This window comes from Arachis ipaensis, chromosome B5, assembly GCF_059453495.1.
Source record: "Arachis ipaensis isolate K30076 ecotype BB chromosome B5, ASM5945349v1, whole genome shotgun sequence".
In the NCBI taxonomy this organism is placed as follows: Eukaryota; Viridiplantae; Streptophyta; class Magnoliopsida; order Fabales; family Fabaceae; genus Arachis; species Arachis ipaensis.
Window position 1 is genome coordinate 136,720,780 of NC_142440.1, and position 72,089 is coordinate 136,792,868.

Genomic DNA, 72,089 nt, shown 5'->3' on the forward strand with positions numbered 1-72,089 from the left:
CTTGGAAAGCCCAGCAGGGGTCATCTATGAGCAATCGACCAAGTTCGAGTTCCCAGTGTCGAACAACCAAGCAGAATATGAGGCTCTCCTAGGCGGACTAATGCTGGCTCGGGAAGTCGGGGCAACGAGGGTCGAAGTATGCAGCAACTCCCAAGTCGTCACCTCGCAGATAAACGGAATCTACCAAGCCCGGGACCCCCTCCTCCAAAAATACTTGGAAAAGGTTAAGCAAATGACAAGCCAGTTCCAGGAGGTCATCGTCCAGCACGTTCCAAGAGAAAGGAACACACGAGCAGACCTCTTGTCGAAGCTTGCGAGCACAAAGCCAGGATCGGGTAACCGGTCGCTCATCCAAGGCATGGTGAAGGAACCAACGGTCGCCCTCCACTTGACGGAGTCGAGCCCCTCATGGCTGGACCCCATCACCAACTTCCTGGAACTCGGCAAGTCGCCCGAAGATGAGAAAGCAGCCAAAGCTTTAAGAAGGGAGGCGGCCAGATATGCAATCATACAGGGACAACTATTCAAAAAGGGACTTAGCCAGCCCCTATTGAAGTGTTTGCACCCCGACCAAACGGACTACGTGCTTAGGGAAGTCCATGAGGGGTGTTGCGGACACCACATCGGGGGCAAAGCCCTAGCAAGGAAGCTCATCCGAGCAGGATACTACTGGCCAACAATGATGAAGGACTCAAAGGAATTCGTCAGAAAATGCACGAAGTGTCAACAAAACGCCAACTTCCACAAGGCACTGGCCTCCGAGCTAAGCTCGCTAACGACTACACGACCATTTGCACAATGGGGAGTCGACCTCCTGGGACCTTTCCCGGTCGGCCCAGGACAAGTCAAATACCTCATTGTAGCCATTGACTACTATACCAAATGGGTAGAGGCTGAACCGCTAGCCACGATATCGTCCTCCAACTGCCGGAAGTTCATGTGGAGGCAGGTGATAACCCGTTTCGGTATCCCGGAGGTCGTTATCTCGGACAATGGGACCCAGTTCACCGACAAGAAGTTCATGGAATTCCTCTCTGGCCTGGGGATAAAGCAAAAGTTCTCCTCAATAGAACACCCCCAAACAAACGGGCAGGTAGAGGCCGCAAACAAAGTCGTCCTTCTTGGTCTAAAGAAGCGCCTAGACAGTAAGAAAGGAAACTGGGCTGACGAACTCCCCTCCGTCTTATGGTCCTACCGGACAACCGAGCAAAGCGCCACGGGGGAAACTCCCTTTCGCCTAACATACGGGGTCGATGCGGTGATACCAGTCGAAATCGGCGAACCAAGCCCCCGACTACTACTCGCGGGCATGAGCGAAGCGGTCGAGAAAGACCTGATTGAGGAAACAAGGGAGATGGCTCACCTAACAGAAACGGCGCTGAAACAAAGAATAGCCCTGCGTTACAACGCAAAAGTCCTCAAACGAGACTTCGAGGAAAGGGACCTCGTCCTGCGACGCAACAACATCGGCGTCCCGACCCCAGGGGAAGGTAAGCTGGCGGTAAATTGGGAAGGTCCCTACAGGGTAAGGGAGGTACTCGGCAAAGGCGCTTACAAACTCGAAAAACTCGACGGCAAGGAAATACCCAGAACATGGAACGCAGGTAACCTAAAGAGGTTCTACTCCTGACCCACCGGCTCACCGACCAGGGAGCCTAGCCAGATAGTTGATATTTGCCCTATCCACATGTTAATTCATCTTGTTTACTTACTTTGTCAAATACTTGCCCAACTGACGAGTAATTTTCACTTGTTCAAATTTTTTACTTGTTAAAACTTTCTTACTTCACATCTGTTTCACATGACCAAAACCTAAAACGGCACCCCGGGATTGATCACCCCGGGAGCCAGACGGCTCATAGGCCTCAACCAATTCGACGACGACGTGACCAAATCCGTCCGAACTGTTGCCAAATGTGAAAACGGCGAGACGGGCACAAGAAATAAGCCCGCCTAGAATAAACGGTAACACGATAACGGCAACACGACAAAACAACGAAACAAGCAAAAATCACAGCAATCAAACGATGATAACTTATAAAGCGTCAAAATATGGAACGGACAAGTAAATTGTTCAAAACAAACAAAACGACAAAATATCCTAAGTTACAAGACTTCACTTCCTCGGCATATCAACAATTTTTCCGTCCTGGATAGTCTTGAAAATGCCAATTGACGACGTCTCGAAATCAGGAGCAGCAATCCTCAGCTGGGCCTTCAGGGCATCTTCGGTCATCAAGATAGCATTCTTCCCTTGCTCCTTGGCCACCTTAAGCTTCTTCTTAAGCTCAGCGGCCTCTGCTTTAGCGGCCTTCGCCTCCGAGACGGCCTGCTCCCGCTCCTTTTCCAAGGTGACAACCCGACCCTGAGCGGCGTTCAGTTGACCCTCCAATGTCATCTCGCGCTCAAGAAGCCGGGCCACAGTCTCATCGGACGCCTTCAACCTCTCCGTAACAAACGACGACTTATCCTCAGCAGCACTGAGCTTCCCCCCATCTCGGACAGCTGACCTTGGAGGAGTTCAACTTGAGCCTTAAAGTCATTGTTCGCCTTAGCAGAGGACTCAAGCTTCCTCCGAAGCGCCTCCATACCGGATAACTCAAATTCGGCCTTCCGAGCTATCACGGCCCCACGAAGCAAGGTGCGATACATCCACCTCGCCTGCCCGGACAGTTCGGTTTCATGAAAATGCTCTTCTGTCCCGGGTATCAGTTGGGAGTCAATGAATTTGGTAGCATCAAAGTTCCTCTCCATTATGGTAAGGGCCCCTTCCGGGCTGGAAGACATCTTTCGCTTCTTGGGAGTATGGATAAGCTCCACGTCACTATCCGGATGAGGGGTGAGAGTCACGTGCCCATCAGCGGGCCCTTCCTCGCGGGTAGGGGAAGCCTGACCCCCTACGGCCTGTTTTCCCGACGTTTCGGTATCCCGGATAGGAGAAGCCTGACTCTCTTTCTCCTCTGAAGGACCCTCCGACTTACCGACGTCCTTCTCTTCGGCATTCTCGTCATCACTTGCCTCAAAAAAGGTCTTCATCAGATTCTCAAGACCGGTCACGGTGGCAGACATTTCCACTGCAACAAACAACAGGCACGATTAGTCGTTAGATCGGAAAGAGAAAAACAACGACAAAGAAACATAGGCAAACAAAGAAGACAACTCACGAATATAGCTCCTGGCGGCCTCCCGCTCACCCATAAGAAGATGTGGGTTCACGGGGTTCTTTTCAAAGATAGCAAGAAGGACGTCAGCTATCTGCTTATCTACAGCCGACAACCTTTTGTACGACACTTTGACGAAAGGATTCGACCCCGCGCCAAAACTCCAGTAAGTCTGGATAAGGCGCTCCCCCTCTAATGACAACCAGAAGGGGTGACGACCCTTGACGGGACGAACCTTGAAATACTTATCCTTAAAACCATGGTAGGAGTCCTCAAAAAGGCTAAAAATCTTCCTACCCTGGGCAGCACGGAAAGAAAGAAACCCTTTCCTCGCCTTCCCCTGTTTGGAGGGGTTGGTAAGGTTGAAATAAAAGAGAAAAACGTCCACCGACGCCGGCAGCTCCAAGTACTCGCAGACCATTTCGAAGCAGCGGATCGAAGCCCAGCTGTTCGGATGAAGCTGAGACGGGGGGACGGATATCCGGTTCAGCAGCGCCATTTGAAACTCGGAGAACGGTATCCGAACGCCAACTTGCGTGAACATGGACTTATAAAACCAGATCCAATCGGGGACACGAGGGGAGTGAAAATTGAGCTCATAAATACGCTCATGGGGAGCAGGGACAATGGCCTCGTAGTTGGCCTCTTCGTCAGTCCCCCACACAAGTAGCCGGCTTGCCGGAACTCCGTCAATTCCTCCAAACCCATCTGGTTGGGTGAGCTCCTTATATCGTCAGTCACCCAAGCATACGGGTCGTAAGCCGCACCAGATCCGGAAGACCGGGAGACAACGCGAGGCATACCTACAGCGGGGTACCACTCCGTTAGTCTATGAGGTCGGGAGCCCGAAAAAACTCAGAAACTATGCCTTTTCAACTCAATCATGACCAGACACGGCTAAAAACTACGCCTACCACACAAACCACCCAAAAAACCTATCCTGGAATGGTACCCCTTCCCTAACTCACCTACCCCAACATTGAAAGACCTTTCAACAAAAATAAACTAGCCATGCAACAAACGCAAGCAGCAATCGCACAACAACAGGACATAACACAGATACCAGAGGAAAGAAACCAGAAAATTACCTGGAACGATGAAGGAAACTTGGACTGAAAGTTGAAGCAGGAGGGAGTTCGCACTGGAAGCTTTGGATGTTAGGGAGAGAAGGAGTTGGAAATAGTAAGAGTGGGAGGTGGATAGGGAGAAAACTGTTTAAAAACCACCTCCAAAAGCGCGAAAGGAAGCAGGGGCAAGATAGTCTTTGCGCACAGGTTTTTTCAAATCATTATGAGCATTAAATGCCCAGCGCGGAGAACGAAACGGCAAACAGATGCCACAGCAGATCAAGAGACACGCGCACAAGAGACGCGTCCCTCCCACGATCAGCCGACCCAACGACAACGTACGAACGTAGACATCACGCGCCACCAATGGCCCTCACGGCCATCGCTAACGCGTCGGGGGCACTGTTACGGCCTGGCCCAAACTCACGCGGGTTAACCCGACCCGAGTTCCCGCCGGCCCAACAACGCGCCCTCCACCCGACCCGGACACGCGTCCCGTACGGCTTGCACACAGCCGTGGGACAGCGCCCTTGAGGGTATGGGCCTGACCACTGGAGGGGCCCACTACTGACATGTATATAAGGGGGAGACTGGCTCTCCCCCCAAGGTACGTCACATTCTTACACCACCTCCTTTCCGCCTGCACATATTCTGACAAGAGCGTCGGAGTGTCTTTGCAGGTGGTACCCCCCTCTACATACGAAGTGCTCGGGACCTCGCACACCCGGGACCAGGAAACCACGACCAGACGAGCCTCTCCACCATCCCAAGCGTTGACCTCAGGGTCCTAACCCGAACCGTCCGGTACCCGACCTACCAAACATATACCAACATGAGTTCATTAATGGATACCAAATCCAGCAAACTGAAGTTTTTGAGGGATTTAAACTAAATGATAAACACCTAAATTATTAATTTTGAAATTTATAAGGAACAAAATTTAAAAAAAAAAATAGATTATATTATATATATATAGGATTAAAACTAGAAACAAAATAATTATTTAAGAGATAGAAGAGGAGGAAGGTCTGCATGAAGGGAGTAGAGGGTAACACTTGTGAGATCGGAAAGGTGGCATGTGGCAAGACACTAGCCAATATGGAAATGGAAAGAGATATCTGTAGTTTCCTACCAGGGGGTGTTTTGATCTTTGCATTCCACCATCTTACGTTATTTTATTTTATTATTTTTCGGGTACATTCATGATTTCGTTCTCTCAAAAATGATATGACAGTCGTACTATGCTAGTTTACACGTATGTGATACCCCTTACATGATTTGATTGATTTCCGATCATGATATAGCTTTTTACACGCAAAACTTGACTCTCACAGTCACATAATCCGTGTTAGGCGATAAAAGGGGTGATTAATGAGATAAAAATACATAGAAAAACAATGGGATAAATGAAAATAACAATGATTGTTATGTTAATCATGTAAAACGAATTATGTGCAAGTGCTATTGTTCGTACCTTTAGCAGGTGATAGAGCTTATGAGATCAAAAAATCAGAGATGCTAATTTAAAATAGACAAAAAAAAATATACACAAAAAATTTGTCAGAATCTAAATTAATAAATCGACGGTAAATATGTCGATTTTATTACACTACAAAAAACGTCAATAAAATCGACGGTCAAATCGACGGCTAAGCCGTCGATAATATTAAAATTTGACGGCAAAATGGACGGCGGAGGTGGTCGCTATTAAACTTGTTGATTTTTCAAAATTCTAATAAAATTAACGGCTTGCCAAGCCGTCGATAATAATTTAATAAAATCGACAGTGTTTCTGTCTATAATATGAGTTTGAAAATTTTAACTTCTTACTAAAATCGACAACGTTGCCGTCGATATTTAATTCAATAAAATCGACACAGTTTCCGTCGATTTAAAAAGTTTTAGATTAAATTATAGATCGAATTGGATTGATTTAAATTTGAAAAATAAAAAAAATCGTACGATGTTCAAGTTCCATGAGGAGAATACGCACTCCTAAAAATTAAAAAATGGAAAGTGTGAAGTTGATGGATAAATAAAATATAGAAAGAATGAAAAAATAACCGTTTTAATTGTGTATTAGGGAGATAAATAAAACAGAAAGATTTTGTCACGAGCGTTCGAGTTTAAGAGATCAAGCCTAAACAAATTTTTTATTTTTGAAGCTCCAAAGATCTTCAAAAAACTTTTTAATTTTCTTTGTGCAGTCGTAATTTCTCTCGGTTTATGAACGTCAGTTTTACAATTACAACTTCTCTCTCCATCATTTAGCGCATTAATTTTTAATTTAATAACTTTATTTTAATTTTTTTTCATTTTTCTAAAATTTTCTTTCTTTCCAAAGAGTTTCTACTGAAGCTTCCTTCTTCTTCTCCTTCGCTTATGCCCTATTAACAGAAAGCTTGCTTTTTGTGGCCATTTCTAAGCACACATTTCAATAATCTGAATCAAGTAAATTTTACACTTTTGTCACTCGTTTTCTTTAATTCATGCATGTTTTATGTGTGGACCTTTTACTCTCTAAAAAATTTTTTTCCTTTTCTTCATTTTCTCCCTCAGTTTTATTGTTTCTTCTCACACATTTTCTCATATTTTTGGTCTTTGTCTCTGTATTCATAGTTGTGATTAGGTTAACATAGTAGGGGTACTACATACTATTCTATTTTTCCCTAATCTGGTAGCCCGTTCCTAGGATTTCTTGTCTCTCTCTGGATTTTTTAGAAATTGATGCATTTACTTCTAATTTTTTTGGTGAATTTTTGAAAAAATTCTTTTGTAACAAAGTATTGATGTCCCTGTAAGTTTTTCGAGATGTCGAGGAAGAAAGTCATTACGGCTCATGAACGTATTGGGTCATTCAGAAGCCTGAGACCTTGAGCTGACCTTATGCATCCCGTTAATCCACCTGGGGACCTTGAAGTAGATATTTATTCATGGATTTATGAGAAGGTGAAGTCGACTCCGTCTTCCATTACACAAGAAAAACTTGGTAACTTACAAGAGGTCGGGGTCATCTTCAATTCTGACCTAAGTAATTTATACGTTCTGCTTGTGCCAGGACCTGACGATTGCTTATGTAATATAAACAAACATGCAGGAAATATTCCTGATTGGCTATGGATGTATGAAACCCTGATCTCCCAACTTGATGTCTAACTTCTGTTTTTCGATTTTCAAGTAAATCTATTTTTTCATACTAAATGTGCTCCCTTACAACTTCACCCTAATAGCTGGGTCATCATTCGCTGTTTTAAACTCTTGTGTTATTTCTTAGATCTTGAACCTTTTATTAGGATTTTTTTTATTTCTTTACCCTAACCATGCCTTTTAGTTCCCAAGGCCGTGAGTTTATCTCTTTTCAAGGTAACCCAAACAAAAGAATCTTCATTCTTTTTGAGAAATCCTATCTTGGATTTAAAGAGAAATTATTTGAAATTAAAAGAGTAGAGGATACAGTTCCTTTTTTCATGACTTTAGAAGACCAAAAAAGGTTTAACCTTTATCGAAATTTCAATATTTCATCCCCAAAGATAATAAGATTAAAGGGGGTCGACAAGTCCAAACTCGTGAGCATCAACATGCTTACCTTACTGTGGAGCGAACGTCCCCTTAGTTTGAGAGATATCATAGTCGATGAGCATGCTACTCAGATTGCTATTGGTAAATTCTTAAAATTCTATCTCCTGACTTGTTTATTTTTATTTGCATCTTAACTTCTTTCTATTTTTCAACTTGAGAATATTATGGAATCATTTTTCCTTGTTGACATTTAACATGACTCAAAGACTTGCTGCTATTGCTGCCATGAAGAAGAGATTGAAGTCTTAACCTGATCTTTCGATCAATCCAAGTAGTGATAGAGTGTCTTCTTTAGCCACAGTGAATAAGTTACAACCCCCTCCCAGATTTGAAGGTGGCAGAGAAGGTCAAAGTCCTGAGGTTCACAATTTGGAGGAAGACTCTCCCTCCAACTCTCCTTTAAAGAAGAAACCAAAAAATAGAGGTAAGGAACCTTCTAATGTCCTCTCTTCGGATTCTTTTGGTTATGTTTTGGAGAAGGAGTTTTCGTGGCTCCGATTTTATGGATCCTTTCCTTCTGATTGAAGATACCAAATTGGGGCTTGCTAAGATATCATTGCAGGATACCTTACCTCGAGTTCAAAGAATTCTTCTTCAGTCAACTACTTATGTTCGAGATGCCGAGATGGAGATCATAAATCTTCATGCTGAGTTCGTGGTGAAGGACACATAAATTACAAATGCCAACACTCAAATTCATATTCTAAATCATTCAGTTACTACCTTTCAAAAGGAGGAAACTACCCTTCAAGGCGAGGTTAAGGATCTAAAGAGGCAAAAGCTTCCTCCGACTTGAAGGTGGAGAATTTGAAGAAGCAAGTTTCCGTCCTCATGGCGAAGATTGAAGACCTCGATACATCAGTCAAGAATGCTGAGTGTGCTACCGTGGATGGAGTTCTTGATGCTGAACGGAACATCCTTGACCAAATCAGACTTGTGGCTCTCGATTTAGAGGTCTCCGAAGTCAATGCTTTTAAGAAAATGGTGGATGGAAAAATTATTCCTATTCTGTAACATCTTTTATAATATTTTCTAAGTGTTGTGAACTTGGTAGCTCGTAGTACCTTTCCTACACAAGTAATTCCCCCATTTTACTAGTTTTTTGCGAACATTTTATTGAAATTTAATTAGGCCAAGTCCTTGTAACCTTTATTTGTCTTTTATTAAATTTAATACTTGCATTTTCAATCCTTTATCATTTTTATGATATTTTTAATGCGTTTAATACACTTGGTTACTACCTTTTGAATGTTAGCATTGAATGCCTTTTATTGCTTACTTAATCGTTTGTTTCGGTTTCAATATTTAAACATGTTATCATGTGACAGACTACTAGAAACAATACAAATATGTGTTAAGGTGATAACAAGATACATTATATGAAATATATTTATTGGTATTTATTGGTAATCTCAAATACAAAAAAACAAGATAACAAGGCCTCATTAAAATCTAAGTTTATAGGAAAAGAGTGTCCTAATCATAAGATAAACCTAAGAATAATACCTTTTTAAGTGAACGGTGTTCCTATTTCTCGGTATCTTGGAACCATATAAGGTTTTCTAGCTTATATGCTCATTTCCCAAATTATCTTTGACTCTAAAGGGTCTTTCCCAAGTCGGAGCTAACTTCCCTTGAAATATCGAGGTTCGGCGTCTGCCTGCTTTAACACTAAGTCCCCTGCTTGGAAACTTCTTGGTCTTACTTGGTATTGTACATTTTGGCCACCCTTTGTTTCAAAGCTTGTTCAGCTAAATTAGCCACAGCCATCATCTCATCAATTACGTCCATGCCTTCACGATTCTTTGAACTCTCTAGAAGCATTCTCCGGCTAGGCTCGCCGACCTCCACTGGAATTACTGCTTCTTCACCAAAGATGAGTCTAAATGGTGTTTCTCCAGTGGAGAATTGCGTTGTCGTTCGATAAGACCATAATACCGATCATAACTCATCTGCCCATGATCTCGGAGAATCATCCAATCGGCTTTTCAATCCCTTCAAAATTATTTTGTTCGTAGTTTCTGCCTATCCATTTGCTTGAGAGTGTTCAATCGAGGCAAAGATTTGCCAAAATTCCAATCCACTTAACGATTCACGAAACCTGGAATCTGTGAATTGTGTTCCATTATCTGTAACTATTGCCTCGAAAATTCCAAATCTCATGAGAAACTCTCTCCATACAAGCTTCCGGCATTGGGCTGAAGTAATACTTGTTAGTGGCATAATTTCGATCCATTTTGTGAAATAGTCTATGACCACTATTAAGTATTTTACATGAACAGGTCCTTGTGGAAATAGTCCTAACAAATCCATGATCCACTTTGCCTGATGAAGGTTCCCATGGAGTTGGCATTTCTCACACTTCTTTACATATTTCACGGCATCCTTAATGATGGTGGACCAATAGTATGCCGCTCTGATGACATTCTGAGCTAACGTTCCCACCCAAGTGGTGTCCGCAACAACCCTTATGAATATCCTACAACACATACATTATTTTTTTGGGAATTTAAACATTTCAATAACGGTTGTGACACCCCTCTTTTATATAATTGCTCATTTATCATGGTCTATTTAGTTGCTTTTAATCGCAATTTTTTAGCTTCCTTAGCATCACCGGGAAAAAATCCATGTTCCAAATACATGCGAATAGTGTAATACCCTATCACACAGAGCTTTACGCTTAAGTTCGTAAATCAGAGGTGATGGGATATTACGACCTCTAATAAATAAAAATAGATACACATATATACATGAAGAGTAGGTAGTAGAAGCCTAGAAGAAAAATAGAACAAAACAAACTCGAAAGTCACATAACACTCGAAATGGTTAAGCATAGATGAGATAGATAAGAACTTACAAAAAGGATAATATACATGTATATACAGAGTTCCAAAAGATACATATAGCAAGCACCAGACTTGATCTGCAAAGCAAAGGCCAGCCAGAGTATATATATATATATATATATATATATACAACCCAAAAAAATAAAAAAATAAAATATAAATCCTGCATTTGAAAAAAAACAAAATATGTATGGAATGAGAACTGGGGATTCTCAGTATGATAAAAGTGCCTGTATAGATAATAAATAATGTCCTGAGAAACCAGAGGCATTCCAAAACTCTAACAACCCGTATTCATATCCTAAAGTATTCACTAAACCAGAAATATAGTGACTAAGTCTAAGGATCCTAATCTAACTCTTCGTTTCATGTTCTTTGCAAACCTCTAATTCGTGAAGTAAAAACCCTCAGCGCCTCCTTCACCTGCCAGAGAAATCTCTCAGAAACAGATACAAGCAAGACAGATAAGGAAAACATAAGTATGGATGGTAGATATAGCAAATAGATTAAGTAGCATTTAATTATAGTTAAGTATTTAGGCAAGCTAAAACAAATGCATACTCAAACAAAACATACAAGTGCATATAATGCATGTCTATCCTGTGGTTGATGAGTCTCATCTGTTGGTTATCCAGCCAAAACCCAACATGTCCGGTAGCAAATCCTGGACAGTTCTTGCGTGTGCGAATCCTCAAGAATCTATGCATATATATAATCAATTATTTATCATCTCATTAGGGGAATCCGGGGAGTTAAAGTGTCCGGTCACATCTTGCGATAGATGGTCAACAGAGTATTGAGTCTCAACCTGGAACAAGTGGTGGCAAGCCACTGCATCTACCCAGAAAAACTTGTGTCTCAGATAATATAACGCAATGCCAGATGGATCTTTCATATCATTAATATCATTATCACAATTCATCAACATCATCATCATCATCCTTATTCATATCTCATATCTCATATCACTTTACCCACGCCTAATTAATTCAATTTTGCACTTTACAAATCTCCTTCAATGTCAACCTAACTCCCTCACTAGGTTTACTCCCTTTTCTAAGCCTGACACTAGCTATCGAACCTTAAATATGGATTACAGAGGTTTGAAAAGTTAAAGGAATGATTGGAAACCCAAAAATTACAATTTTCAGCAAGACAGGGGTCATGAGTACGCGAGTCACCCACTGCGTATATGAGAATTTGGAAAAAGATAGTTCCGTGTACGCATACATTGCTTGTGTATGCAAGATTTCTAGGCAGCAAAGAGGTTCCGCGTATCATGATACATCCCGCGTACGCATGAGTATAAAAGTGACAATGTCGTGTACGTAGCTATGTTTCGCGTACGCCAGTGTGTGGCAGAGTCTAAAACTCGCGTCGCATGACACTGTCACGTACGCAACCATATCAGATTTGCCAAAAAGTTGTTAAGTTCAGAAAATCATTTTTTCACACCATACTTCAAACATGCATAACTTTTTTGTTAAAAATAATTTTCAGTGCGTTCTTCGAACGTAATAAACTTCTCAGACCAATTTTTATTCAAAATAAGTTTCACAAGATTTGGGGGGTCCGGAAGCCAAGTTATGACCCGCCGAAGTTGGTCAAAAATTCAGTTTTTACCAAGAGTTCAAATCCTCTAGTTTTCCAAAATTCTCAATCCAAAACCAACTAAACCACAACCAAATCATCCCAAACATTCCCAAATATTATTCTTCTACTTATCAGTCATTTAATTACCTAAATTACTAACTTTTCATTATCAACTCAACACAAATCACACACAGAGATGCACGCACGCACGCACATTAATTCCATCAAATCCAACCATTCAAAACATTCAAGCCTATCTTGTGGAAACTAGCCTAAGTTTTTATGCAGCATTATATATTATCTATAAGAAACCAAAACCATACCTTGACCGATTCCTCCCTAAGCCATAAAGCACAACAAAACCTCTTCTTCTCAAGCTTCCAAGCCTCCAAACCAACCCAATCAAGCTTCAAGCACAAGAATTTCAATTCAAACACTCCACTTCACTAATTTGACATCAATTCACATATATTCAACTTAATTTTATATAATTTCATATACAATCACAATTTTAATACCTAAACTTCATAAAATTAGAGAATTCAAAGGGGATAATTATTCCTTACCTTTACCCACTGAGCAATTGGATGAAACCCAGCTATAACTCGCTCTAGAGTACCCCTAAACCATCAAAATTCCACAATTTCTCAATACCCAAACCAATAAGCATGAAATTGAAAAGAGTAAGAGCTGGGTGAGAAATCTCAAATTTCTTATCATTTTGTTCAAATAGATTTGAAGAACTTGACGATGCGGTCACATGGCCTCAAACGGTACAGCGATCGGAGCTTCGGAATGAAAGTTAAGAGGAATTGAAGTTTGAATTGAAATTAGGGTTTCTATGTTTGCTTCTTCTCTGCTCATAATTAATTTGTTAGTTACTTATTTATTAATTTACCGGATTTTATATATAGGGTCCATCCAAGTACTAATATCACTGAAATATGAAATCGTAACATCCGATTTGTTGACAAAAGGTTCTGAGAGCACTTCTTGTATTGTGCTACGATTTTCACTTTCAGGCTTAGTACTTGCTAGTTTGATAACACATCAACTCGTGTGTTTTGTTCCCTTGGCACACGTTTAATACAAAACGAATAAAAAAAATTGTACCTCCTGTTATACTTTCTTCAAGTACTGTTGCAACAATAAATTCCTTGCTTGGTATTCGCTATTAACTTGGGATATTACAAGTTAAGAATCACTAAATACAACACTTACTGTTATGCCGACATCCTGAGCTAATGCTAATCCTGCAAGCAAAAAATCAAATTTAATGGATGCCTAAATTACCATGTCATCTCCTTTAGTTAGGATAAGACTGGCCCCTCCATTTTTTGCATTGGAAGATCTATCCATATGAATTTTCCATTCTGGAACATCGAAAATTGGGTGAGTCATTCAGCTAAGAAATCAACCATCGCCTGAGTCTTAATGGCTAAACGTGGTTCATATTGTATATCAAATTAAGACAATTCTATAGACCAACTTACTATCCGACCTGCCAAGTCGAGCTTTTGCAACACCTTTTTGATCGACTTATTAATTCGTACTATGATGAAATAACTTTGAAAATATTGAGGTAACCGACGTGCCATCATAAGTAAAGCAAAAGCTAACTTTTCTAACTTTAAATATCTTAGTTTTAGATCTTGAAGAACTTTACTAACAAAATATACAGGTCGTTGGTGTTTACTTTCATCTTCTATGACTAAAGCTGAAGCCACAGTTTCCTCAATTACAGACAAGTACAGGTACAGGGGCTTCCAAGGTTCCAGTTTTACTAGGACTTTGCACCTGTTTCAAGTTCTAAGGACTCAACATGTCTAGTATAACTTGACGTTTCTCAGAATTGGATTTTATTCCCCTTTAGGTAATCATAAAGCATAAAAATTTACCTCTCCATATACCAAATGCACACTTTGCTAGGTTTAACCTTATCTGGTGAAGTCGGAGGTAGTTGAAGATCTCCTGCAAGTCAGCAATCAAGTCAAAATCTTTCTTAGTCTTTATCAACATATCATCAATGTAAACTTTCATGTTCTTTCTTATTTGCTACTTAAATACTTTGGCCATTAATCTGTGATAAGTGGGCCCTGCATTTTTCAAACCAGAAGATATTATAGTGTAACAATAGATCCCTTCAAAGATAATAAAAGCAGTTTTATCTTCATCGGGTCTATGCATAGGTATTTGATTATACCTACTATAAACATCTAAAAATTATGAAAATCCAATATCCTAAAGCCGAATCAATTATGTTATCAATGTTGGGTAAATGGAAACAATCCTTTAGGCAAGCTTTATTTAAATTTGTGTGATCCACACACATATGTCATTTTTCATTAGATTTTTTCATCATCACAATATTAGATAGCCATGTCGAATATGTTATTTCTCTAATGAACCCAGCATCCAACCATTCTTGAACTTGATTCTTGACTTTGGCAACTCGGTGGAGCGACATCTTCTGACGACGTTGTGCAACTAGCTTAAAGATAGGGTCAATAGCAAGTTAGTGAGATATGAATAGAGTTGATTTTGGGCATCTCGGAAGGTTCCCAAAGAAATAAATCTAAATTACATCTCAAGAAATTTTGAAGATCTGACTTCAAGGGGTAAGGCAAATCTTTATTAATTATAGTATATTTTTCTACAATATCACCAATTTAAAATTTTTCCAAATTTTCATTAAGTTCCAGTCTTGGGTTTTCTTGAACACGGGAGTACAAGTCAACCAAAAATACCCCCGTAGACTCTTTGGCTTTATCCTTCAAAGTCAGCTGACCTTGTCGCACTTCAAAGCAAATACTCGATCTCCCCGAATAGTGGGTACCCGATCTTCGAAGGTTAAGAATTTCATAAATGCGAATTTTGTTGATATAAATGCACAGAGATCGTTGAGTGTCTTCCTTCCTAAGGTCACATTGTAAGCTGTTGAATCCTTTAGAATGACAAACTCATCTTGTACTAAACGAACATCAGCACCTTCTTTCATAGTTAATAGGAGATCAATAGCCCCCATCATGCTTAATGTAATGATCTTCTAGTCCCACTACTCCAGAAAGATGTGATTTTAAATGTTGATCTTTTAATCCTGATGCATCAAAAGCATTCCTGAAAAGCAACTTTGAAATTGCCCCGTGTCAACCAAAATTCTCTTCATAGTTTCATTTTCTAACTTGGCAGTGATCACCAATGGCTCATCATCATCCGATGTGGTATATTGAAAGTCATCTGCCATGAACTGGACCGTTAGAATACTGGTTACCTTTAGAATTTTCGAATTTGCAATCTTAATATCTTTCTTAATAGCATTTTCAGACCTTGACAACCCATTCTTGTCCACGACCATGTTCACCACGACTTGAGCAATGTCCTTTGGGACTTCTACAGTCCTTGTATTTCTTGGGTTATGACTTCCCAATCTTCGTCATCGTTGAGCCGTCGAGGTGACCTGACATGCTTAACGAACTCGAAAAGTTTCTCATCTTGTATCGCCTGCTCTAATGCATCTTTCAAATCAATACAATCTTCTGTCTTGTGACAATAAGATTTGTGATAGTCACAATATTGTGACTTATTCAAAGAAGCCCTTAGTCGAATTTGTCTTGCCTTTGGAAGAATGCCCCTGCGAGACACTACAAGAAAAATGCTGAATACTATTAGATTTAGTAACGCACATTAGTGTCGGCTTTACCGATGGATTTATTGACGGTTTAGGTGTCAAATTCGTCAGGTTAAATCATTACCAGCAAATTTTCGTTTCCAACGATAAATTTGATGAGTTTGGAAAACTCTAAATTAATATTTGTGATGACTAAACATTATTAAACATTTAATTACAAAATTATTAATTTAATTTTCATCTAACATATGTTAATTAATAATTTTGTATTGCAGGTTTTATAATTGGGCCGAAATAAAAAGAAAGATCCCATGCCCAATAAATTAAAAATTCAGCCCTATGTAATTCTTGTTTTATGATTGTTGGCTGAAAAGGTTTTATCAGTTGGGCCAAGATATATTTTGTTACTATAAGCCCAAAGAAAGCCTTCCTATTTGTTCCCTGCTTGATCCGAAACAAAATTCATAAGGAAAGCAAATGTTAACTAGTTGGGCCAGTTTTAATTTCAATGCTACAAAGCCCAAATTTTATTGTTGATGAATGTTTCCAAACTTGGTCCGAAACCAAGATAAAATGAAAGCAAAATGCTTCCAACGGATCCAAGCATTTCACCATGTGATGGATTTCAAAATCTATTACATTGTCAATTAATGCATGGGAACTATGAGAGAGAAAAGTTACAGTTGAATTGATTGATGGCCATAATGATACACGCCACTCTATGCTAGGGAAGTAAAAGCAACTTTTACCAATAAAGTGATTTATCACATTGAAGTGTTTTTTCTTCTAAGTTGTTTATTCTCTCTCATCTCTTTCTTCTTTCTTCGGTCCTTGTCCAGGAAGCTATGGACGCTATGCTCATCAACCAAGAAAAGGAAGAAGTTGCATGCATCAAGACCATCAAGCTAATGATGGCAAAAAAATATACTAAAATAAAAATGAGCTGTGGCTAAGATACTCGCCAAATGTGGTTAGATTTGGTGAGGTTATCTTGAGCTCTTCATGCTCAAAAATGGAAGGTAAAGATTCGGCCAGCAAGGGAGATTCTTGAAGCATGGCTTGTCTTTGATTCTGTTTAACCACCACAGGAAGTAGCTAGAGTGGCGAAGTGATGGTTGAGGCAGAAATTAAAGCAGATGAAGTCATTATCATCATGAAGCATCAAGGACCAGAAATCCATCTTGGAGAGCAAGCCAAGGATGGAGAGCTCGGATTGATGAAGGGTGATAATCAAGAAAGGACCAGAGGTAATTGCATGTTGGGTTTTGCATGGTTATCTCTTCTCTCTCTATGTGGCCGAACCGATTTCTTGAAGGAAGAAGAAGTTAGCTTGGGTTTTTGGCTTCAAAAGTGGAGGCTTTCCTCTTCTATAAAAAGAGAGAACAGTCACTGTTTGGAGCAAGGAGTTAGAAGTAAGCATTGAGAGTGCAAGGCACAGGATTCTCAGAGCTACCTAAGCTTACAGATTTTCTTCTCCTTCAATGTATTCTGTTTTGTAATTTTCTGTTTAATTTTGTCATGTCTTGAGTCTCATGGAAAAAAGCAAATAGTGAGGTTTGTATGAAAAAGCCATAGAGCGGAAAAAGGCAGAGAGTGCAAAATTAAAAGAAAAAGCCATAGATGTCCATAGAGTTCCTTTGTTCATCTATGTTGTGTTTCATGATTCTGTGAGAATCCCCTTGTAAGTTGGGTTAGCACTTTACAGTTTGTAATCAGGTTGATTATAGTGAAATTCCATCATTGTTGTGATGGAGACTGGATGTAGGCTGCACTGCACTTAGCAGCTGAACCAGGATATATCTGGGTGTAATCTCTCTTCTCTCCTACTCCATTTCTGTTTTCTACTGCACAAGAGCAAAAACTAAAAATGTCTCGTGCAAAGTGACGAGAAAAAACAAAAAGTCTCGTGACTAGGGACGAGATAAAAGAAAAAGTCTCGTGTCCAGAGACGAGCCAAAACAGAAAAGTCTCCTCTGAATTCAGCAAGTGTTGGCAACAAAAAAAGGGGCTAAGATTCAACCCCCCCTTCTCTTAGCCACTGAAACCATCAATTGGTATCAGAGCTTGGTCTCAAAGAGATCAAGCTTTGCAGCTTGGAGTAAAGATCCTCATGGCAGAAAACAATGGCACAAATGTGGTGTCCTATAATCTGACTGAAGGTCAATCAAGCAATAGACCCCCTCTTTTCAATGGGAAAAATTATACCTATTGAAAGGAGAGGATGAAGATATTTGTGCAAGCAGTGGATTACAGACTATGAAAAATCATCTTGGAAGGACCACAATATCCAACTTTTACAAGTGTCGAATGAGTTGTTTCTCTCAAACCTGAAGCAAGATGGACAGAAGAAGATAGGAAGAAGGTAGAGTTAAATGCCAAGGCGATAAATCTGCTCAACTGTGCTATAAGCTTCGAGGAGTACCGACGGGTATCAAGATGCACAACGACAAAGGAAATCTGGGACAAATTGCAAATCACCCATGAAGGAACCACCATTGTTAAGAAGACTCGAACAGATATGCTAAATAGAGAGTATGAAATGTTTGCAATGAAGGAAGGAAAGTCCATTGATGAACTATTCGAACGGTTCAATGCTATCATTGTTGGCTTAGATGCTCTGGGAATTACACATTCTGAATCTGTGCTAGTGAGAAGAGTGTTGAGATGTCTCACAAAAGAGTGGGAAACAAAAGCTTTAATTATTTCTGAAAATAGTAGCTTAGACTCCATGACACTTGATGATTTGAGAGGAAATCTTCTTGCTTTTGAAAATACCTATTTGAAAAAAGATACAAAAAAGAAAGGAATTGCATTTTCTTCTGTGACTAACCCTCTGGATGATGAATCCAGTGATAACTCTTCTGAAAATGAGTTTGTGTTGTTTGCAAAAAAATTCAGGAAAATGGCTAAGCTCAAAGGCAACGGCAGCAGCACAAGGAGAGTGAAGAAAGACCTTAGCAAAGTAACTTGCTACAATTGCAAGGAAATGGGGCATTTCAAATCTGACTGTCCCAAGCTGAAGAAGGAGGAATAGCCAAAAAGAGGAAAGAAGAAAGGACTGATGGCCTCATGGGAAGACTTGGAGAATGACTCTGATGATGATGATGAAGAAACTGAGACCAAGTCACAAACATGTCTCATGGTAGACCACATAGATCAGGTAGTCTTTCATAACCCTAACACTGAAGATCTTCATCTTATGATAGACCACCTCTCTGAAAAAATAAGATGTTTTTTGCTGGAAAATCAAGAACTTGAACAACAAAACACCATTCTTAAGGCTGAAAACAGTTTTCTAAAAGAAAGAGTGAGAGAGGCCGAAACTACTTGTGATCTTGTTGAAGAAAATAAGCAATTAAGAGCCCAAGTTAGAAGCTGTGAAAGTAACCATTCTGTTCTTGCATATGTGGATTGTTTTAAGCAAAATGAAGAGTTGCTTAAAGAGGTTAAAAGACTTAAGGAAGACTTAGCCAAGTTCACACAAAGTTCCGAAAGTCTGAATCATATATTGGCTAGTCAAAAACCTCTTTATGATAAGGCTGGGTTGGGATTCTATAAATCTGAAAAATCACATTTTGAAAATATTGCCTCATCTTCTAATGATACAAGATTTCAAGATCCCACCTACTTTAACAAAACAGCAACTCCAAGGTTTTGTAGATTATGCAATCGGAATGGACACTTTCCCATTCAATGCTTTTTTGGTGAAAGAATGGTCGGTGATAAGGTTTGTAAAATCGTTTTTGATTACAATGGCTTAGGACATAGAAGATGGTTTAACGTAAAAGGATCCAAAAAGATTTGGATACCTAAGGTTACTTGAGCTTGTTTTGTAGGTGTGCCTAGCATCCAAAAGGAAGGAAAATATGTGGTATATGGACAGCGGATGCTCTAGGCATATGACCAGAAAAACAACCTTCTTCATAAAGCTTGATGAATATGATGGAGGGCTTGTCACTTTCGGTGATGATGCAAAAGGAAAAATTGTGCCTGTTGGGAAAGTGGGTAAAAATTTCTCATCTTGTATAAATGATGTTCTCCTTGTACATGGCTTGAAACATAATTTACTTAGTGTTAGTCAACTATGTGATTTGGGTTTTGAAGTTATTTTTAAGAAATTTGTTTGTTTAGTTGTTTGTGAGAAAACTGGAAATGTTCTTCTTGAAGCTAAAAGATGCAACAATGTGTATGGATTAACTCTTGAAGATTTAAAGGAACAAAATGTAACATGCTTCACATCTTTTGAATCTGAAAAATGGCTTTGGCATAGAAAGTTGGGACATGCTAGCATGTATCAAATTTCTAAGCTAGTCAAAAGAAATTTGGTTAGAGGAATTCCAAACATCAAGTTTGATAAGGATCTTACTTGTGATGCTTGCTAATTGGGCAAACAAGTAAAATCCTCTTTTAAATCAAAAGACGGAATCTCAACCAAAAGGCCATTAGAGATGTTATATATTGATCTTTTTGGTCCTACTAGAACTCAAAGTTTAGGAGGTAAACACTATGGTCTTGTGGTGGTAGATGATTACTCTAGATTTGGTTGGGTACTTTTCCTTGCTCATAAGAATGATGCCTTTCATGCTTTTTCCACCCTTTGTAAGAAAATTCAAAATGAAATGGATTTGAAAATTGTCCATTTGAGAAGTGATCATGGAAGAGAATTTGAAAATCAAGATTTTGAAAAATTCTGTGATGACTTAGGGATTTCTCATAATTTTTCATGCCCTAGAACCCCCCAACAAAATAGGGTGGTTGAAAGAAGGAATAGAAGCCTTCAAGAAATGACTAGGGCTATGTTATGTGAGAGTGAAATTCCTAAATTCTTATGGGCTGAGGCTGTGAACACAGCATGTTATATTTTGAATAGAACAATCATTAGAAAAGGGTTAAAGAAAACACCTTATGAGCTATGGAAAGGAACCCCTCCAAATCTTAAGTATTTTCATGTTTTTGGATGCAAATGCTTTGTGCTTAACAATAAGGAAAACCTTGGAAAATTTGATCCAAAATCATATGAAGGAATGTTTGTTGGATATTCCACCACAAGCAAGGCCTATAGAATTTATCTCAAGGAGCATAGGACAATAGAGGAATCTATACATGTTACTTTTTGTGATTCTAACTTAATTCCCAGTATTATGAAGGATATTGATTCAGATTATGAAGAGGCTGGAACAAACAAAGAAAATCCCAAATCTGTGCAAAATGAAGAATCTGTCAATCCGGTTCTGTCTCGTCAGATTGGAGGAGACACTTCCATTTTGTCTCCTGAGCAAGCACGAGCAACTGAAACAGTGAGACCACCAGAAGTTCATCAAAGCTCTACACCTGTCTGAAAGCCTAGAGAATGGAAGTCTATGAGGGGTTATCCTCATGACTTCATCATTGGAGATCCCTCTCATGGTGTAACAACAAGATCCTCCACCAAAAGGCAAACCGAACCTAGCAACTTTGCTTTCTTGTCACAAATGGAGCCCAACAATGTCAAACAAGCTCTTGAAGATCCATCATGGGTCAAGGCCATGCAAGAGGAGCTAGCTCAATTTGACAAGAATGAGGTTTGGACATTAGTACCTTATCCGGATGGTAAGAAGGTAACGGGTACTAAGTGGGTATTTAAAAATAAACTTGATGAGGATGGACAAGTTGTTCGTAACAAGGCTAGATTAGTGGCCCAAGGTTACGATCAAGAAGAGGGTATAGATTTTGATGAGTCTTTTGCTCCGGTAGCTAGAATGGAAGCAATTCGGTTGCTTCTTGCCTATGCCGCCCATAAAGGTTTCAAAATGTTTCAAATGGATGTTAAATGTGCTTTCCTTAATGGCTTTATTGATAGAGAAGTGTATGTGGCACAACCCCCCGGTTTCGAACATAAAGAGTTTCCAAATCATGTTTTCAAATTAACTAAGGCTCTTTATGGTCTTAGACAAGCTCCAAGAGCTTGGTATGAAAGGCTTAGTGCCTTCTTGTTGGAAAATAAATTTCAAAGGGGTACCACCGACACTACTTTATTCATTAAAGCATCTAATGATGATATACTCCTTGTTCAAGTTTATGTTGATGACATTGTATTTGGTTCGGCCAACATTTCCTTGTGTGAAGAGTTTGGAAAACTCATGACTAGTGAGTTTGAAATGAGTTTAATGGGAGAGCTTACTTTCTTTCTTGGCCTTCAAATTAAACAAACTCCTAGTGGTACTTTTATTTACCAAGAAAAATATGCAAAAGAACTTATTAAAAAGTTTGGCCTAGAAAATTCCAAAGCAATGGGTACACCAATGCATCCCAACACAAAACTTGAAAAGGATGATGATGGTCAAGATGTGGATGAAACAAAGTATAGGGGAATGATAGGTTCACTCATGTACCTTACCTCCTCTAGACCGGACATTGTCCAAAGTGTGGGTGTATGTTCAAGGTTCCAATCTCACCCAAAAGAATCCCATCTCACAGCTGTTAAGCGCATCATTAGATATATTAAGGGAACTTGTGATTATGGATTGTGGTATCCTAAATCTGATGATTTTTGTGCAGTAGGGTTTTGTGATGCAGATTATGCGGGAGATAGAGTGGATAGAAGAAGCACGTCCGGAATGTGTTGCTTCCTTGGAAGCTCACTCAACATGTGGTCAAGCAAGAAACAAGCCACAGTGGCTTTATCCACCGCTGAAGCAGAATATATTTTCGCATCTGCATGTTGCACTCAATTAATTTGGTTAAAAACACAATTGGAAGATTACAAATTAAAAATCAATAGTATACCCTTATTTTGTGATAATATGAGTGCTATAAACATTTCAAAAAATCTTGTTTTGCACTCAAGAACAAAGCACATTGAGATAAAATATCACTTTATTAGGGAACATGTACAAAAGGGAACTATTGATATTCAATTTGTAAAATCTGAAGACCAAATTGCTGATATTTTTACAAAACCCCTCTGTGAAGACAGATTCTGTAGCTTAAGAAAAAGTTTGGGAATGTTTGATTTAAGTTTCATTGAAAATTTGTGAATTTTTTAACACTGTCCAGTTTTGTCTCGTAGGTTTGGACGAGATAAAAATGCAAGCTTGATGAAGGAGCTATGATCAAGGGGGAGGCAACGCAGAATTCAAAATTTTATGGGCCCCACCAAGATTCCTTGACCCCACCTTAACAGTTATGGTAGTTATCTCTCTACAAATAAGAATCTTCTTCTTGTGTCATCAAATCTTCTTGGAAGTGGTTATTGTCAAATCAAAATCCTTCTCTCCATCTAATCCCTTGATTTAAGGCAACAACTTTTCAGTTTTAGATTTTAAAAGTTAAAAGGGAAAATATTTTTGGGTAATAACCACCCATAATGGTCATTAACCGTCCACTAATGGTCATTACTCTCTTCATATTCTCTCTCTAAACCTCATTTAATTCGTCACTCACCTTGCTTCTCTCTCCCACTCAATTCGGTTATCTCCCTAACCTTTCATATTTCATTCTTCCATCACCATGAAAAAGAAAATCGCGCCAAAAAAAGTGAAAGGCTTCTATTCTCTCAAAAACAGTCTACTCCACAATTACACACACACATTCACATCCATTCTACATCATCTTCATCACCCTCACCCCCATCAAAACGCACAGACACAATGAGAAGAAAGGTCATTGCCACAAAAATTTCCTCAAGGAAGAAGAAAAGTGTTCCTGTGACAGAAGAAGAGGAGTCTCATACTTCTCCCATTCCTTCCCCTCCACAATCACCACCAAAGAGATCAACTCCCCATGCATCCGGGAAGAGTGCTCAAAAGTCGAAGGGTTTTGCTCTTCATGACACCACCGAACCTCCAAACTTGGAATCCCTGGAATTCAGAAACAAGTATGGTAAGACTCACTCCCACTTTGATCCTAGCAGATTCAACTCTTGCACTTCTTTTGAGTTTCACAATGAGGTTATGGAAAAATGTCATCTATGTACAACCTACCTTGTGAATCTCGATACTCTCACTAACAAGGGCATCAACATCTCCTCTCTATTTGAACTCCTCAACTGGAAGCCCCTTCTTCTCATTCAGAAACCAGTCTATCCTGGCCTTGTCAGAGAGTTCTACGCCAATATGCGACTCATTGACGGCACTCTTCATTCCAATGTTAAAAGGGTTCAAATAGCCCTTGATTCCGAGACCATTGGAGTGGCCATGGGCTTCAAGGATGAAGGATCACGAGCGTATATGGTAGACAAATGGGATACACAAGTCGGTGTTTCATACAAAGCAGTTCTTCAGCACATTTGCGAGAACCTTTCTGGCTTGCATGGAACGATTCCAACCCATAAAGCTCTAGGACCAGTCAACTCTCTGCTTCACCGAATCATCACCCATATTTTGACTCCCCAAAGCGGCTCACACAACCGAGTAACATTTTCTAACTGTCTCATATTATTTGCTTTGGTTACCTCTACTCCTATATCTTTTGGCTATATTATGATTAGGCATATGTGGGATTCTGTTAGAAGCACCAAAAAGGCTAATATGCCTTATGGTATGTTTTTAACAAGAATTTTTGAATACTTTAAAGTTGATTTGTTGAATGAGGCAGTGGAAAACAAAGTATCCTCAATTAGAGGAGGAGGAGCGACTAAGGGAACCAAAGGGGGCAAATCTGTGGGATCGGATAGTGACAATGAGACTCGGCCAGAGTCTTCCAAAACAGTCAAATCCATCAAAGAAATTTTGGGTGAATTCTCAAACATGGCAGACATGATGATTCAATCTCACAAAGAGGCTCGCAAGCAAGCCTCTGAGAGCGAGAAAGCTTGGAAAAATTGCAAAGAAAGGGTCGGCCTGATGTTAGCAACCCTTAAGGAGGATCTGGGCGATAACAGTGAAGAAGGCGCTGAGGACTCTGCTTTTCATCTATCAGATGATTGATGACTATTGTTTTAATGTTATTTGATATTGGCTCCATTAGGCTCAATCTGTTTTTTGTAGGAGCATGACTTGATACTCACTGCTCTAGGATAATCTCTAGGATACTGTGATATACTTCTGTTACTTTATCTTGAATATTTTGTTGTGTTGATCATATTTTGTGCAGGTGCCCCCGTGATGACAAAAGGGGGAGGAAATTAAGTTTCTAAAATTGAAACTGGAACAGGGGATAAGAACAGGGGATGAAATTTTCAATTTGAAAATTCATGATCACCCTTGTTCAAAGAATGCATGTGTTATTGCATTTGTTTTACCATGGTCACTGCTGCTTGAACTGCATATGGCATTTGGTTTGATCATGTGTACTTTAAATATTTTTCCATCACTTTGTTTGCTCTGATATCCTAACAGGAAAATGTTTGAAAAATATTTGGATACTGTTTTGATGTATGAAAATGTTTGAGCAGAAAATCAGTTTATGATATCAAATGAGTTTTGATTATCAATTAAAACTGCTCATAAATCAAGCATTTAGCATCATAAAATATGCTAAATAACATTGTTCTCTAAGCTTGATTTAAATGTTACAGGTTAGTGCTTCCCTTGGTAAAATAAGCATACATCAAGGGGGAGCAATGTGACATTTAGAAAGGGGGAGAAATTCAAATTCAAAGGGAGTATTCTTTACTCAATCTCTAAATTTCTTTCCATTTCAATTTTGATAATGTTTGTCATCAAGGGGGAGATTGATGAGTTTGGAAAACTCTAAATTAATATTTGTGATGACTAAACATTATTAAACATTTAATTACAAAATTATTAATTTGATTTTCATCTAACATATGTTAATTAATAATTTTGTATTGCAGGTTTTATAATTGGGCCGAAATAAAAAGAAAGATCCCAAGCCCAATAAATTAAAAATCCAGCCCTATGTAATTCTTGTTTTATGATTGTTGGCTGAAAAGGTTTTATCAGTTGGGCCAAGATATATTTTGTTACTATAAGCCCAAAGAAAGCCTTCCTATTTGTTCCCTGCTTGATCCGAAACAAAATTCATCAGGAAAGCAAATGTTAACTAGTTGGGCCAGTTTTAATTTCAATGCTACAAAGCCCAAATTTTATTGTTGATGAATGTTTCCAAACTTGGTCCGAAACCAAGATAAAATGAAAGCAAAATGCTTCCAACGGATCCAAGCATTTCACCATGTGATGGATTTCAAAATCTATTACATTATCAATTAATGCATGGGAACTATGAGAGAGAAAAGTTACAGCTGAATTGATTGATGGCCATAATGATACACGCCACTCTATGCTAGGGAAGTAAAAGCAACTTTTACCAACAAAGTGGTTTATCACATTGAAGTGTTTTTTCTTCTAAGTTGTTTATTCTCTCTCATCTCTTTCTTCTTTCTTTGGTCCTTGTCCAGGAAGCTATGGACGCTATGCTCATCAACCAAGAAAAGGAAGAAGTTGCATGCATCAAGACCATCAAGCTAATGATGGCAAGAAAATATACTAAAATAAAAATGAGCTGTGGCTAAGATACTCGCCAAATGTGGTTAGATTTGGTGAGGTTATCTTGAGCTCTTCATGCTCAAAAATGGAAGGTAAAGATTCGGCCAGCAAGGGAGATTCTTGAAGCATGACTTGTCTTTGATTCTGTTTAACCACCACAGGAAGTAGCTAGAGTGGCGAAGTGATGGTTGAGGCAGAAATTAAAGCAGATGAAGTCATTATCATCATGAAGCATCAAGGGCCAGAAATCCATCTTGGAGAGCAAGCCAAGGATGGAGAGCTCGGATTGATGAAGGGTGATGATCAAGAAAGGACCAGAGGTAATTGCATGTTGGGTTTTGCATGGTTATCTCTTATCTCTCTATGTGGCCGAACCGGTTTCTTGAAGGAAGAAGAAGTTGGCTTGGGTTTTTGGCTTCAAAAGTGGAGGCTTTCCTCTTCTATAAAAAGAGAGAACAGCCACTGTTTGGAGCAAGGAGTTAGAAGTAAGCATTGAGAGTGCAAGGCACAGGATTCTCAGAGCTACCTAAGCTTGCAGATTTTCTTCTCCTTCAATGTATTCTGTTTTGTAATTTTCTGTTTAATTTTGTCATGTCTTGAGTCTCATGGAAAAAGGCAAACAGTGAGGTTTGTATGAAAAAGCCATAGAGCGGAAAAAGGCAGAGAGTGCAAAATTAAAAAAAAAGCCATAGATGTCTATAGAGTTCCTTTGTTCATCTATGTTGTGTTTCATGATTCTGTGGGAATCCCCTTGTAAGTTGGGTTAGCACTTTACAGTTTGTAATCAGGTTGATTATAGTGAAATTCCATCATTGTTGTGATGGAGATTGGATGTAGGCTGCACTGCACTTAGCAGCTGAACCAGGATATATCTGGGTGTAATCTCTCTTCTCTCCTACTCCATTTCTGTTTTCTACTGCACATGAGCAAAAACTAAAAATGTCTCGTGCAAAGTGACGAGACAAAACAAAAAGTCTCGTGACTAGGGACGAGATAAAAGAAAAAGTCTCGTGTCCAGAGACGAGCCAAAACAGAAAAGTCTCCTCTGAATTCAGCAAGTGTTGGCAACAAAAAAAGGGGCTAAGATTCAACCCCCCTTCTCTTAGCCACTGAAACCATCAAAATTCATAGGTAATAATTGGAGGAAAAACGGAAAAAATAAGCGCAAAATGTAGCATGGAATTTATCGGCGGATTTTCCTATTGGTAAACCCAATTAGTAGAATGCTGCATTTTGGTGACCCGCAATGCATTACCGTCAGATTTATCTGCTAGTAAATCCGATGGTAACGAGCCCTAAAATTTGAAGTGTGGACCCTCTCCCCCTTCATTTCAAATTCCCCCTCTCTCTGTCTCTAACCTCTCTTCTCCCATACTCTCTCTAACCCTCTCCTCTCCCCCGTCACTCTGTTAGCCCCGCCGTTGCCAGCAGCGCCTCTGCAACCTCCTTTTGCCGCCTCCTCTCCCCGTCACCAAAACTAGTCCCTTCTTTCATTCTCTCCCCTTCACAACCCAACATCAGCTGCGACTCCTTCTCTCCCTCGCTGTTTGTCTTGCCGTTCAACACCATCGCGACGCTCCATCAGCAGCGGCTGTCGCTGCGACTGCATCTTCCTCCCCTGAGTTCTTCTTCCTCTAATCGAAGCTCGGCTTTCATGATTACTCTTTTTCTCTGTTTTAGTTAATTTAGAATTTAGTTATATGTTAATTTCTAGTAAGTAAGTGAAATTGGTTATTATTATTTTCTGCTAGTTAGATGATTTAGATTAGGATTAAGATTTTTCTAATTCGAATTGCTGTTAATTTATATATAGTTCAACATGTTGTTATGTTTCTTGAATTTAAATTTTAATTTGTTTGGACTAGATTGATTGATTTTCTGCTAAATTTCTACAATGTGATGCTGATTGTTGTGTCATTGATGTTGATTTATGTGAATTGATGTTGAAGGAATATTTGGTAGTGCTATTTGTTGTTGTTTGATGTTTTTGCACACCAAATGCTCGATTATATGCCTCTATGTCTAACTTGTGTTTTAGTTGATAATTAGTATTACTCTCGAGTTAAATTTAGTTTAGCTAGAAAATTTAAGTTGTTAAGATAGATTTGATTTAAAGTATTAGGTTGTACTGATTTACTATGTTAATGTAAGTGCATTATTTGTAGGATTATTCTACTTCATATGTATAGTTATTGGAGAAATTATTTATTTTAAGCCAATAATTAACACTCATTTTTTAAATTTTGGTAGAATTTAACTTAATTTTTTATATTTTTAAATAAATGTATAATAATTAACGTTACATATAATGACATTTTTTTTATATTTAAATATCAATATATATAATGCCCTTATAAAATATATACAATAGTATAAACAAGTTAATATATTTTGTTGAAAATATTATGAATTTAATTGAATTTTGACTGATGTTATGAATTGAAGTTGGTTGAATTTGTGAAAACCGTAAAAGTGGATATATATCTAATTTTAGAAAAAATTATGTCAAAACTTTTTTGAAATAATATAAATTTCTGCACCGAGGCTGAACCTCAATAAAATGTATGCTATAATAGTTTGATTTCTATTAATATGTATTCATTTACTTCAATTTTGATATTTAATGTGTTTTTTTTTTTTTACGATATAGATGTTTAGTAAATATGTTTAATTTTCAAATGTAATGGACTAATGTTACAAAAATTTGTAATTTTTTTTCCTGCTGCCATATAAACTTTGTGTGTGAATTGGCAAGTGTGAAATCTGATCTCCTATTCAGTCATGAATGACACTGTGTGAAAATAAGAGTTGTACCAGCATGCATAATATTTTCTGGAATTGCATTTATTACCACTTCTACACAGTTCGATTCTGCTATAATAGCAGAGAGACCAAGGTCAATAGCCAATGTCAGGCTAAACTTCGTTGCCAGACTTTCAATAATTTTGTGTCTAGCTAAGCCACATGAAATAGGTGCATGCATGTTGCTGCTGCCTTTACTTGTCTTGAGTTGCCTCAGTGACATCAACATTAAGCTTGCATGCGCCAACTGGTGCTGGGTCCCATGTCATGTAGTTGCCGAGCTACCATTGGTTTGGTTAGGTTGTTCATGTTCCAGATCTCTTCTAGTAGCCGCCCTCTTGTATCCCCTAAAGGATGGAGACAAATTTAGATACCATCAATGCTATTTCATTCGTCTCTTTGAAACTAAACATGTTTTATAATTCCTTGCTAGCCATGCCATATATATGCAACCATGATTAACATCTCCCCTGCCTTTGTGTTAGCTAGCTAGATTTCTCAATGAACCACCCTCAAAACCCAAGGCTTGTCACATCCAAAAATATTTCCAAAACTTATTTATTATTTTTTTTGTTAAGTGTTTTTTCTTCTGAATAATTATTTTAAGACAAAAATAATGTATAATTCAAACATAAAGGAGTGTAGATGTTTACTTTTACATTCATAAGAGATTGCAAAGAATGTGGTGCTCAAAGTTTGTTTCTTAAAACACTCTTCTTATATATATTCCTAAAATATCTTTCTCGGGTATTAATTAAAAAACTATTTCATTACTTTTAAGATTTGATAGATGAAACCAAAATTTTTTTGTGAAAAAGTTAAAGTATTTATCATTTTTAAATATTTTGTAAAAGAGAGTTACAATGAGTACCAGAAAAAGGTCAACAACAATAAGAAAAAGGAGATTCTATAAAAATACCATAAAAAATATTACAATAACTATCCAAAGTTGTAGGAATTAAATTATAAAAAGTAAAATATATGAATTAGATTGTATTATACATGTATATTAGTGGCGGCAAAACAGATCAAATTCACCAGATCGATCGGTCAAATCTGTTAAAAAGACTGACCAAATTAAAATTTAAAATTTGTCAAATAAAAAAAAGAACAACTGAACCTATACTGCTAAACTCACTAATTTTGGTGAGACAGGACGAATAAATCTGTTGAACTAAAAATTTGTTTTTAGTGGTGAGATGACATTTTAAATCTGCTTTACTTAGTGAGGCAAGACAAATTATCTGTTTTGTCACCCTATTATATACAATAAAAAAAATAATAAGTAATTTCTTCTGCATTAATAATGCACAAATTATCTAAGTTATTTCAAATAAATTTCATAATATTTTTCATTTTAGTAATTACATGTCCTCCGTCCTTAAAATGATACTTCAGTTAGATTTTTCTTAATTCAATTAGATGATAATCATCATTATCTATAAAGATTGGATTTTGAACTATTTTCACGGAATTAATTGTTGCAGAATATAGGTGATATAGATAAAGAGAAGAGTGTGATGATACCATTAACATGTAAGAAAGAAGACAATAAACAAAAAATAATTGACAATAGTTAGTTATTTCACCTAAAAGGGTACAATAACACGTAAAAAATATAATAAAAAATGCGTACAGAGTTATTTGCTGGTAAATTTGACGATATAATTGTCCTAAATTTAAATTCAGAAATCTTCCCCCTCACTTCTACAACTTCTCTTCCTTTCCTCTCTCTTTCTTTTTCGCCATTTTCTCCCTCTCCTCTTTCTTTCTCGTCATTCCACCGCCAATCACCATTCCTGTCCTCATAGCAGTGCCTCCCCTCCACAGCAAATAAGTCCCTTTCTTGCATTGTCCTAACCGAGCCACCAGAGATCCGGACATCACTGTCAGGTTCCATCACGCCGTCACTGCTACTTTGTGGGTCGCCATCGTCATTAGCCACCATCGTTCCTCCGCCAAGTTAATGTAAATCCTCTTATTCTTTAATTTGTCAATTTTTTGTTAAAAAATCCCTAACACTGTTTATTAATGATAGAGGTGGGAGAAATTGACGTTGCTATCGTACTGTGAGCATTGCCATCGCACCTCCACCACTACTCAACAATTAGGTTTAGATTTTTTCCATTTAATTTTTTTAATTTTCTATGTATTTTTATATATATTATTAATTTTGTATTTGGTTTTTTGTTAAAATGTAAGTCTATTTGAATTCTTTTTGTTTTAAATTTCATGTTTAATTTTTTTTTTAAATTTACTGGTTACGGTATTTTGGTTTTAAAATTGAAGTTTAAAATTTAAAATTTATAAGTTTTTTGGAAATTTTTATTTTTATTTAAAGATTTACTAAAGTTAATTCAATCCATTTAAGTGGGTAGGATTAACTTTATTTCGCAATTAGATTATTTTAGGTGAATTAAATTTTGTAGGTAAATTAATATATTTTTATCAATTTTGATTTTCATGGTGTGAGTCTTTTCAATGATGAGTCATCTAACATTCAAAAATGTCATGTATGTTGTCGATATTGTTAAAGATTTTTGGTGGTCTTCTTTTAAATTCCATAATAACTTAAATCTTTTTCCTTTCTATTGGATGCCTCAGACTCATTGGTTCTTGTTTAATTTTGTATTCTTTTTCCTCTAATTTTTTTTTTGAGGATCTGAAATTGTTCAAATTAGAAAAGTTACATGTGCTTGGGGTTTAGGAGCTTTAACTTCTGTGGTTCTTTTTTTCTTTGCAAGATGTGCATAGAAAAAAAGTGGCTGAGAAACTGAATTTGCATTTAGAAGTAAATCTGTTGAAGATACTGGTTTTTAGGGCAGCGCTTCAAAACATTTGCATCAATCTATCCATAACATATTCTGTTTGATTGGCTTATTCATTATTGTTTTCAATATAAAAGTGAAATGATTGTCCGTGTGGTAAGCTATGATACCAACTTTTCCTGAAGTAAGCACTGCAACAAATCAAGTCATAGATGAATTAATATGATATGAAGGAACATAATTATTTTTGAATTATTTGTTTTGAATTACCAGAAGTTAACTCCGCCCATGTTATATTTGCGGTACATAGTTGGTCCCAAACTCGGATGAAGGAGGAGAGTTGTGTTAGGTCTTTGACAACCAATATAAAAACTTAGTCGAATCTTCATGAGATGAATCAAAGACATTATTGCACTAAAGTTAGGTCGTTACCCGAAAGTAACGCGCTGTATGCTTTGTGTACAGTGATAAATGAGCAAGAGTCGCTGCATCGGTATCCGGGTGTAGTGTTAAATGAGTAAGGGTTCCCGCGTTTTCTTGAACGTACGAGGATAAATAAGCTAGTTCACAAAGAAAAAGGTAAAGGTCGGGGTAACAGAAGGTTGAGATTTGGGATATGGAACATAGGTACTCTAACAGAAAAATCCATGGAAGTGGTAGATACCATGACAAGAAGGAAAAATAACATCATGTGCCTACAAGAAACAAAATGGGTTGGTGCGAAGACTAGAGAGTTGGATACTTCCGGATTCAAACTTTGGTATACAGGAAAGATGAAGAATAGGAATGGGTAGGTATTATCGTGGATAAGTAATGGAAGAAGGACGTAGTGGATGTCAAGAGGGTGGGAGATCGGAATATCTCTATCAAACTAGTGGTGAAAGGAGGTACTTTTCATGTGGTTAGCGCCTATGCACCGCAAGTAGGTTTGGAAGAGCAACACAAGATAAGGTTTTGAGAGGATCTCGAGAGTTTGGTCCAAGACATACCTTCGGGAGATAAGATTTTCTTAGGAGGAGATTTAAATGGCCATATTGGAAGAGAAGTGATTGGGTATGGAGGTATTCACGGAGGCCATGGTTTTTGGGTGGTCAATACCGAGGATAAAACTATTTTAGACTTTTCCTCAACTTTTGATCTCCTCATCGTAAATACATGTTTTAAAAAGAGAGATGAACATCTTATAACCTATAAGAGTGGCATGACAAACTCTCAAATTGACTTTTTCTTGTTATGGAGAGTCGACCGGAAATTTTGCATTAATTGTAAAATTATTCCGAAAGAGAGTCTAACAACTCAACATAGGATGCTTGTCATGAATTTTCGCATTGAGTAAAAGTTGAGAAAAAGATATCATATGAAAAATCCAAAGACGAGGTGGTGACGGATAAAAGGTGAAGAACAAAGAAGCTTCCTAAGACGGGTAGAAGAAGAAGCAAAGTGGGATAGGAACAGAAGCACGGAGGAGATGTGGAGAGAGATAGCAGAAGTTATTAGAAGAACAACAAAAGAAAGTTTTGGTGAATTTAGAGGGATAGGACCAAGAGACAAGGAAGTCTGGTGCTGGAATGCGAGTGTATAAGAAAAGATAAAGGTAAAAAGGGTGTGCTTTAAAAAGTGGTCTTTGTACCGCAATACAGACAATTGAGAAAAATATAAGGTGGCTAAGAAAGAAAAAAAAAGTGGCTGTAAGCGAAGTAAGAATAAGAGCATATGAGAGTATTTACCAGTCCTTAGGCACGAAAGAAGGAGAAAAATGTATATATAGAATCGCAAAGAGCCGTGAAAAGAGAATGAGAGACTTGGATCAGGTTAAGTGCATAAAGAATAAAGAGGGGAGGTGTTGGCTCAAGAGGAGAAGATCAATAAAAGGTGAAAGAGCTACTTCTACGAGTTATTTAATGAAGGACAGATCAGTTATGCACGAGAGAAGAAGATCAAAATTTTGACTACTATCGAAAGATTCGAGACTTCGAAGTAAAAGAGGTTCTAAAGCAGATGAAAAATGGCAGGACAATAGGACCCAAAAATATCCCAATTGAAGTTTGGAAGGGCCTTGGAGAGAAAGGCGTCAGTTGGTTAACCAAGTTTTTTAATGTGATTTTAAGATCTAAGAAGATGCCAGATGAGTTATGGGAAAACTATACCTTGGTACCTATCTATAAAAATAAAGAAGATATACAAAGTTGCGAAAACTATACAGGAATCAAACTCATGAGCCATACCATGAAGTTATGGGAAAGGGTGATAGAATAGAGGTTGAGACAAGAGACACAAGTAATAAAAAATCAATATGGTTGTATACCAAGCAGATCCACTACTGAAGCGATATACCTGTTAAGAAGGATGATGGAGATATCGTAGTAATAAAAGAGATCTACATATGGTGTTTATTGATTTAGAAAAAGTATACGATAGAGTGTCAAGGGAGGTCTTATGGAAGGTTTTAGAAAAGAAGAGAGTAAGGATCACATATATTCGTGCAATTAAAGACATGTATAATGAGGCTACAACTAGTGTGAAGACTTAAGGTGATATGACAGAGAAATTTCCTATTGGTATATGATTACACCAGGGATCATCCTTAAGTCCATATCTTTTCACATTAGTCTTGGAAGTACTCACAAAGCATATCCAAGAGCCTATACCATGGTGCATACTTTTTGCCGATGATATCGTCCTTGTGGGAGAGTCAAGAGAAGACCTAAATAAGAAGTTGGAGTTATGGAAAGAAACTCTAGAAGTGTATGGTCTACGCATAAGCCGTAGTAAGACGGAATATATGAAATGTAAGTTCAGCCTGCGAAGGAAAAATCCTAATATAGAGGTGAAGATTGGAGATAACACTCTACGAAAAGTTAAGAGTTTTAAGTATCTTGGATGCATCATACAGGATAATGGAGAGATTGAACATGACGTAAATCATAAGATCCAAGCAGGTTGGTCAAAATGGCAGAGTGCGTCTGATTTTATATATGACAAAAAAGTGCCTTTAAAACTTAATGGTAAGTTCTATCGCACTGCTATTAGACCGGCTATACTTTATGGTACAGAGTGTTATGCGGCCAAAGGGGAGCACGAACATAAGCTAAGTGTGGTAGAGATGAAGGTGTTGAGATGGATGAGTGGTCATACGTGATTGGATAGAATAAGAAATGAAGATATAAGAGAGAGAGAGAGTTGGAGTAGCATCTATTGTGGAAAAGATGGTAAAATTGCGTCTCAGATGATTTGGGCATGTGAGAAGAAGACCGACAGAACATCTAGTCAGAGGGTGGATGAGATAGAAGATGGATAAGGGGTGAAAGGTAGAAGAAGACTTAAAAAGACCATTCATAAGGTGGTCAAACGAGATCTAAATATAAACAGTCTTTTTACTGACATGATACATGATAAAGTTCAATAGCGTCGTTTGATTCATATAGCCGACCCCACCTAGTGGGATAAGACTTTGGTGTTGTTGTTGATGATAAATTCCCGGAAGCTACAAAAGAGTCGTCTCAGATGCATAGAACCTTATACCATTGATTGCACTAGGTTGCTTGTTAACATACATTAAACTAACACCAATATTAAATTTTGCTACAAACTATTAGAAACCTTTGATTTGACTAATTTCATTATATTTGTGGCTAAGTTCCTGCAATGAATAGTTGTTACCTATAACAAAAGAGCGCATATATTTTCTTTGGAACAAATCCAATAGCTTAGCCTTTTGAAAGCTTTGACCAGTTTCAATTAATCCTATTATCCAAAATATATGTCAGTTTAAATCACTAAACTTGTTCGATTCAATATATTCAATTTGTATACATATCTATTGACTTGATGTACTTTAAGTTTTGGTAGAGCTGAAGATTACTTAGCTAGAGGCTCAAGGCCTACTACAGCCCCCTCTTGACCATGCTCATTGCATTGTACATGGTGATTGAAGGTTTTGAATTTAAAAAATATGAGGTATTTTGTCCTGGCTTTATATTAAATATTATTTTGTCAATTTAGCATGTTGTTGTAAGACTCTTATGTAAGATAGTTTAAAAAGTTACGCTGAAAAGAAAGAAAAGAAGGAAAGTACGGACATCTGACATTATAATGTGATTTTCTGGTTTATAATATCTTTTACAATCTTTTATCAAGTAGAAAATTACATGATTTGTAGGCTTTTTGGTTCATTAGATACTCACATTATACATTAAGCTGCATTGGAAATTGTCCTTATTGGATAACCTATCTCAGGTAATTTTTCTATTTTATTACACTTCTCTAAGATTGTCACATAAAGCTACTGAAATCTGAGTTTAAAATGTTCTATTATTAGTACAATGTACATTTCAACTTTTCAAGTTTAAGCTTGACTTGTTTTATCCTTTAATTAGGTATAGTGTGTTTATTGTGCTGTATCGAGTACGTCCTGGTGAAAGTGAGTTCATTATATAGCTATTTGGTTTTTAAATTTTGTTTTTGATTGACTTTAAAATTCATCCTTTCCTTTTATATTGTAATTTTTTTTCATAATATTAAATATTGCAACTGATAAGTAGATATCATACAGTTTGGATCATATATCAAGGAATAAATCTGACGTAGTAAATGCGCGAAAATCTAGTTTATAGCGCTAAAATTACTGTCAAAATATTTTCGATAATAACATACTCCAGAATTTTACTAAAAATTAGCGACAGATGAAAAAATTCGCCCAAATTTTAATTGTCTAACTTAGTCTGCTGTTAATTTCGACAATAAATATATTATCGACGAATTTTTTTGATAATTCTATCAGTAAATCTAACAATATTCCACAACTTTCTTAGAAAAAAAAAAAACAATAAATAAAAAATATTAACAATAGTTATTTCACCCAAAAGGTACAACAAATTCAAAGGCACTATCATCTTACTACTACTTGCCGATTTGGTTCACCATAAGTAACCGCAAAAGAACAAATTGGGAACACAAGAAAACCAATCTATTTAGACAATTTACAGTCAATAGTTTTAGATGGTAGTGGGTAATTACATTATTCTAATTAGGAGTAATCACAGCGGAGGAAACAAAGGAAGATCTTTGCTATTTCACATTTGTTACTATTGCATACATTGAATTTTAGAAAGGAAAAAGAAAACTGAATTAATAGATATATTAATATCTATTAATTTGCTAATAAAGTTAGAATTAAAATATTAATAAATAATTTATTTTTTAATTTTAATGAATAATTTAAAAATATTGTTTACTTCTAAGAGTATTAAAATACTAAAAAAGTTCTTTATTTAAAAAAAAAAAAAAGGATGGTTTAAAACTTTCAATCCTTTTTCATATGTATGCATGTGATTACTCATTGTAGAACCTATGCGTATAACGGGTACCACGAGAGTTTTTGGTGGCTTATCGCTAAAGGATGGCCCAATCTCAAGTCATTAATTATAGTTATGGAGTTTGTGGCTTAGAAGACTCTGGAAAGTCAACATCATAGCGTAACAGTGAATGATTAAATTTGCTTTTTGTTTCAGCACTCGTGCAATGTGCATGCTAATAATGTCCTATGTTCATCACCAAAGTCAATATACCGTTGCAACCATCCCTTGCGTATCTATCCTGACAAAGTTTATGGCAAATTTATGATTGCAATTGTGGGCACATATTAGATAAACTTGATGAAGTTAACTAATAATAATAATAATAATAATAATAATAATAATAATATAGGAAAGAGTAGAATATTTTGTATCCAATACAAAATGTGAAGCTTATTTATTAATCATATGTATTATATATATTATATATGAATTAATATTTAATTTGATTTCTCAATTTATACACGAATTTTAATTTAATTTTTTATTTATTATTTTTTAATTTTTAAATTTTATAAACGTGACTTACATTAAACTCTAGAATAATTTTTGACACAAAAATATTAATAAAACGTTGATATGGACAACAGAATTTTATGCTGAAACTTATAAAGCGACGTTATTTTGATTTTGGTGTTCAAATAACTTAAAAATGACGCTGGATTACTTGCTTTAGGAAAGAAAATTTCAATAAATACTATTTATGATATTTTTTTTTTGGTATTTTTGAGTGCCAAAAAGAAAGACGTTTTACAGAGTCTAACATAGTATTTAGCTGTCCACATCAACATTCCGTTAATGTTTGTGCATCGAAAATTGTGTCAAAGACTAATATAAACATGAGTCACATTTACAAAGTTTAAGAATCCCGCTAGAAAACCAAGAGGGGTTTAGCCAACAATAAGCCAACAAATATTTTTGAATTATATTCTATACTAATTAATAATATTAATTGTTATTAATTAGTGGTTATTTAATTTTTTTAAAAGATACAAAATTAATAATTATTAATTGCCTCTTTTTACTCTAATTCACATTTTACCATTTATTACCAAAGCACTAATTCCTCTTTCTAAAAAAAATTTTCAAAACTCTAAAAAACAAAAAGCACCAAAACATTAGATAAAGAGTCATCTAAATCCTAAGAAAAAAAAACATACAAAACATAAGAAAAAGAATCATACAAAACTAATAAAAAGAATTATCTAAATCCTAAGAAAAAAACATACAAAATATAGGAAAAAGAATCATCCGAAATGTAGAAAAAAGAAACATAAAAAACTAGTTAAAAAAATATTCAAAACCAAATAGGAAGAGGAGAAGAAGAACCGCAGGATGGCCGGCGACGACGTCTTGGATGGCGTTGCATGTACAGTGGGGGGCTCACGATAGTGTGTTGCGACAAGTGGAGGAATCGCCATGGATCGGAGTAGTTGATCGCGCGTCGCGAATAGGGACTTGGTGGTGGCTGCGTCGCGACGGATGAAGAGTCGTGGGGTGCGAGTGGCGAGCGATAACACTACAACAAAACTGCATTTTGGCGACGTTTTTTTAATGCTTGGTGACAGTTTTAACTGTCACTAAATGGTTTTGCGACGGTTAAAAAAAGCGTCACAGATTTGAGGGTCGCCAGCTGACACAGTGACGGTTTTGGACCACTGTTGGTAAGGAGTGTCGCTAAATTGTTTGTGACGGTTTTTAAAATATAAAACCGTCACTAAGTTGTAACACTTGCAAAGATGCTTTTTATACTGTATTTCGCAACGTTTTAAAACTGTCGTTAAATTACTAAATCCTGTGACAGTTTTTTCTTATATTTTATGGCTATTATAAACCGTCACAATATTCAGCAATGATTTGAAACCGTCACTAAATTACTAGTTCTTATACAGTTTTAAGCATATTTAATGACTATTTAAACTGTCACAATATTTTTAGTGACAGCTTTTCGATTTAAAACCGTTACTAAGTTACTTATTCCTGCGACAGTTTTTTTCTGTATTTAGTGACTGTTTTAAACTGTTATAATCTCTCAAACATCAAAGATTTCTATTATCAAAAGTTGAATTCTCCAAAAATAACATTATATTTCAACAAATCAAAAATTCAATCCCACAAGTTTTACAAAAATAACAACAATGTTGGGCTGTCTGTATCTCTGATGTAGTCCCACTTATTTCAACAGTCATCTCCCCTGGCACACCCCTTCTCTCCTAACCATAACACTTGCTCCACTAGCACGACGAATGTAACTGATATTTGCACCTGATGCTCCAATAATAGCATCTGCATATGATAGAGGAATTTGCATGTGCTGCGTAACCTATGCAGTAGAAACAAAATTACATAAAATCAAGATACAATGCGTCATCAAATGAATATCACTCTCCACAAAAATTCTCAACTTAGGCAAAAGAAGACACCTTAGTTGCAGCAGATTGTTGTGGTTGTGCACTTGGTGGATGAATTCCAGTGGAAGGATCCCTGCCATAAGCAAATAGTGCAACCTGATGGAATTGTTTGTCCATAGGAGGCAGGTCAGCTGTTGGGTAATAATTATCATAGGGAATTGATGTTGGCATATATTGCTTACTAGGGGGTGCAAAAGCAGGCCACCGCCACCAGGAGCTGGAAACCCTTGAGGAGGAGGAACCCAAGGTTGGCGTGGGGGTGCATTGTAGTTGAGTCAAACATCTGGCATTTGCATCTGATAGTGAAAAAAAAAGACAACAGAATTGTTAGCAAAGATGGTTGGTGCATGTGTAACTTCAAAACAACATATAAAATTGTTGTATCACAAACAATATACATTTAGAAAAGGTCCAAGACATTGTAAAATTGTAAAAGAAACTTCATAGCTACCTTTTGGTCTTTGCATTCGCACCTTTTAGCTTCGTGGAAAGAAAATGAGGGGGAGGTAAAAGGACTTGCCTTTGTTTCAAATAATCCAACTATGATGCGGTCAACCAAGAACTTACGCAAATGAACTGCAATAATTTCAACTGCCTTATGAACTCTGGTAGGTTCACCTTGTACTTCAACAACACTATCGTCTCTCAAAGCAAACATAGGCAGGTTTTCTGTTTTAAATAGTACATTATTCAAGAAAATTAAAACTCAGTAACCAAAACCTTTTAAGATTAAATATCATAAATAGTTCTTGCATATTTTTTCATCAAGTGAAGGTAACATATAATTGCCATTTCTAACAAGAAATTAATGAACTCTCTAAACAATTATATTACAGCAGTCTGATCACTAATGCAGCAGGGAAAGGGAAAAAAAAGGGGGGGGGGGGTGGGGGATCAATGTAAATTGGGAGAATATGCCATATAAAATCAGGAACTTAAAGACTATAATTCTATTAGTGCCTTCCATCCCATCATTAGTATTTTGAAGGGATCCGATGAAAAGTACCTAAGATGACAATGGCTTTTAACTTTAAGCCTTGATCATGAAGAAAGGCAAGTTTGGTGAAAACAGAGCCTAATTTAGCAAAATATTTTGTATTATTCACTGTGAGGATTCATAACCTTATTAACTGAATGCCACGAAAGATATGTGTATGAAAAAGATTTAGTTCAGGCTGACATGCTTTATCAGCGTTCAGCATAATTACACACAAATGGGCCAATATTAAATACATGCATAACAAGGATACAAAACAACATGTGCATAACCCTACAATAAAATATAAAACCATCAATAAAGTACCTGTTTATGTTGTTCAGCTTGCAACCTATCAACTGTGCTTAGAAACCCGTCAACTGCAAACTCAGCTCGCTCATTTCCGGCTTCAGCTATCACCATCACCTACATAATTCAAGAAGAACATCAACCAGTTCATGATGCCATCAAGGCACAAAAACATCAAAGAAATCAAGAGAAGAAATAACAAATAGAGCATTCAAAGAAATCTGGTTGAAGCATTTCATCGAACATGTTGAGTGCAGGTAAAATTAAAATGATATAAGAGAATTCAAAGAAACAATCGCAAGTATGAACATAAAGATATAATCATAACAGTAAATTGCAGCAACAACAAAGAAATTGCAAGGAAAAATATAGTAGAAGAACAATTAAATACTCACTATCAGTGTTCAGTGGGGTTGGAAGAGAAGAAAAAAGTTGCCAAATGGGGAATTAGGGTACAGTTCGCACACATAAAAGAGGGAAAGAGAAAGGACGACGCGGGAGACGACGAACAGTGAAAGGCGAGCGCAAACCGCAACAGTGAACAGCAAACGCGAACTGCGACGCAGCGATGGTGAACGGCAAACGCACTGCGACGGTGAACGGCGAATGTGAACTACGACGGTGAAGGTAATGGTGTTACTTTCTCTGTTTCTCGTCTCTTCTCATCTCATCTCATCTCAAATGGCAGCAAACAAGGTTTTGGAAGAAATGAAAAGTAAAAGGAAAAGTGAAGAGAGATATAAATTTCATTACTGACGGTAAAAAAAATTATATTATAAGTGTCACAATGTTAACTAATGGAGACCCTTAGAATTAGGGTCACAAATTTAGTGTAGCTATATGACTAATTTGGTGTAGTGGGCGATGGGGAGTCGTGAGCGGCAAGGGGGCATCGGACGAGCGATGGGACGCGAGGAGGGTGAAATAGAAGCGGGATGGTGGCTGTCTTTCCTGCGCGAACGGCAAATGAAGTGGCGTAGAAGGATGCAAAGACGACCGACAATGGCGCGGGAAGACGGTGCTGCTACGACGCTAGCGGTGCAAGGACGAAACTGCGGCAGCGTGAGTCGTTGGAAAAAGATATTAGAATTTGTGATTTTGTGTGGTAAATGATGAATGAAAGTGAAAATAAATTAAGGTAAGTTTTGATTCAAAAATGTCATTAATATTAATTAATCAAATTTTAAATTTAAAAAATAATTTAAAATTAATCATTATTAATTAAGTTATTTAATTCTTGACTGGTGTACATCCATTAAATATTATCTCTTTTATACACACGACACACACCCGCCTAAAACATGTAGTTGACTACTCACTCATTAATGATACTAATAAATAGCTTCATAAAGTTAATACACAGAACAAACTATGGCTTCTTTTGGCTTTTGGAAGAGAGAAATTATTATACTCTTAATCAACTTTTTGAATGTTGGTGTAGGTTGTACACTTGTACCTCATGTTAACACTAAAACACTTATTTTCATCTTAAGATTTCATTAGATATTAAAAAATACATATTTTTAGATATTCAAATAACAAGGCACTTATAATGTCTGATCGGCCTAAAAAGTTAGCTCAGTTATACAGTTTTAGAAATATAAATTATACAACTTATACGGATAAAAGTTAAAGAAAGTTTTTAAACATATCAATACGCTATATTTTAGTAAATTTTAATTGTTAATTTTAATTTTATATATATATATATATATATAATTAAAATTAATAGTTAAAAATTATTAAAATATTAATATATCGATATATTTAAAAAAATTTTATAAGTTAAATAGTCAAACTTTCCACGAAGCAAATATTGAGTATTGATGTATAGGGAAATCTTCTAGGCATGCTAAAGTTAACAAGAAATACTAACTATGAAGCTAAGGAATGTATTTCCACATTTTCACGTGAGTACAAAATCATTAGATAATATATATGCACCTATTATTAGTGCATCAATAATGATGCCTTTCTTGTGGGAAAAAGCAAAGGACGTGTTAAATTATAAGCAAAGCAAACGTTAGTTATGTACCTAGGTGGAAGCAATTAGTTGTTATTAAGGGAAAATTGTAGTTGGAAAGAAGCTAGTGAATCCAAGAATTGAAGCAACCTATGACGACTTAGATGTACGATTAGATTGTTTGGCTATCAGAACGGTTCAGACGTTTCTTCCTGTATCTCCAGACAACCTGAATTCGTGTTGCTGCAAGTGATCTCCAATAAGGTGATTCATACCTAAAACAACATAATTATCGAATGTTTATCAGAGTCATCGATTTGACATGAAGATAAGGTAAAATTGAATACTTTTTTTATTATGCCATGAAATTCCTTATTCAAAAATTTGAAGTGGATAAGAAGAGATAAGCGGATAAGAAAAGATAAATAAATAGTTATATTTTTAAGAATAAGTTAATAAAATAAAATATTTGAGTTTTAAATTTAATAAAAATATAATTTTTGCATAATGGATACTAAAATGTAATTTTTGAGTAAATTATGTAAATTGCGAGATGGGTCTCACACATTGTAAATGAACATAAACCACTACATTCCTCTAACGATTTATGTTAAAACGAAAATTGGCCAAAAATTACGATAGGAGTCTTACGATTTCTGTGTAAGTTACAAATAGGCATAAACCGCGACAGAGGTCCAGCGGTTTATGCGTTGGTATAAATACGCGATAGGGAATCACAGATTATTCAGTTTGAGCCACTATCATTTCTTAGAGAGAGAAAGAAACATTTTCTAGAGAGAAGGAGAGAAGAAAGGGTGGTAAGGAAGACATTCTGTGACATTGCTGGGGCCGGGACTATGGCGGACGAACGCAGTCTTTACCAGTTCAACGGCGTTGTATACGTTGCCAGCGGCATAAACGAAGAGGTAAGTTTATTTTCTTTTAGTTATTGTATTTCATATAACATAAAATATAGTATTTGGGTGCAGTAGATAGAACACATAATTTAGGATTGGCCAATTTATGATTTCAAAATTAAGATGTAAAATTTAAAGGTAGGATAAAATCTTTAAGTAGAATGATGATCCCCTTGTATTTGAGATATAGGATTCAAATTGTAAGGCTTGTAGGGTTGTTGATGATGTATCGTATTTAAAAGGTAAGATTTAAAATTTTAGGTTTTAAATATATTAGTTTAAATTTTAATATTATAGTTTTAGTTATTTAGAGTTTAAAATTTAATTAAATATTAAATTTTGTAAATAGAACGTAGTGATTGTATTTTACGTTCGTAAACTTTAAAATGATACGTTTTGTAGTTTAGGTTTTTTAAATTTAAGATTTAAATTTTAAAATTTTTAGTTTAGAGTTTGATTATTTTAAATTAAAGATTTGATCTTATATTTAAATTTAATTAAATTTAATTTAAAATTATAAGTTTAGTATCTATTTTTTGTTATAATCTATGGGTTAAACTTGTTAGTGATGGAATTTCATTTGATATGGTTATTTCTCTCACATGATACAACCAAGTAGGTATATTTATAGTGTCCGAAGGCAATAGAACATGCCTCTGCATGTCAGGATTGTATCCTATCTGGAGAGGACTAGTTTATACCACCTGGCGAGGCTCAACATGAGATGGTTCTGGTTGGATGAGCTCCTAGTCAGCGCATTCATTGAGAGATGGCGTCCTGAGATGCACATCTTTCATGCTGCAAGATGTTGCATACCAGTTGGGACTGCCCGTGGATGGTTTACCTGTATTCGGGTACCTTACAGATTTTGAGAAGCTGATGGATGATGGCAAACCCGCTTGGGAGTGGTTTCAGGAACTATTTGGCAAGCTTCTCCCGCCGAATAAGGTAAAGCATTTTACAGTCCACTTTACCTGATTCCATGAGAGATTCAGGGTGCTCCCGGAGGGTGCTACGTACTACTGAGGACACCGTACGCATATATGCACGGGCTTACATCATGATGCTGCTATCCACTCAGTTGTTTGGTGACAAGAGTGGGAATCGGGTTCATAGAACGTAGTGGTTGCTATCCGCAACTCCGTATTCTCCCATTCCACATGTGCAAAGGCAACGAGCAAGATATTCGAGTTTCCATCTTGCGCGATAGCCAGAAGCGAAGTCTCGCCATACTTCCCATACAGATGAGTCCCATCGATGCTTACTAGTGACTTACAATGTCTGAATGCCTCAATGCATGGAGGGAATGTCCAAAAAAGGCGATAAAAGTATTCCGTAGACTCATCAATCTAATCACCTACACGTACCGGAGAAGTCTTCAACAATGCCACGGTTCTGTCCATCGTGCCTTGCACCCCAAGGATCCAACGAGGCAACTCAACATATGACTCTTCCCAATCTCCATAGATCTGTGCAACTGCCTTCTGTTTTATTATCCACACATTCCTATAACTAGGCCTGAATCCATAGATTGCCTCAGTAGTTTCTTGCAACACCTTAATCGTAACCGTTGAATCTGCCCTAACCAACAGAAAGATCCTCGCACAAATGACATGGTGATCGAGCTGTCGGTGGTCGCTTGAAATCGAAGTGGCCAAACAAGTGTGAGGACTATTGTACCTTTTAACCTCCCAATTACCCTTACGCTACCGAAGTGTGATGCGAATCATCCACGTGCAGCCGTTTCCAAACTCCTTGCATCTCCCATGATACTTCAGATGATCTGACTCTATCACCCGATACTAAACTCCACGACGGATGCTATAATCCTTAACACTCAACACAACTTCCTCCTTAGTCTGGAAAGATTGGCCAATCTGAAATTCTCCAGAAAGATTTCCCTCGTGTAGTCCTTGCCCTCCAAAGGTGGGATCTATGTCTGGTTGCCCGCCGACTACTTCCAAGTTCAACATCAAGAAATGTGGCGGTTGTTGGTGGGACCAAGAACTGGATGGCCCCTTACGTGTTGGTGGGTTCCAAGGAGTATCCTCCTTATTGTCCCCCAATATGTGATATGGCTCATCGTTTGAATCATCCTCTAACATCGGATTTTCAACATGATCTGGCTCACCATCACTTAAAAAACCAGGTGACCTAGCTAACCCTGCTAGAACATATGGAGGTTCAGCCAATAGACAACCAGATGTAACTATATGCATCAAAGTAGAAGCACCCCCCACCGTCGTCGACTGAGAATTCGGCGTTGATGCACCAGAATTGTCGACACCATCTTTCAATTTGGCATACAGCTCGTGTATTCTCACCTCCGGAAAATTGCGCCTACAATGAAACAAAACCTGCATGTCTTCGTCAAACCCCATCACAAATGTTTTATACTGCACACTAGTTGATACAACCGCAATCAAAATCTTGTAGAACACCTTCTTCACCCACTTGGCCCCACACAATCCTGCCTTTTGCAATATGCTTGTCTTTAGCTCTGACAAAGTATTTGTCGAACGGATAAAAACACTCACCGATTCTTTGTTAGTGAACTTAACACCGTGCCTTTTGTTTTTTTTTTCCAGAGCACTGGAATAGAACAAAAAAAAACTCTCCTCACTATCCATTTGTGAAAGTGTGAAAATGACTTTCTACCATCACACCAATCCCTCTTTGTTGGTATATATAGGCAAAATTGGTGCAAGCATAAACCGCTGGACCCCTGTCGCGGTTTATACCTATTTGCAACTTACACAGAAACCGCGAGACCCCTACCGCAGTTTCTGGCCAATTTTCGTTTCAACATAAACTGCTAGAGAAGTGTAGCGGTTTATGTTCATTTGCAATCCGTGGGACCCCTCTATCGGTTTACATAGTTTACTAAAAAATTACATTTTGGTATCCATTATGCAAAAGTTGTATTTCGATAAAAATTTGAAGCTCAAATGTTTTATTTCAGTAACTTGCCCTATTTTTAATATATTCTTTCACATAAGAATCCCTTAAGTTTTATATAATATTTTTATAAATCTTGTTGAAACTAAAACTATTCCAAAAGCTCAAATTAATAGAAAAAGACATATGAAAATATATTTTTAACCAAAAATATTATTCGTATACTAAAATTAGTTACTAAAATCAGCTACCAATATATTTGTGTATAAATGCATGTATGACTTGATTTATTTTTAATATGTATTTATATTTTAACATGTATTTTATACTGATAACTGATTTTGTGATTAATTTTAATATACACATAGCATAGTCGATCTTTAACCTATTATATATATATATACCTCAGATGGAAGGATCATAGGTGAATTTTGTGATAAAATAAAGATGCAGTTGCTAATATTAGTGTATGGAAAAATGGAAAATTCATTTACATTAACGAGAACTAATCAGAAATTTGTTAAGAATGTGACCTTAGAGCTCCTTAAACATGTGGACTCCTCGAGAATCTTGTGAAATAGGTTGTGACTTCTTCGAGATCTGTTGCTCGAAGTGAAACAAATATTCTCCACGTACAAGTCATTTTGACATATAAGTTTATATAAGTTCCTTTAACTTAATTTACTTCATGTGCTTCTTCTTTTTCTTCGCTATTCCTGATACTTTGTTATCACTGTCACCAACACCATCATCTGCTCCTCCTCCTCATCTTCCTCATTCTTTTCTCATTGAAATTTCTTCTCCTCCTTTCTTTTCTTCCTTCTCCTCCATCATCTTCATCATTGTGATCATCATCGTTATAGTCATCGTCGTCTTCTTCTTATACGTATCGTCATTATCGTTGTCGTCATTATTGTTATCGTTTCCGTAGAATTTTTGCCATATTGATGACGTTGCTTGATCTAAAATTGAATTGGATGTATTTTTGTTGATAATTCAGTCATTTTTGTGTGTTATTTTCAAACCGAGTTTGTGTGTTACAATCAATTGTTGGAGTTATGAATCTGAATTATTTTTGTGATGAATCAGTTCCATTCTCATTTCAGTGTATTTTAGAAAATTTTCGGTGTATTTTGGAAATCTTTCAGTGTATTGTGGAAATTTTTCGGTGTATTTTTATTCGATATGTTCTGCATAATTCAAAACTCTTCCTCTTCCTCCTCCTCATCTTCTATTGTTGCTTCTTCTTCTTTTTCACCATCATCATCATCTTTTTTTTTATTCATCTTTTCTTTCTTGTTTTACATTCTCAAGTTTTTTCTTGTTTTACTTTCTTAACAAAAATAAAAACAAAAAAAATCAAACAAAGAAGAAGAAAAAACACATAATGTTGCAAAATTACTTGAAAGATGATGAATCTACATTCATTCAACTAAAAGATATAAAATAATGAGGCAAAAAAGAAGAAGAAAAAAATGCATTAAAAGAAATATTATTGTGCATTTGTAGCAAAATTTAGATGTAGGAGTTTTGAATCTGAATTATTATTGTGATGAATCTATTCCATTCTCATTTTGGTGTATTTTGAAAATCTTTCGGTGTATTGTAAAAATATTTTGATGTATTTTTATTCTGATAAGTTCTGCATAATTCAAAATTCTTCCTCTTCCTCCTCCTTCTCATCTTCTACTGTTACTTCTTCTTTTTCATCATCGTCGTCATCTTCTTCTTCTTTTTTCTTATTCATCTTTTCCTTCTTATTTTACCTTCTCAAGTTTCTTCTTATTTTACTCTCTTAACAAGAATAAAAATAGAAAAATCAAACAAAGAAGAAGATGAAACATATAATGCTGCAAAATTACTTGAAGAGGATGAACCTTCATTCATTCAACTAAAAGAAAGAAAGAAATAAGAAAAAAGAAGAAGAAAAAATGCATTAAAGGAAATATTTTTGTGCATTTGTAGCAAAATTTTGGTGTAGGAGTTCTGAATCTGAATTATTATTGTGATGAATTTGTTCCATTCTTGTTTCGGTGTATTTTAAAAATATTTCAGTGTATTTTGTAAATCTTTCGGTGTACTATAAAAATTTTTCGGTGTATTTTTATTCGAATAAGTTTGCATAATTCAAAACTCTTCCTCTTCCTCCTCCTCATCTTCCGCTGCTGCTTCTTCTTCTTTTTCACCACCATCATCATCTTATTTATTTTTCCTTATTCATCTTTTTCTTTTTATTTTATCTTCTCAAATTTCTTCTTGTTTTATCTGTTAATAAGAATAAAAACAAAAAAAATCAAATAAAGAAGTAGAAAAAATATATAATACTATAACATTACTTGGAAGAGGATGAACCTACATTCATTCAACTGAAATAAAAAAAGAAATAAGAAAAAAAATAAAAAAAATGCAAACTAAAAAAAATATTTCTGTGTATTTGTAGCAAAATTTCAGTGTAAAAACTAAGAAATTTCTGTGTATTGTTAAAAAATTTCAGTGTATTTTTATTTTGATAAATTCTGTATAATTCAAAATTCTTCATCTTCTTCCTCCTCATTTTCTGCTGCTGCTTGTTCTTCATCTTCTTATTTCGTTTTCTTATAATTCTTCTCAGGAGAAAAAATCAAAAAAAGAAGAAAAAAGATACATAATGTTGCAAAATCAATAAAAAGAAGAGGAGAAAAAATGCAGTAACAACAACAACATTAAAAAGAACGAGGATGAGGATAAAACACGCAAAGAGGAAGAAAAAGGATGAGGAATGCAAAGAAGAATGAGAATAAGGAAGAGGAGAAAGAGGAGGAGGACGAGATATGCGGGATACAAACATTGAAAAAGATCCGTTTTTTATTTTGCGTTATTCAATGAGAAAGTGCGTGTTTATACGCTCTCTAAATTGAGAGTTGTTTTTATTGAATTTTAGCCAACTTATATAAACTTGTATGGCAAAAAAATTGTATATGTAGCAAATCTCGAAATGAAAATACCTCCACATTTGTTAAACCCTTCACTATCCTGTTGCTAAGCAATTTCTATTCCGAAAGCCTTTCTGATATGTGTTTCAAATATTCGTGATATAAAGAGATCAAGTATTATTTAAAAGTTATTAGTTTATATTTTTAGAATGTTTAATTTAGTTTAAAATATTTTAATTTTATTTATTTAATTACTAAATTGGGCCTTATGTTATGGACTTGGAATTTTTTTTATTTTAACCTAATAAGAGGTTATAAATACCTCATAAATTATTGTAATCTTCATTCAGATATTAGAGGAGTGCCAAAGTACTCTTTGGTTTCGTGATGAAATTATTGTGTGGACAAGTGCGGTTGATTGAGTCCCTTTTTTGTTACATCGAAAAATTGGGTAAAAGGTTGAGTGAGTCATTTCGATTCAATTTTCAAAATATGACATGGACAAGTTAGGTTAAGGAATCTGTTTCTTGTTGCATGAAAAAATTGAATAGAAAGTAGAGTGATTCTCTTTATATTCAATTTCAATCTATTTTCTTTTATTTCTATTTCATTTTAATATATCTTTTTATTCAGTTTGAACTCTTGTCTTATTATTTATTCTCTGATACCAAATGATATAGAACGAAAGAGAAAACAAAAAATAAGAAATAAAACTGAATAAAAAGATATATTGAAATTGAAAAGGAGTAAACTAAAATTGAATATAAAGAAAATCACTCTACTTTCTATTTAATTTCTTGATGTAACAAGAAATGGATTCCTCAATCTACTCATCTACACCATAGTTTGAAAATTGAATAAAAAAGACTCCTCAACTTTCTACCTAATTTTCCGTGCAACAAGAGAGAAACTCAGTCAACCTCACTTGTCAACACCATAGTTTCATCACGAAACCAAAAATGTAGTTTTCACACCTTTAATTACTAAATCACGACTACAATAATTTATGAGGTATTTATAACCTCTTATTTAATTGAAATAAAAAAAATTCTAAACCCATAACATAAGGCTCAATTTAATAACTAATTAAATAAACAAAATCAAGATACATCAAATTGCAACTAAGGCTTAGTTCAAGTGACAAAATCTTGTGTCTCTTAATATGTTGCACTCGGATTCAAAACTTGGCATAGACCAAGTAGTGGAACCCTTTAGGCTTTAGTGTTGGATGTGTGAGTGTGAGTGTGTAGTGTAAATGTGTTCGAGATGTATTACTTAAAATTGGGGTTGTCCAATAATCTATCAGACAAAAAATATATATACATCAAATTAAATTAAACATTCTAAAAATATAAACTAATAACTTATAATTAATACTTCATCTCTTCAAATAATAATAAATTAATAAAAATTGTAGTTTCTCATTCGCTATTCAGACCAAATTGTGGATTATTGTAACTGTTTTTTTAATCTCTACTAGTAACAAATTTGAAAGGCATGTTCTGTTGTCTTTGAATCAAGTGTTACTATACCTGTTCTCACCAAAGAATGTTCAAGATACCATGTCAAAGGTTCTTCACCACAAGCATCCCTTTCAGCTAAGGGAACTACTATTTCATCGACCCCAACGCTCTCCAATTTCTAGAAGCACCTACTTTTTTAGAAAATTTGAAACGCCTTATGTCTCTCTGAAGATCTTCTGGTGGCAAATGACGATGACTCATCCATCACTCAACATCGCTGCCTCTAAGTTGTATTTCAAGCTTTCTGTAAGCATGATAGAAGAATACATATCATGAACTTTTGAACATTAACATCAACTGTAAATTAAAAGTTAAAACTTTCAGCATAAGATAAATAAAATCAAATTGACCAGCAAAGATAACTCTGAAAAATTCTTATATACTCCACGTGTTGAAGAGATCAAAACAAAGTTATATATATTCAATATAATATATGAAAGTGCTTATATGAAAAGTGCACGTAAGAAGAAAAGTGTATCCATGTACTCTCTTGTTAGCTCTTGAAATATAAGAAGAAAGGATTATTAGGATAATCAAGTATACATGTATTCTCTATAACACATTGTTTTTCTAGGGTTTTTGAATTTCTCTCCATGCATATAAGATGAACAATGAAATAAATAACACTAATAAGTAAGACTCATCTTTCAATTAAAGTTTTATTTTTATAGATTCTTATTGTGTAATTTGAATCTTATTAAATAAAGTTCACCCTAAATAATATGGACAAGCCAATTCTAAATGTCATTTGTATAAAATTAAAGTGAAAGACTTACTTAAAAACATAGTACAATCATGCATCCAGACGTGTTAATATATAACGATTATCATATTTGATTTGTACCGAAAATTAGATATCAAGGACGCGGGAGCAATAATCCATATATATATGATGGGCATGCATATGGCGAAGAACTTCTTATGTGGTGTCTTCAAAGGTCTTTTTCACTAGTAGTAATTCAGGTAGAACAGTTCTTGATTATAAATATGATTTAGTTTAATTTAATTATATTATTTAATTTTGCTTCGATTTGAATAACATCTCCAATACTTAATTTTAATTTTATTTTATTTTAGGTTCTATAAAATGTCACATAAGTATTTATAAGACCATATATCATAAAATTTAATTTAAAACTCAATATGAGATTTGTCATTCTAATATTTGGTTTTATTTCAATTTAAATTTAAATTATTTTTTTAATTATTTCAAATAATTTTAATTAAATTATGAAAATTTAACTAAAATAAAAATTACAAAATTACAAAATTAATAATTATATACCGTATTTAAAAGATATTACACACTAATAAAAATAAACTTTAAAATATTATCTAATTAAGCATAACAACAATAAAAAAAATACATTACATATTTAAAATATTACATAAATAAATAATAACAAAGACAACATAATATTAAACTTTAAACTTAACTTAGCCAGATATGCTCAACCAAATCTACTTGTAGTTATCAATAATTTTATCTATCAGGAAGTTCGACATTTCTTTGAATGTACCTCTCGGGAGCAAAGGGCGGGCTCGCTTCGCCTAACTCCAGTTGTGAAATACCATTATTGACATCGTCATAAGAAGGAAGTTTAATAAATTTACCAACATATGTGTCTCTTTTATCTTTAACAATCATGTTATGCAATATGATGTAAGTTCTTATTATTATTTGTTCAAGCTTTTCTTTATCCCAAAATCGTGTTAGGCCATGAACGATTACCAAACGAGTTTGTAATACTCCAAATGCTCGTTCTACATTCTTTTGTTGTCCTTCTTGATATTGTGAAAACAACTTTCGTTATTCTGTTTGTGCTCGGGATATTGTTTTAACAAACATTACCTATTCAAGATATATACCTTCTGATAAATAGTATCCCATATTATATGAGTTACCATTTATAGTATAATTCATCTCTAGAGCACGACCATATAAAACATCGTCAAATACTGGTAAAGGATTTAACACATTAATATCATTATTGGAACCAACAACTCCAAAAAAATCACGTCATATCCAAAGTAGATCAGAAGATGCAACAAGTTCAAGTACAATAGTGGAACCCCAAAGGTAACTATTTAAAAACATACCTTTCCAAGTTTTTAATTTGGACAATTTTTTTACTTCCAATGCATGCAGTCAATGCTTTCCATTATGTTCGGAAAGCCATGATCCTCTCCTGTCTTTAGAAGGCATTATACATCATTCGAGTTTGAGATACATAAATATTCAAACTTGAAAACTAAAATTACATTTTTAACAAACTTTTTCAAGTATTCAATTGCAGTGATTAAGTGGTTTCACCTATTCGCACGTAGTTATCAATAGCAACAGCTGAGACTTCGTACGCTAACATACTCATGGCAGCTATGCATTTTTGCAATGGAGATAAGCCTTCATTAACAATGATGATTCCATTTACTTTCTCCAATCACTATAGTTACGTTTGTTTACAATGACAAGACATTGAGATATGGACACAGAGATATAAAATTGTATTTGATAGAGGAACATGGACAGAGACATTGTGTCTAGAGACATTGAATTAGTGTATTTTGTGTCCATCCTGACAGGAAGGACACGAAAACATTAGCAAGAGACACAATTTATTTTTTATTTTTTCTTTTATTATTCTTGTTAGTTTTTTATAATTATATCTTTCATTATTATATTTTTTGTCTCAAATTTTTTTAATGAAAAAAATGAGCATAAATTGGATTTTCATAATTTATTCTAATTTATCACCAAACCGAATACAAGAACACAATTTTATATCTCAGTCATTTATGTCTTGTTTTTAATTTCTTATCTTGTCCTGTTCTCAGAAAACGCAGCCTATAAAACATATTATAGAAGACAATTAATTCCTTATTTATGAGAGGGTTGGATATATATATATATATATATATATATATATATATATATATATATATATATATATATATTTGAAAATGCACGAAGAAAAAATTTGATCCATGTAGTCTCTTGTTAGTTCTTGAAATATAAGAAGTAGGGGTGTTCATGAACCGAGTAAAATCGGGTTTGTTCTGATTCAGATCCGACCCTAAATATATACTGGGTCTATTTTTTAGACCCTAATCCGGCCCTATTAGACCCTAATCTGGCTCTAGACCCGATGAAACATAAACATTTTTGTGCCACAACTATATCGGGTCCAAATCGGGTGACAATCGGGTCTTTAAAGTTTTAACAATAATTTATAAAGAAAGTATTTATGATGCACTTATTTATAAAAAAGAAACTTGTTATCGAAAATTTGATATCCATATTTAAACTTGAATTTGTCTATAAATTCTAATTTGGTGCTTTTTTTTTATCTATTTTCTAATTCAACAAGTGTGATTAAAAATAAAATAATAAGCTATAATTAATATAACATAATACTGAAATTAATTTAAAACATATATATCTTTTTTAGTTCCCTTAGGGTGTATATGGGTCAGGTAAAGTCGGGTTTATTTTGACCCGGATCCGATCCGAAATGATGACCGGATCTATTTTTGAGATCCTTATTCGATCCTAAACCCGATGAAATTACCCAAATTAACCCCTAAAATATTCTGAGTCGGAGCATATCTTCGAAACAAGTGGGACCATAAACACCCTAATAAAAAGAAAGGGTTATCAGGATAACTATATAATTATACTCACAATGTTTCTCTATTATCTTTGAATTTCTCTCCATGCATGTAAGATGAATGAATGAAATAAATAACACTAATAAGCAAGACTCATCTTTCAATTGAAGTTTTATTTTTATAGAATCTTATTGTATAATTTGAATCTTATTAAAATAAAATTACCCTAAATAACATGGACAAGCCAATTCTAGATGCCATTTGCATAAAATTAAAGTGGAAGACGTACTTAAAAAATAGTATAATTATGTATCCAGGCGAGTTAACAATGATCAGGGCGAAACTTTTTACTACGGAGGCGAGGAAGTGGTTTCCAAAAAAAATTCTTTTATAAAATAATAATAAAAGAATGACTCCCTTTTTTTTTTTTGACATAGCCTTGGGCCATATAACTGACCCGGCTAAACAACCAGAACTCACATTCGCTCCAAGACCCGACCCGGTACGAGACCCACCCTAAGGAACCTAAGCCAATCTTCTTCTTCGATGATACTCTGTTAGCACGTTGCCGCTGGCGCCGGAAGTTCCATTGAAGAGCCGAGGACTTGATGAATGCATCTGTAGCCGAACTCGATCTTCGTCATTGAAATCCCCAACCCGAATTCCCAATATTTCTTTATGGGATGTTCCATCACCGCATATCGCCGTTGATTTGGCTCGATGAAGATCCTGGAAAAGGGTCCGCCGTGCAGTTCCTACATTACCGATCGAGAACTCGACTATGCTGCTCCCTTGCCGCCAAGTCCACCGTGAGGGACTTTAATTTGTTCGTCGGTGCCCCCACCTTGAGCCGTTCTCTCTCTATCGATTATGCGATTTCGGGTTTCTCTGGTAGACCGTCGACCAACTGTGAATCGTGACTGCTCTCCCCCTTCAGCTTCTTCCCTGTTTGTGGTTTCCGCTTCCATCGCTGCCAGTTGGTGAGCTAGTTTGTTGCCTTCTCTTGGAGTCCAGGTAGCTCCCACATCCGGAGCCTCGTCCAGTGATAGGTGAAAATCAGATTCCACACCAAAACTCACCGGCAAGTGAATCGGGTCGCATCAAGTAGTAATTACTCACAAGAGTGAGGTCGATCCCATAGGGATTTATAGATTGAGCAATTTTAGTTAGGTGATTAGTTTAGTTAAGCAAACAGTTGATGATTTGAGTGAAACTTAAATAGCAGAAGCTAAATTGCATGAAAATAAAAGGGAGAGGGGAAATTGACAGAAAAGTAAAGTGCAGAAGAGTAAATTGCATGAAACTTAAAGTGCAAGAAAGTAAAAGAGCTTAAACTTAAATTGCAAGAAAAGTAAATTGCAGAAACTTAAAGTGCAAGAAAGGTAAATTGCTGAATCTAAATTGTTGAGAACTGTAAATTGCTTGAAGAGTAAATGGGATTTGGGTGCTGGGATTCAGAATTCAACAAGAAAATATAAATTGAAGCAAATCAGAAAGCTAAACAAAAAGGAAAATTGCTTGAAGAAACAAACAGTAAGAAAACTTTATTCAATTATGAAATTCTTAAGCAGAAATTTAAGATCGAAGAAGAACAAAAAGATTAGAAAGTAGATCTAGATCTCACTAGTTCTCTTGATCCAGCAGAAAAGTAATTGCAAAAGAAATAAAAAGAAAGATAGTAAATGAAACTTAGATCCAATTCTCCAATTCCCAAAATAGAAAAGTAGAAGTTGCAGAAGAAGAAAATGAAAACAGAAAACTAAACTCAGATCCAATTCTTAGAACAATTGAGAAGAGAGGCAAAAAGATGATTCTCAAACTTAAAATCAATGAAGCTCTTCAATCTCAATTCAAATTCCAAGAACAGAAAGCAGAAGTTGCAGAAGAAATGAAAATGCAGAAAGAAAAACTCAGATCCCAATTCCCAAATTCAGAACAATTCAAATCAAAGTGAAAACTAAAAATGGAGCTAAAGGTAAAACTAAAATGAGCCAAAGATCATTTACAAATCAAATTAACTCCTATTTATACACTTTTCTATTTTTGGTTTTCAGAATTTGGAGTGGGCTTTTCAAATTGGTCAAGAAGTGGGTCCAAGATGGTATTTCCATTGAAATTGGACCAAGGGCCACTTCCAGGGGAGCGCTCAGTGAGTAAAGAAAACGTAGCGCTACTCGTGCTTAGTGTGCTTCCTTCAAACCAAGCCTCTTAGTGTATGCAAAGCGCTCAGTTGGAAATTCCAACGTAGTGCCCCTTGCTTGCATTCGTTTCCTTCTTCGAGCCCTGGCTGTCCCCTTTGTGCCAAATTTCTTGTAGTAAAGTAGTGCTTAGTTAACTGAATTAACGTAGCGCCCTTTCTATGCCTTGTGCGCGCTTCTCTTGGTTCCCATTTCGAACCTAGCTGGCTTCACTTCTTGATATCGCGCCTTGCTTTTATTTTTGATGGGCCACGATAAAGTGAAACAAGTTAACGTAGCGCTCTCTCCAATTGAGCGCTGGGCTTGTTAATTTGGCATCCTTGTAGCGCTTCATTTGGAAACTTAACGTAGCGCCCTTGCCTTTGCTTTGGTGCTTCTTCCTCTAGCGCTCAATTAGAGAGCACTGCGCTCATTATTCGAGTGCTGGCCCTTGCCCCTTTTGATGCGCAACGCTTTAATGTCTTGGGTCACACTTTTCAAAGCGTGGCCTAAGGTCCAAAGCGTGCTCTAAGATTCCTTTTTCCTTTTTTCATCATTTCTTCACCTACAAGTAATCAAAACAACCAATCAAAGCATCACCAAATTCACAAGATTTCTAAATCATTCAAAAACCAACTAATTCTAGCTTAAGTCTCATGATTTTGTGGCAAATAATTGATGGTTGATTGAATTGACATAACCATGCAAATCCACTCCAAATCACTTACTTATAATGCAAGAAAGTGCATAAAACCTAATGAAACAAGTGAAAAATGCTTCAAAAGCTAGCATAAGATGGCTTGTCATCATCTAGCAGCTGAAGAATGTCTCTGATGATGACATCTGCTTCCGCTATGAGCATTCTGGCCTTAATCGCTTGAATCAGAGGTAAGCAATCTGTTTCAATTAGACAATCTGGTATTTGTAGATTTTTAATAAGAATGAGTGCCTCTCTGTATGCTTGAGCTTCTGCCGCTAAAGCTGAAGTTGTGGTGAATGTTGATGTTGTTCCTGTGATGATTTTTCCTTGCCAGTTTCTGATGACGACAGCTGAAGCTGCCTTGCCTGTTTTCTTATGGAAAGTAGCGTCTGTGTTTGCCTTCAACCTGTTGTATGGCGGAGGCCTCCAGGTAACTCTCCTCCTCTCACCATATATGCCTGCTCTTGGTATGTTGTCCATGTTGAGTCCCTTAGTTGCATTGTGATAATCTGCAGCTAGATGTTCTGAACTGATAATAATATTTTCTGGATTGACTTTTGTTTGCTGGAATATGTGCTGATTCCTTGCTTTCCATATACACCAACAAACGCATCCCAGATTACACAAAAATTTTTCATGTTCCTTCCCTGTCCTGCTCTTTATTTTCTGAATTGTATCCATCAACCATTTTTCAAAGGATGTCACGTTATAGACCGTAGGCACTATTTGAAGGCTAGATCCAAACCACACCGCTTTAGTCCATGGACACAACAGTAATGCATGTTCAATAGTTTCTTCCTCATCCTGGCATATGCTACATGTAGGTCTAACTACATTTTTTCGCTGGTACAAAATTATATTCACTGACAGAATTCTATGTACTGCTCTCCATAAGAACATTCTCACCTTTTGTGGCACTGGTAACCTCCAAATAACCTCCCAGACCTCCCTCAAATTCTGACTTGTCGAAGCTTTGCTGAGTTTTGTCTCTTCTTTTATGTCTTTCTCCTCCTTCGCATAACGGTAGCCGATTTTCACTGTGTACTGTCCATCGCTTCTAAATGGCCAAACCAAATGATCTTTTTTATTAATTAGACTGATGGGTGTCCTGGTAATTAGACTAGCTACGTTACCCGGAAATAAGTCCTGAATCTTGTTCGCGTCCCAGCCCTCCCCCTCTCTTATCAACTCACTCAGTTTTCTTATTCGACCTTCTCCGCTGCTCCCTAGGTTAGGGGTGGCAATAGGTAGGGTAGGGTAGGGTAGGGTTTGGAGTCAACCCTAACCTTACCCGCGGGTTGAGATTTTTATATAAACTCAACCCTACCCTACCCACAGGTTGAGAATATCTCAATCCTAACCCTACGCACTCTTAACCCGTGGGTACCCGACCCTACCCACGGGTTACAAAAAAAATGCAACGTTATTATATAACTTGATGATAATTTAAAATAGAACTGACTTTTATGTAAAAAAAAAGTTTATTAAATTATCAATTAATGATCTTCTTTTAATGACTAAGGATCTTTTGTATTTAGTGAGAAGTCTTTAGTTCAACATCCACTTAAAATATATTTTTATATAAGTATATAACATATACATATATAGGATGCGGGTTGGTTGGGTAGGGTTGAGGCTCAACCTGCACCCTACCCGACCCACACGAAAACCCTACCCGCACCCTACCCTACCCGCTACGGATCGGGTTGGAAACCCTACCCGACCGGGTGGGGTCGGGTTGGGTACCCGCGGGTAGTGTATATATTGCCACCCCTACCTCAGGTTATCTATTCCTGCCACCCAATTGTCCTCCCAAATGTCTATCTCCACTCCACTCCCTACGCTCCATCTACCCTTCCTTCTGAGGAAATCTCTTCCCGTCACCAAGCTCTTCCAAATCCAGGACGCGTTCCTCCCTTCTCCGGCCTCCCAAAGATTGCAATTAGGATAATAAATGGCCTTTAGAATCCTGACCCAAAGTACATCCTCCTCTTTTAGTAGCCTCCATGCTTGTTTAGCCAAGTGCGCAATGTTTTGGCACTCAAAATCTTTGAACCCCAAACCTCCATTTATTTTTCTCTTTGTCAATTTTTTCCAGCTCTTCCAATGTATGCTTCTTTTCTTTCTATTGTTTGTCCACCAGAATTTCGCAACTGCAGTTTCAATTCTTTTTGCAAAAGGACTTGGGGAATTTAATGACATTCATAGCGTAGACGGGAATCGCTTGTATTACTGCTTTTATCAAAACCTCCTTTCCGGCTTGATTTAATAGTTTCTCTTTCCATCCTTGCAACTTGTCTAGTATCTTCTCCTATATCCACTCCAAAGCCTTATTTTTGGATTTTTCCCATCTTGCTAGTAACCCTAGGTATCTTCCAGGATCCTCCCATGATGCCATTCCGGTGATCTCTTCGATGTTCACCCTCCTCTGAATAGATACTTGGCTTCCAAAAATCAGTCCAGATTTCTCAGTGTTGATTCTTTGACCTGATGCCTCAGTGTATTTATTTATAATTTGAATAAGTTGATAAATCTCCTCCTCTTGCGCACCTGCAAAATTATACAATCATCAGCGAATAACAAATGAGTTATGACCGGTGCTGTTGGAGCTAACCTTATTCCAGAAATCAGATTATCCTTCAATGCCTTATCCATAAGAATAGTGAAGCATTCTGCTGCCAAGATAAAGAGATAGGGTGATAGAGGATCTCCCTGTCTGAGACCTCTTTGAGGGTAGATCTTGGTTGACAGGATTCCATTTATTTTGAATCTATATGTAGCACTTCTCACGCAGCTCATCATCAACTTCACCCAATCATTGTTGAAACCGAACTCTTCCATGACCCTTTGCAAAAAATTCCATTCCAATCTATCGTAGGCCTTGTTCATATCCAATTTGATGGCTAAGTTTTCGCTTCCTGAATTTTCTTTTCTATTCAACTTGTGGAAAGCTTCCTGCACTATTACTATATTATCTTGTATGAGCCTTCCTTTTACAAACGCGCTCTGAAGCGAAGATATAATTGCATCCAGTACTTTCCTTAACCTCCCCACTAAGACCCTTGTTAGAATCTTATATATAAAATTACAGCAACTTATGGGTCTAAGGTGGTTTAGGCTTTCCGGTTGAGTCACTTTGGGAATCAAAACTACCGTTGTTTCTCCTAAGCCCTCAGGAATATTACCGTCCTCAAAAATTTGCTTCACAACACCACAAACTTCTTTGCTCAGAATATCCCAATGATGTTGAAAAAATAACCCATTTAATCCATCTGGTCCTGGAGCTTTTAATCCTCCCATACTGAATGCTGCCTCCTTAATTTCCTCATCACTAATTTTTGCCATTAGCTCATCATTCATCTCTCTAGTGACTCTCCTAGGTATTTCTCGTGCGCACTCTTCCAGGTTTATGTCCCCTTCAGAAGTAAACAGCTTAGTAAAATGCCTTTCTACTAACTTCATTATGTCTACTTCTCCTTGTACCCACTGTCCTTTTTCATCTTTCACTTTGTCGATTCTATTCCTGATTCTTCTCTGAATGGTTGTTGCGTGAAAGAAGGCTGTGTTTTTGTCACCCCATTTTATCCATTTCAACCTTGATCTTTGTCCCCAATATTTTCCTCTTGTTTCCAAAGATCTGAAATTTGGTTCTTCAACTCTCTCTCTTTTTTTTATTTCTTTCCGTCATGTCTGCTTCTTGAATATGATGTAGCTCTATTTTCTTTCTTTCTATTTCTTTATCTGCCCTCTTGAACTTCCTTCTGCTCTACTTCATCAACTTCGTTTTGCATCTATTTCTCTTTCTTGTGAATTGATTCCAACAATTCCTATTTCCATCATCTTGGTACCAACTCTTCCTGATCACCTCTTTGCACTCCTCATGCTCTACCCAATAAGCCTTAAACTTAAAATCTTTTTTTCTTTGAACTCGCGGTTGGGTATCCAAAATTAACGCACAGTGATCCGAACTTATAGCCGGTTCAGCCTTAAGAATAACATTCTGGTGCATCTGCAGCCATTTTCAATTAACAAGCACCCTATCTAGTCTTTCCCTAGTAATAAAATTATTTCTTAGGTTACTGAACCAAGTATATTTGCTTCCTTTAAGGTCGACATCTATTAAACCATTATCATCTACAAACTTTCTGAATGTTTCTAAATAAATTTTTGGTTGTGGATGGATGCCTACCTTTTCATCTTGACTCAAAATATCATTGAAATCCCCCAGAAAAGCTTGAGGTTCCTCCTTGCTCATGTTACTTACCGTAAGATCCTGCCATAGTTTCCTTCGCTTTTGAATAACTGGGTTCCCATATACGAATATACCCTACCATTTCAGATCATTATTTATATTAATATTAGTTTTAATATAGTTATCACACCATTCATAAACATTAAAATTAATATTAGAATTCCATAACAGACATAGTCCATCGAACAAGCCCCGAGGTTCTACGCAAAATATATTATCAAAATTAAGCCTTCTTATCCCGTTCACTTTTTCTTTTTTGGCCCTAGTTTCCATTAAAAATACTATGAGCGGCTTCACTTTTTTACATAGATTATATAACTCAGAGGTTGTCGGGGCAGCCGCTATTCCCCGACAATTCCATCTTATTATACTCATGGTTGAGGTTGGGGCATGTTAAGGCCCGCCTCCTCAGCCATTTGTCTTCCCTTAACTTGATCAGACACATGCATTGTTAGTTGATACTCTCCTATGTCCAGAGAGATGTTGTTGTTCTTCAATTTTTTGGGATCCCTATCCTCTTGCTCCTCCTTCCATTCCCTGTATGTCAGTAGTGGCACCTGTTTGTTATCCCGTTTCCTCTTTAAATTTAATTTCAATTCCAGCTTCTTCGTTAGTTGTGATTCCCAATCTGCAAATACTTCCGTTCCTTCCTCTTGATCTTCATCGCTTGCTAACTCAATGACGTGGCGAAAATTGGCGAGTTAAGAATTGTTAAAAGATATGCGTTGCAAGTATAGTTCTCAACCAACCAGAAATCCGCTTATCAATTTAAAAGGATGTCACAGAAATTAAAGTTAAAATACTGGGAGTATGAATCCCAGGTCGTCTCCCAACGAGTTGCAAGAAAGTGTGCTATTTTATTAATCAGATGGTTTTCAAAAAAGATTTGAGTTGAATGACAAGAAATTAAATCAGAGAATTAATGTAATTTAAATAAAAGCCTTGACTGGGAGTAGATTAGTTGGAAGCCCTATTCTTGTTGCAGGACTTTCAAGATTAATTGATAATTGGGGTTGTTCTGTTTAGTTATCCCTTACTAGGTAAGAGAAAGTCAAACAAGTTGGAATGCTGTTTCTATTCACAAGTCCCAATCTGCTTACTTAGAAAGACTGGCGTTAGCGACTAGAGAGCAAACCAATAATAAACCCAATTACAATTTCTCCCTTGAGCACTTCAACTCAAGGGTTCCTTTCAATCAACTCCCCATCAAGTTAGGGAACTACTCGCTCATTGTGAATGTGGAATTCATAACATAGGAAAGGGAATTAAAGGAAGACATGATAAATAAAACTCAAAGGAATTAATTAAAAATAAAAATAACTCTTGTATTGATAAATTCTAAAATTATCCAACAGTAAGATTGAAATAAATTAAAGGACATGGAAGAGTAAAGCCAAGTAAAGAAAACAAACTAGAATGACGAAGTCTTGATGAGGTAACAACTCTTCTCATTATCCCAATGCAAAAAGCAATTAAAAATCATAAGAACTATGAATGTATAGAGAGAAAACCTAGAGGAGAGGAAAACTAGATCTGAAAAACTAAAACTATCTAGAATGAATGTTGTTGTTGGTTTCTGCATGTTCTCTGGCTCTAGTATGCTTTTCTGGACCGAAAATTGGGTCAAAATATGGCCCGAAATCGTCCCCAGCGATTCTGCAGATTATGCAGATCGCGCACGTCACGCGATCGCATCATTCATGTGGACGCGTCATTCGGAGTTTTGCTTCTCCACGCGGACGCGTCGTCCACGCCTCCGCGTCACTTATGCTATTCCAATCCGCGCGGTCGCGTGAGCCATGTGGCCACGTCACTGCGATTTCCTCTCTTTCGTGCAGTCGCGTGAGCCATGCGACTGCGTCACTTCTCGCTGGTCATCTCCTTAATTTCTTATGTTCCTTCCATTTTTGCAAGCTTCCTTTCCAATCTCCAACTCATTCGTGCCCTATAAAGCCTGAAACACTTAACACACAGATCACGGCATCGAATGGAATAAAGGAGAATTAAAATACATAATTAAAAGTCTCTAGGAAGCAAGTTTTCAATCATGTAATAAATTTAGGAAGGAAATATAAATGCATGCTAATTATATGAATAAGTGGGTAAAGATCATGATAAAACCACACAATTAAACACATTATAAACCATAAAATAGTGGTTTATCAACCTCCCCACACTTAAATATTAGCATGTCCTCATGCTTAGTTGAACGAGATAAAATAAATGCGTAGGAACATGTGAAACTCATGCAATGCAATGCAACCTATATATGTAAATGCAACTGTATGATTCTTGTCCACTTGATCAAAAGTAAATAAGCTCTTCAAAACAATTACAAATCAAATTTCAATAATTCAATTCTTATACAGTAAGAACAGCTAAAAATGCAAGAAGATAGCTCATGAAAGCAGGGAACATAGAATTTCAAGCATTGAACCCTCACTGAAGATGTATGTACACTCTAGTTTCTCTAGTGTATAGGGTAATTACTTTATTCTTCTCTAATCATGCTTTCTAATTTTTGTTCTTCTCCTAACCAATCAACAACATTTAATATACCAATGCAAACATCATGAGGTCTTTTCAAGGTTGTAATGGGGCCAAGGTAAGGGTAAAGATGTATATATGGCTAAGTAAGCTTATAAATTGAATCTTTATTTAACCCAAACTTTCACCTAACCTCTATGTATATTCTATATAACTTTAGAATGCATACCTAGCTACCCAGAAATTCCTTTCACATTCCATACTCATGCATCAACTTTTTATTTTAATTTTATCATACATGCATTGATCCTTGAATTCTTAACTTAACATTGGGGTAATTTTGTCCCCTTATTTATTTATTGAATATTTATTTATTTATTTATTTATTTTTCATAAACATAAAAATAAACATAGCTTATCAATGCACATAGATTTTTAATTCTTATAGTTTCACATGAGTAGGTATCCAAATTCCCATTATATTATCATGACACATTCCCTTATTATCTTTTGTTCCCACAATTTCCCATACTTGATTGACACACATAATTCTATCTTAAGCTAACCAAAGATTTAATTTGGGATATATAATTATTTTTCCGCTTAAGGCTAGTAATGTGGTAAAATATAGAACAAATGGGATTTAAAGGCTCAAAGTGGCTAACAAAGGTAATTGAAAGGGGTAGGCTTAATTTGGATAAGTGGGCTAAACAAATAATGGCCTCAGTCATATGCAAACATATAAATATAATAAACATTGGACATATAGGATGAGACAAAATATAGATTACAATTATAGAGAAGTAAACACACATGAATAAAACAATTATGGTTAAATAATGTAACCATTCATAAAGGCTCAAATCTCACAGGTTGTGTGTTCTTTAGCTCAAAAATTATGTTCCAAATACAACTTCAAGCAAATTTAACATAGAAGTTTTGATTAAAATTAGTGAAATTTTGTTCCAAAGATAGGGTCTTAGAAGAAACTTATTGTCTTTTCAATCAAGCAGAACATGCATACAACTAACCTATTACTATGCAATTTATCCTATTCTACAAAAGAAAAATCTAACTAAATATCCTAATTTATTAGTGTTTAGGGAAGAGAAATTACCTCCGGAAGTCAGGTACTGACCGACCTCCCCACACTTAAGGCTTTGCACCGTCCTCGGTGCCATCTGTCAGGAACAAAGGTGGGTTGGTAGCAGTATCTCTATCGTCGGGGCCATCATGGCTCCCTGTGCTGGTAAAAGAAGTGGAGTCCGAAGTGTCTGAGTCCCTAAATTTTCCCAAAATCAGCTCCTTGAGGTATGTGAATCGGCGCTTGTTACGGCGCTCTCTCATCTTAGCTTTCTGTTCATGCCGATCCAACCTTGCAAGTATCTGCTGGAGCAGTTGGGCTGTTGTAGGTGCTTGTGGTGTTGAAGAAGGAATATCTTCAACTAGTTCAGTAGGCTGGCTAGTAGTGACTGCTGGAAGTCTAAGGTACTTCCCATTAGGGACATACTGATCATTCCGGGGAAGCATGGCTTTGGTGTCCCCAGCTCTGTAGGAGACTCCGGCTGTTGAGGCAAGATCTGAGACCAAGGCGGGAAAAGGTAAGTTGCCCGCAATTTGTACGTGTCCCATGGCATTCCGGATATGTCTTGGGAGATTCAGAGGTTGGTCTGTAAGGATGCACCATAGTAGAACGGCCATGTCTGCAGTGAAGGAGGACTCGTGAGTGCTCGGAAAGACGTAATGGAACATGATCTGTGCCCATCCACGAGCCTCCAAGGTAAGTACTGAAGCCGATATTCCCTTAGGGCGGGTACGATGGTATCCGTAGATCCATCGGCTGCCAGGTAGTGCGATAACTCTGAGAACAGCGTCCCAGTCAAATTGGTACATCTGGCGCTTGAGTGCGGCTTCTTGAAAGGCGTCCAATCCTGCTGGAATAGGGGGAAGACTTAGAACTTTTTGAATGGCCTCTTATGTAATGGGGACTTGTTTCTGACGGACATAGACAGACTACAGGGTTGGCAGGTGGAAGTTTGAGTAGAACTCGACTACCCAAGAAAGATTGACCTGCCTTGGCTGTCTCTGTAGGAAACCCCATTGTCTTCGGGCAATTTGCGGCTCAACAAAGGTAGCAGTATTGGGCGGGAGGAGAAGAAGGTATTCGTTGTTGTAACTCCTTTCTGCCAGGATGGGGAACATCTGCTCACAGTAGTGATTGGGAAATCGCGCAGTGTCCTTTGCTGGAAAGGCTTTTTCTTTATCATCAACCTTTATAATCCTTTTAGATTTCTTTGTTGAGGGCTTTACTGCAGTTGAAGAGGGTTCTTCCACTAATGCTCTCTTGGTTCCTCTTCTTGCTGGTTGTTTAGGAGTAGCTTTCTCCTTTCCTTTCTTGGTGGCCATCCTAAAAAAGGGAAGAGAAAGTAAATTAAATTTAAAAAAAAAATAGAGCAAGGAAGAGGGAGGTATAAGTGATAATCAATGCACAATAAAGAAGAATGACGTTAACACATGGTCATGACTACATGTGGATAGTCATCAATGGAAATATAGCAAGTGCATTGGAGGACAATTAAATGCAAGAGGTTTATTAGCATGCAGGCAAAGGCATGAGTAGCATAGATCAAGCATTCAATGTCCAAGTGAGATTACCAAGTCTATCAAACTAACAATTTGTTTGTAATAACAATTACATTAAATTAATAAAATATAAAAAAGGATTTTGTGAAAAGCAAGCATTGAAAAGTAGAATAAAGTAGAAAAAAATGCATAACGCCATATGGGCCTTTTCACAAACACATAGCATGCATGATAGTGAAGTTATTGAAAGCATGAATTTGAACATGCAAGCATCCCTTGAAAAAGTAATATATAATTGTCAAACAAATTTATAACAATCCACAAGCATATAATGAGAAATAATGACTCACATAAATTTATAACACCAAATAAAAAGGAAAAAGGAAGAAAAAGAAAATATGAATAATGAAGGTAAAACGAAAAGAAAAGAAGATAACATATAAAAATAAGAAGAGTAATAGAAAAGTAAGGAGGGAAGGAGAAAAAGAAAAACTTTGTTAATGGGGGTGAGAGAGAGTGTGTGTAAAAAGTGAGAAAGAAGGAAGAAGGGGGAAAGGGAAGAAAAAGAAATAAGGAGGAAAAAGAGAAAATAGGATTTGGGGAGAAAAAGATAAGATAATTGGCAAATCAGGAAAACTGTGCGGCGCAAGCGACGCGGTCGCGTGAGGCAAGCGGTCGCGCGACTTACGCTTAAACTGATTGACGCGGTCGCGTCGGTCACGCGGTCGCGTGACCCGTTTTAGGCTAATGGTGCGAGGGCAACCTCGCGCTCGCACAACTCTCTGTTCAAAATCATTAATTGCCAAATATTGGGTGATGCGATCGCGTAGGGCATGTGATCGCGTGAGTGGTCAATTGTTGCGAGGTGACGCGGTCGCGTCGGTCACGCGGCCGCGTGGAAAGGATTATGCGTTCAGCACCAATCTAACACCACTCTAGCACAACTTTCTGTTGTACACCTTTGTTACGTCGAAGTCCAGGTCACGCGGCCGCGTGGGGCACGCGGTCGCGTGGGAGGCCAATATTCCCATTCGATGCAGACGCGTCAGCGACGCGGTCACGTGGGACGATTTGTGCCACGGGCACACCTCCAGCCACGCTTCTGCATGACTCTCTGTTCGTTTATTATTTTCTCCCATCTCCTTGCGACGCAGACGCGTCAATGATGCGGTCGCGTCGCGTAACTTTTTTTTTAAAGGTATGTAAATGCAGATGCACGAAATGTACTAATAAAGAGAAGAGTTATTGAATAGGAAAATTAAAAATAAAGAAGAGAACGATCATACCATGGTGGGTTGTCTCTCACCTAGCACTTTGCTTTAACGTCCATAAGTTGGATGCTCCACTAGCTCAGTCTTCGGCTATGTGGGGATCTTCCAAGAGGAAGATCTCGAACTCCTTGTTTTTCTTCAGCTGCTCATCATGGTACAGCTTTAAACGATGTCCATTAACTTTGATAAGTTCAGAGCTTGAAGGATGGCTTAGGTGATAAACTCCGTATGGTTCGGCCTTCTCTACTCTGTATGGACCTTCCCATCTTGATCTCAACTCTCCCGGCATGAGCCTCAGTCGAGATTTGTAAAGGAGGACCAAATCCCCAGGTTGGAACTCTTTCCTCCTGATGTGCTGATCATGCACAGCCTTCATCTTCTCCTTGTATAGTCTTGAGTTCTCATAAGCTTCCAGGCGAAGGCTTTCCAATTCTTGCAGTTGCAATCTCCTTTCAACTCCGGCTTCCTCAATTCCCATGTTGCACTCCTTTACTTTCCAAAAGGCTTTGTGCTCTACTTCAACAGGGAGATGACAAGCTTTTCCATAAACTAAGCGGAAAGGACTCATCCCAATGGGTGTTTTGTATGCGGTTCTGTACGCCCAAAGTGCATCTTGTAGCCTGGTGCTCCAGTCTCTTCTATGAGGTTTGACTATCTTCTGCAAGATACATTTTATTTCTCTGTTTGACACCTCAGCTTGTCCATTAGTCTGAAGGTGGTATTCTGTTGCAACCCTAAGAATTATCCCATGCTTCTTCATTAATCCTGTTAGTCTCCTGTTATAAAAATGGGTGCCTTGATCGCTCACGATTGCTCGTGGTGATCCAAAGCGACAGATAATATGGTTTCTCACAAAGAAAACAACAGTGTTAGCATCATCAGTGCGGGTAGGAATTGCTTCCACCCATTTGGAAACGTAATCTACAGCTAACAATATATATAAATAACCATTAGAATTTGGAAATGGACCCATGAAGTCAATGCCCCAAACATAAAAAATTTCACAGAAAAGCATAATTTGTTGAGGCATCTCATCCCTCCTGGATATATTACCAAATTTCTGGCATGGGAAACAAGATCTACAAAATTCAGCAGCGTCTCTAAAAAGAGTAGGCCACCAGAATCCACAGTCTAAGATTTTTCTAGCAGTTCTTTGAGGGCCAAAATGTCCTCCACTCTCAGATGAGTGACAGGCCTCTAAGATGGACTGGAATTCTGATTGAGGCACACACCGTCTAATTACCTGGTCAGCGCCACATCTCCATAAATATGGGTCATTCCATATATAATATTTAGACTCGCTTTTCAGCTTGTCTCTTTGATGCTTATAAAAGTTCGGAGGAAAGGTGCGGCTAACTAGATAATTAGCTACAGGTGCATACCAAGGGACTATCTCAGATACTGCTTGCAGGTTATCAAATGGGAAATTATCAGCTATAGGATTGGAGTCATCTGTGATATGCTCAAGGCGAATCAAGTGGTCTGCTACTAAATTCTGGTTACCACTCCTGTCCTTAATTTCCAAATCAAATTCTTGTAATAGCAGTATCCAACGTATAAGCCTTGGTTTGGACTCCTTTTTAGCTAATAAATACTTTAGAGCTGCGTGGTCTGAATACACTACTACTTTAGTACCAAGTAAATAGGCTCAGAATTTATCCAGAGCAAAAACAATAGCAAGAAGCTTTTTCTTAGTAGTAGTGTAATTCGACTGAGCGGCATCTAAAGTTTTAGACGCATAAGCAATAACAAAAGGATCATTACCTTCACGCTGAGCCAGTGCTGCTCCTACGGCATGGTTAGAAGCATCACACATTATTTCAAATGGTTGGCTCCAGTCTGGTCCTCTCACAATTGGAGCTTGAGTCAGGGCGGTCTTCAGCTTATCAAACGCTTGTTTGCAATTTTCACTGAACTCGAACTCAATATCTTTCTGCAGTAGTCTGGATAAGGGAAGTGCTACCTTACTGAAGTCCTTAATGAATCTCCTGTAAAAATCTGCATGGCCAAGAAACAAACGGACTTCCCTCATAGAAGAGGGGTAAGGTAAATTAGAAATGACATCCACTTTTGCTGGATCTACAGAAATGCCAGTATTAGACACAACATGTCCTAGTACAATACCTTGTTTTACCATAAAGTGACATTTCTCAAAATTTAATACAAGGTTTGTACTGACACATCTATTTAATACTCTAGATAATCCATCTAAGCAAAGGCTAAAGGAATCGCCGTATACACTAAAATCATCCATAAAAACTTCCATACAGTCCTCAATAAGATCAGAGAAAAGACTCATCATACACCTTTGGAAAGTAGCTGGTGCATTGCACAAGCCAAAGGGCATTCTCTTGTAAGCATAAGTCCCAAAAGGACACGTAAAAGTGGTCTTTTCCTTATCCTCAGGAGCTATATAAATCTGGAAATAACCTGTGTAACCATCTAAAAAATAATAATGCGATTTACCTGACAGGCGATCCAGCATTTGATCAATGAATGGAAGAGGATAGTGATCCTTACGGGTTGCTTGGTTGAGGCGTCTGTAGTCAATGCAGATCCTCCAGGCGTTCTGAACTCTGGTTGCCATGAGCTCTCCATGCTCATTCTTCACTGTAGTGACTCCAGACTTCTTTGGCACTACTTGTACTGGGCTCACCCATTCACTGTCTGAGATGGGGTAGATGATGTCTGCCTCCAGTAGTCTGGTCACTTCCTTTTTGACAACCTCGAGGATAGTGGGGTTCAGTCTTCTCTGGGTTGACGAACAGGTCTTGTTCCCTCTTCTAAAAATATTCTATGCTCACAGACTTGAGGGTTGATGCCTACTATGTCTGCCAAACTCCAACCAATTGCCTTTTTGTGCCTCCTCAGCACACCAAGTAACTGCTCTTCTTGTTGAGAAGTGAGCTCCCTTGCAATGATAACTGGAAACTTCTGCTTGTCTTCAAGGTAAGTATATTTGAGGTGTGGAGGAAGGGGTTTTAGCTCTAACTTCTGATCATGGTCAGGCTCTGGGTTGTCTAGAGCTGGTAACAATGGCAAAGCACTGTCATTGTCCTCTGAGAATGTCCCCACACTTGGACCTTGTCCTATGTACTTCTCTTCAAATTCCTCCTGGTGAACTTCAGCCACATTCTCATCTATAATGTCACACTGGAGGATAGAGTGATCCTCCGGAGGATGCTTCATAACTCCATTCAGATTGAAGGTTACTACTCTGCCATCTATTTCAAAAGAGTATGTTCCTGAAAAAGCATCTAATTTAAACTTTGAGGTCTTCAGGAATGGCCTTCCGAGTAGGATTGATGATGGCTTCTCTGAGTCATTTTGGGGCATTTCCAGGATATAAAAATCAGTGGAGAACGTGAGTCCCTTAATGCCCACTAATACATCTTCAGCAACTCCAACCACTGTAATAATGCTTTTATCTGCTAACACAAAACGAGCTGCCGACCTTTTTAAGGGAGGGAGCCTCAAAACATCATATATAGACAAAGGCATTATACTCACACATGCTCCTAAATCACACATACAATCAGAAAATACTACACCACCAATAGTACAATTAACCATACAAGGACCTGGTCACTACACTTTTCAGGTAAACCACCCATTAAAGCAGATATGAAACTTCCTAAAGGAATAGTTTCTAAGTCATTAATTTTGTCTTTATGCATACATAAATCTTTTAGAAACTTTGCATACTTAGGTACCTGTTGAATAACATCAAATAGAGGAACAGTTACCTCAACCTTTTTGAATATCTCTACCATTTTTGGATCAGGTTCCAGCTACTTCCTGGGCTTCCTTGCAAGTTGTGAAAATGGGATAGGAGTGGTGTCTTCTGCAGTGTCTGCGCCATTTGATGCTTCC

At 36.8% G+C, this 72,089-nt stretch overlaps 1 protein-coding gene and 1 pseudogene across 1 annotated transcript; both read right to left on the reverse strand.

Moving 5' to 3' along the window:
- Positions 1 to 39,318: 39,318 nt before the first annotated feature.
- LOC107641062 (flowering locus K homology domain-like) lies at positions 39,319 to 41,038 on the reverse strand (annotated as a pseudogene).
- Positions 41,039 to 57,701: 16,663 nt separating this feature from the next.
- Positions 57,702 to 60,983, reverse strand: LOC148565900 (uncharacterized). The gene is made up of 3 exons (XM_088487288.1): positions 60,347 to 60,983; positions 59,987 to 60,173; positions 57,702 to 58,680 (listed from the first exon to the last, which is right to left on the reverse strand). The coding sequence occupies exons 1-3, from the start codon at positions 60,981 to 60,983 to the stop codon at positions 57,702 to 57,704; spliced, it is 1,803 nt and encodes a 600-aa protein (XP_088343414.1).
- Between the last annotated feature and the right edge of the window lie 11,106 nt (positions 60,984 to 72,089).

Coding starts and splice junctions, on each gene's coding strand:
- LOC148565900 (XM_088487288.1), bottom strand. CDS start 60,983: ATGAATGATGAGCTAATGGCAAAAATTAGTGATGAGGAAATTAAGGAG. Junction 60,174..60,346: donor CAAGATCTACCCTCAAAGAG/GTCTCAGACAGG, acceptor ATAATTTTGCAG/GTGCGCAAGAGGAGGAGATT. Junction 58,681..59,986: donor GATCCTGGAAGATACCTAGG/GTTACTAGCAAG, acceptor TTGGCCATTTAG/AAGCGATGGACAGTACACAG.